The following is a 72,089-nucleotide window of genomic DNA, read 5'->3' as shown; positions in this document are numbered from 1 at the left end:
AAATGGGTGGTTGTTGGTGGGCACAGACTCAGTGGGCTGAAGGGCCTGTTTCAGTGCTCTATGACTCTAGTCAAAATGGTTTTCAGCCCCTCAAAATAGTCTTGATGCTCCCCTGACCACACTCCCTTGGTTTTCTTTTTCTGTAGTAAATCTGTCAGTGGAGCAACTATGGTATTAGATTAGATTAGATTAGAGATACAGCACTGAAACAGGCCCTTCGGCCCACCGAGTCTGTGCCGACCATCAACCACCCATTTATACTAATCCTACACTAATCCCATATTCCTACCAAACATCCCCACCTGTCCCTATATTTCCCTACCACCTACCTATACTAGTGACAATTTATAATGGCCAATTTACCTATCAACCTGCAAGTCTTTTGGCTTGTGGGAGGAAACCGGAGCACCCGGAGAAAACCCACGCAGACACAGGGAGAACTTGCAAACTCCACACAGGCAGTACCCAGAATCGAACCCGGGTCCCTGGAGCTGTGAGGCTGCAGTGCTAACCACTGCGCCACTGTGCCGCCCTCAATAAATAAATAAATATTGAAATTCAGTCCAAACTTTCAGAAGAAACCTCATGATTTCTCATTAAGTCTTTGGGGCAGGGGTTGTTTGTATATTGATTGCCATGGTATCCAAGGAAGGAGAGACAGAATTGCTGATGTGTTACCTTGTCTGCTGTTGTCAGATTATTCAACTTTTTCCAGCAATGATCTACAATTTAGAGTGAGGTGGCAAACAGTGCCCCTGCCATTTCTCTCCAAATGGGCACCCAGTACCTTTTATCTGTAGGTGAGCCTTATTAAGATTTTGTGTTTTTCTTTTCTGCCTCCATCCACTGCCCTTCTCCCTTCTGTGGCTGCCTCTGCCTATTTCTCCATTTGAAGATATGATCTAAAATTTTCACAAAATCTCATGAATTGTATATTACAACTACCTATCTGCTCAGTCCTTCAACCTCTTCAATCCTTACCTGCTGCTACTGCAAATCTTCAGCCATTCCAAGCCTTTTAAAGGCTACAATAGACAATTTCCAACATCCCCCAGTGCAGTATTCTCATTTTGCAGGGGAGCTGTGCCAAGCCAACACCAATGCATATTGCAAACCAGCTAACTTTGCATTGCAGGACAGGGTCAGCACCAGAGAGGACCAATGGATGGTGTCAGACATTATAAGGGGTCATTTTGACTTTGTGCGATCGTATAAAACAGATGTCTAGCTACTGTCTACAGTTTGGTCAAATTGCTCGTCCTTAACTGGAAAAGACTGATGTTGGAGGCACTCTCCTGAGCGAGCAGGTGGATGCCATGAAGACCCCATCCTGCCAAGAATTAGGCAAATTAATTTCGTCATATGAACATTAATTTTAAACTGTTGCTGGAGTGAAGAAATGACTTGTTTAAAAAGTGATCAGCAGACACTTGGCTGGAGGACATTTGCTTACTAAGAGACAGAGAGATAAAAGAATTGCTCACTGATTCAGTTAACAGAGATTGGGCTGGGCAATGGTGATCCACATCTTGTTGGGGTAAGAATCAGCACGACCACTGACCGCTCCCCCCCCCACTGAGAGCTTTGGAATCCACAAAAGACGCAGGAGGGTTTGTTGAAAAAAAGGTAGTCATATGACAAAACTGCTGGCCAACTTGGAGGTTTGAATTGTGCTCACAGGACAGTTTGAATTAAGACTGGAGATTGTAAATGAACTTGGAACAAGTCCGCCTCTCTCCTGGCTGGCTCTGTCTCGCTTTCTCACAAGCCTACGGACCCACTGAAGACACGTAAACCTTAGGAGAGAAAAGACTCCTACATTGAAACAAGTTAAAGCATGCACTGGGCCCCAAAGAAATGCAAGACATACCGGCAACCAAAGACTCAACGTCAAATTCAAAGTACTGTAACTACAAACCAGATATTGCCTCAAACTATTCCCCTTTATTCTTTCTACGTTTTCTGTCTCTATCTGTGTGTGTATTTATCGCGTATGCATGCTCGCAGGGTCGCGTCACATATTCGTAGTTGTTAAATTGAACTAACATTTATATGCCTCATTCTTGGCAGTTGAGGGCCCAGCATGACACTGGGCATTCTGTGCCGAGCGAATCACCTCCTGACTACCCAAAGCCTGTCCACCATCGACAAGGAATAAGTTAAGATTATGATGGATTGCTCCTCACTTGCCCAGATCAGTGTAGCTCCAACAACACTCAAGAGGCTCAACACCATCTAGGACAAAGCAGCCATCCCATCTACCACCTTCTCAAGGGCAATTAAGGTGGTCGTGACAGCCCATGAATGAATGGAAATTTAGAAAAACCAGCCCAGGCAGTTTTGAGATAAGGAGATGGAACAATGAAGACAGGATATAAACAACTTGGCATCTGTTGTTTTGTAAGAAATAGTTCATCACAATTACACCAGTCATGATGTAATCAAACAGCAATGGGGGCAATATTTCATGCGAAGCAGTACTTCACTACCTGGGGAAAGAAAGCACGGTAGTATTGTTTATTTCTCTCTATGTCTACTGTTTGAAGATTTTGCGTAGACATGGACTATATTGGGGTCTTCAATTACCCAAATATCAATTGGGATAATGTTAGAGTAAAAGGTAAGGTAGGGGGAGGAATTTCTGAAATACATTCACGAAAAATGAAGAAGAGCAAGGAACAGTCTAAAGGAGAACTTCTAAATTGGAAAAGGGCTAACTTCAATGGGATGAGAGGGGATCTAGCCAGGGTAAAATGGAACCAAGGATTGACATGAAAAACTGTAACTGAACAATGTGCAATCATTAAGGAGGACATATTTCAGGTACACGTTAGGTACATTCCAACAAGGGCAGTAAGGACTGCTTGGATGACGAGGGAGATCGAGAATATGATGAAAGAAACAAAAGAGAGTGTATGATTCATGTCAGGTGAATTCTTCAAATGAGAGCCAAGCCAAATACAATAATTTGAGAGGAGAAGTGAAGAGGAAAATAAGACTGGCAAGGAAAGAATATGAGAATAGAATGGCAGTTAAAATAAAAGGGAACCTAAAAATCTTCCACCATCACGTAAATAGTAAGTACGTATTAAGAGGCGGGTGAGTCCTATTAGGGACAGAGAGGGTGATATATGCTTAGAGGCACAGGGCAAGGTTTGAATACTTAATGAGTACTTTGTATCGGTGCTTACTAAGGAATAGAATGCTGACAAAATATTGACAGAAGCGGAGATGACAGAGGTAATGGATGGGGTGAATATTGACAGGCATGATCTACTGGAAAGTTTGGCTATACTTAGAGTGGATAAGGTCCTGGTCCAAATGGCTTGCATCCCAAGTTGCTTAAGGAAGTGGTAGTGGAGATAGCGGAAGGGTACACCATAATCTTCCAATCTTCTCTCGATAGAGCAGAGGTGCCAGAGGATTGGACAGTACAAATGTGACACTCTTATTCAAGAACGTGTGTAAGGACATCCCTATTAACTACAGGCTAGTCAATCAGTGGTGGGTAAGGTTTTGAAAACAATAATCAGGGGGAAAAATCAACAGGCACTTGGAGAGGTTTGAGTTAATTAAGGAGAAGTCAGCATGGATTTGTAAAAGGCAGATCACGTTTGATGAATTTAGTTGAATTTTTGGATGAAGTAACAGCGATGGTTGATGAAGGAAAGACAATGGATGTTGTCTACAGGGATTTTAAGAAAGCGTGTGACAATGAACCACATTAAAGCTAGTTAATAAAGTTTAGGCTTTTTTTTATTATTTCATGGGATGTGGGTGTTGCTGGCAGGCCAGCATTTGTTGCCCATCCCTCATTGCCCTTGAACTGAGTGGCTTGCTAGGCCGTTTCAGAGGACAGCTAAGAGTTAACCACATTGCTGTGGGTCTGGAGTCATGTGTAGGCCAGACCAGACCAGGTAAGGACAGCAGATTTCCTTCCCTGCAGGGCATTAGTGAACCAGATGGGTTTTTCCGACAATCGATAATAGTTTCGTGACACCATTACTGAGACTCGCTTTCAATTCCAGATTTTTGTGATTCAATGGAATTTGAATTCCACCAGCCGCCATGGTGGAATTTAAACCCATGACCCAGTGCATTAGCCTGGGCCTCTGGATTATGAATTCAGTGACATAATCATTATGCCACCTTAAAAAAATGGTTGAAGGACAGAAAAAAGCAAGACAGGGTAAATGGTTGTTTTTCAGACTGGAGGATGGTAGATGGTGTTCCCCAAGGGTCAGTGCTAGGACCACTGCTTTTTTTTCTGATTACTTGGATATTGAAATATAGAGTAACATTTCAAAATTTGCAGATGATACCAAACTTGGAGGTGTGGCAGACAGTGAGGATGATACCAATCATCTGCAATAGGACATAGATAGGCTAGCAGAATGAGCATACAATTGGCGGATGGAATTTAATACAGAGAACTGTGAGGTGATACATTTTGGCAGAAAGGACAGGGAGAGTCAGTAAAGACTAAATGGCACAGTTCTGAAGAGTGTGCAGGGACCTTGGGGTTCATGTGCATAGATCTTTGAAGGTGGCAGGATTTATTGAAAGAGTGGTTAGCAAAGCATATGCGATCTTCTGCTTCATAAGTAGAGGCAGAGAAGTTATGCTTTATGAAGCTCAGGTTCAGCCACAACTATAGTATTGCATCCAGTTCTGTTCACCACATTTTAGGGAGGATATGAGGATCTTTGAGTGGATGCAGAGGAGATTTACCCGAATGGTTCCAGGGATGAGGGATTTTAGTTACAAGGTCAGGTTGGAGAAGCTGGGGTTGATCTCCTTGGAGCAAAGGATATTAAGGGGAGATTTGTTCGAGGTGTACAAGATTATGAAAGGTTTAGATAAGGGACACAAAGAAAAGCTGTTCCCATTAGCTGGTGGTACAATGGCTAGGAGACACAGATTTGAGGCTTTGCACAAGAGATGCAAGGGGGAAGTGAGCAAGACTATTTTTATGCACCGAGTGCTAATCACTTGGAACTCACTGCCCATGAGGGTGGTGAAGCGGAGACGATGAATGATTTCAAAAGGAAATTGGATGAGCACTTGAGGGAAATAGACTTGCAGGGCTACAGAGATAGGGTGTGGGAATGAGACTGATTGGATTGCTCTTCAGAGAGCCAACATGGACTCGATGGGCCAAATACCCTCCTACTATGCTGTAATGACTTGGTGACTCAATGACTTGATCAAATACAATAAAAGGGTTTTTGTTGCCACCAAATTGCAGCCAGGAATTGAACATGTTACATTGGTCTCTTTAGTCTTCGTTACAGCCCACCTAAGAGAATGCACTTTGAAGATAAAAACCATGAAGAAGGCAGTGGGAAACCACCTCAGTATTCTTTCTAGTATCGTACTGAAGAATATTATGTGTGAAACTTGGGTTAGGACCTACCCTAGGAGTAGGACCTGCTGGCCATACATGCTAATTATTTTTATGAAATTAATATAAAGATTAGACAACAGGTAGCAATTGAAGAATGACAGGTTGCTTTGAAGCCAGTTGATTACAAACCAAAACATTAAGTGCAGAGTCACCATTTGTTATTTTAGGCAATAATAATTGTGCCAAATTTTGTGACAGAATTAACGGTGAGGCTAACAGCACTGTGGAGATCGCCAGGAACTTCCAGCGACTAGACAATGTCATGGCTCAGTTGGTAGCCTCTGCCTCTGAGCCAGAAGATTGGGGGATCAAGTTCCCCTCCAGAGACTTGAGCACAAAACAAATCAAGGCTGACACTCCAATGCAGCACTGAGAGGGTGCTATCTTTCAGAAGAGACATTAAACTGAGGTCCTGTCTCCCTTCTTCAGTGGGTGTGAAAGATCTCATGTCAGAGTTTTGAAGAAGAGCAGAGGTGTTGGTCCTTGCGGCCTGACCAATATTTATTACTCAATCAACATCACTGAAAAACACATTATCTGGCCATTGTCATATTGTTGTTTGTGGGAGTTTGCTGTGTGCCAATTGGCTTACATGTTTCCTACATTAGAACAGTGATTACACTTCAGAAGTACTTCATTGACTGTAAAGTGCTTTGACACATCCTGAAGTTGTCATTATAGTATAATATAGTATTCTCATTTTGCAGGGGAGCTGTGCCAAGCCAACATCAATGCCTATTGCAAACCAGCTGACTTTGCATTGCACGGCAGGGTCAGCACCAGAGAGGATCAATGGATGGTGTCAGACATTATAGGGAGTCATTTTGACTTTGCGCGATAGTATGAAACAGGTGATAGCAAAATGGCAGCCCATTGACACCTCTCTCAATTTTTATTTCCAAGTGGCTGAGCCATAGCTGCTTCCAAGTGAAACATGTTAATTGAAGCATGCATCTGTTGTATTGTGAATTAATTTTTTTAAGACACTTGATGTTTTAGCTAAAAATTATAATTGTGTTCCCACTGCTGACAATATGAGGAGTGGCTGACAAATCTGGGTTTGTTATTGAAACAATGTAATCATGTCAATGTAACACTGAATGCCTTGGGTAATATAGATACAATCAGTCATTTTCTTAAGCTTGATTCTCGCACGCACACATAAAATTAACTCAATATAAGCTGTTTCTTTTGGTGCCGATGTCGGGTTCCGAACGCCCACAGGAAAATTTAGCCCAATGCTCTAGTTCGATGACCTATCATTGGAACTGGAAAATTTGGCTGGAAAGCTGATAAAAAAAAAAAGGGGCAGCGGTTATGTCCCTCCCTCTGTACTTGGTTAAAACCTGTTTTTTTATTTGGTCATTCAGGGGTAGGCGTCGCTAGCTAGGACAGCATTTATTGCCCATCCCTAATTGCCCTTGAGAAGGTCGTGGTGACCTGCCTTCCTGAACCGCTGCAGTCCGTGTGGGGTAGGTACACCCACAATGTTGTTCGAGAGGGAGTTCCAGGATTTTGATCCAGCAGCAATGAAGGAACGGTGGTATAGTTCAAAGTCAGGATGATGTGTGGCTTGGAGGGGAACTTGTAGATGGTGGTGTGCCCACAGATAGTGAGATTTCTGGCATTTTTGCTTGCACAAGTAGTCTATGTCTGCCTGCACAATTCTTGTAGCGATGCGGAGCATTCCAGATAGATATCCATCTGTCAGGTATGATCTTGATCTCTCTCTCTGTCCGCCTCCCCTCTCTCTATCTGTGACCCTCCTTCGCTTTCTACCCCGTCCCTCTCTCTCTGTCCCGCCTCTCTCTCTCTGTTCCCTCTCTCTGTTTTCCCACATTCTCTCTCTCTCTCTCTCTGTTCTCCCCTGTCTGTTTTCCTCCCTCTCACTCTCTGTTCCCCCTCTCTGTTTTCCCCCTCTCTCTCTCTCTCTCTATACCCCCTCTCTCTCTTTGTGTTCCCCACTCTCTGTCTCTCTGTTTTCCCCTCTCTGTCTCTGTCCTCCCTCTCTCACTTTGTTTTCCCTGCCTCTCTGTCTGTTTGTTTCCCCACCGCCCCCCCCCCCTCTCTCTCTCTCTCTCTGACAGCTCCAGGGAGCGGGATGCTCAGCACAGCAGCTTTGTGGTTGGTCAGTTTTGTTTAAAAATATCATGCTGTCAGTTTCACAGCTGACAGGTCTGACATTGGGAACAGTGCTTTCCCAACTTCAGGCGGATTCAGGGTTCACCGGTGGGCTTATAAAAAAGTCAGAAAACCCCGAACCTGTTCGAAGTTGGGAAGCATGATCCTGCTTCAGCAGCTGTCAGCTGTGAAACTGACAGCGTGATGTTTTTAAAAAGGCCACTCTGCAAGAAGAAAACAAAGGGAAATTTCCCATCTCCAGTTACGGAGCTCTCCCAGGGTTGAGGAACAGTCCCGGGTACAGTTTACAACCATGGGCCAGATGGAACCTTTGGCGGGCCGGATCCAGGCCCGTTGGCCATATGTTGGACAACCTGTTGTCGATGGTATGCACTGTTGCCCCTATGCACCAGTGGTGGGGGAAGTATATGTTTAAGGTGGTGAGGGTGACTATCAGGCAGATGCATCACATTGCATCAAGGATTGAACTGAGTGGCAGAGTTGGATGGATAAGTGAAGAGGTGAGGAAATGCTTTTCAAAAGCTGTTTTTCAAACTTAAATGGGTTTCAGGATTGAAGTGATGGAGTACAGGATGTAGGTAAATTTGCAACTGTCGTAACCTTTGCTGACCAAGTCAGGTCATTGAAGCACTTCCTGCATTGGATTTAGGTATGGATTACAGCACTCCTGCTGCTGATCTCCGCAGCCACCTCTAACCATGGCATTTTCATGACATCAGCAGGTTTCTTCCTCCCGCTGCTGGGGAAGATTGTCTTATTCCTACTCCTCGCTGCCCCCAGTAGTACATCAAGCAAAACCTCGCTAAAGTGGGGCACAGCCTTTGAGTGTCCTGTCCATCTTGTATAATTGCTCCCTCCATGCAAAACCTCCCAACTCCTCCAAATTCTATCTTTGAATTGGGCCCTTTAAATAGCGGCGCAGTGGTTAGCACCCACAGCCTCACAGCTCCAGCGACCCGGGTTTGGTTCTGGGTACTGCCTGTGCGGAGTTTGCAAGTTCTCCCTGTGAACATGTGGGTTTCCTCTGGGTGCTCTGGTTTCCTCCCACATGCCAAAGACTTGAGGGTTGATAGGTAAATTGGCCATTGTAACAAAAATTGCCCCTAGTGTAGGTAGGTGGTAGGAGAATTGAGGGAAGGTGGGGATGTGAGAAGGAAAATTAGATTAATGTAGGATTAGTATAAATGGGTGGTTGATGGTCGGCGCAGACTCGGTGAGCCAAAGGGCCTGTTTCAGTGCTGTATCTCTAAACTAAACGAAACTGTGCAGGCAGACATTGACTACTTGTGCAAGCAAAAAATGCCAGAAATCTCACTAAATCAGTGTCCAACATTGTGATGAGAAAGTAAGTCAATAAATTAATCTTCTCATTTAAGATTTCTTAACAAAAATGCTCATTTGTTGTTGTTTTGATTAATAGATAAATTTTTAATGCCTTTACCTTTCTGAAATTGGCTCACTCGTCCCCCCATGTAAGACAAAAATTGTAATGTGGCCCCCCCAGGCGAAATGTTTGGACAACCCTGATCTACAAGATGCACTGCAGCAACTCACCATGCCTCCTTCGATAGCACCTTACAAACCCGCAACCTCTACCACCTAGAAGGATGAGAGCAGCAGATGAGTGGGAACTCCACCATCTGTAAGTTCCCCTCCAAGCCACACAACATCCTGACTTTGAACTATACCACCGTTCCTTCATTGCTGCTGGATCAAAATCCTGGAACTCCCTCTCGAACAACATTGTGGGTGTACCTCAACCCACACGGACTGCAGCAGTTCAAGAAGGCAGGTCACCACGACCTTCTCAAGGCAATTAGGGATGGGCAATAAACGCTGTCCTAGCCAGTGACGCCTACCCCCGAATGAACAAAAAAAATACAGGTTTTAACCAAGTACAGAGGGAGGGACATAACCGCTGCCCCCTTTTTTTGACCAGCTTTCCAGCCAAATTTTCCAGTTCCAATGATAGGTCATCGACCTGAAGCATTGGGCTGAATTTTCCTGTGGGTGTTCCGAACCCAACATCGGCACCAAAAGAAACAGCTTATATTGAGTTAATTTTATGTGTGCGTGCGAGGAGCTTAAGTAAATGACTGATAGTATATTACCCAAGGCATTCAGTGTTACATTAACATGATTACATTGTTTCAATAACAAGCCCAGGTTTGTCAGCCACTCCTCATATTGTCAGCAGTGGGAACACAAATATGATTTTTAGCTGAAACATCAAGTGTCTTTAAAAAACATTAATTCACAATACAACATATGCATGCTTCAATTAACATGTTTCACTTGGAAGCAGCTATGGTTCAGTCACTTGGAAACAAAAATTGAGAGAGATGTAAATGGGCTGCCATTTTGCTATCACCTGTTTCATACTATCACGCAAAGTCAAAATGACTCCCTATAATGTCTGACACCATCCATTGATCCTCTCTGGTGCTGACCCTGTTGTGCAATGCAAAGTCAGCTGGTTTGCAATATGCATTGGTGTTGGCTTGGCACAGCTCCCCTGCAAAATGAGAATACTGCAGTGGGGGATGTTGGAAATTGTCTATTGTAGCCTTTAAAAGGCCTGAAATGGCTGAAGATTTGCAGTGGCAGCAGGTAAGGATTGAAGAGGTTGAAGGACTGAGCAGATAGGTAGTTGGAATATACAATTCATGAGATTTTGTGGCATTTTTAGATCATATCTTCAAATGGAGAAATAGGCGGAGGCAGCCACAGAAGGGAGAAGGGCGGTGGATGGAGGCAGAAAAGAAAAACACAAAATCTTAATAAGGCTCACCTACAGATAAAAGGTACTGGGTGCCCATTTGGAGAGAAATGGCAGGGGCACTGTTTGCCACCTCACTCTAAATTGTAGATCATTGCTGGAAAAAGTTGAATAATCTGACAACAGCAGACAAGGTAACACATCAGCAATTCTGTCTTTCCTTCCTTGGGTACCATGGCAATCAATACACAAACAACCCCTGCTCCAAAGACTTAATGAGAAATCATGAGGTTTCTTCTGAAGGTTTGGACTGAATATCAATACCATAGCTGCTCCACTGACAGATTTACTACAGAAAAAGAAAACCAAGCGAGTGTGGTCAGGGGAGCATCAAGACTATTTTGAGGGGCTGAAAACCATTTTGACTAGAGTCATAGAGCACTGAAACATGCCCTTCGGCCCACCGAGTCCGTGCCGACCAAGAACCACCCATTTATACTAATCCTACATTAATCTCATATTCCCTACCACATCTCCACCATTCTCCTACCACCTACCTACACTAGGGGCAATTTACAATGGCCAATTTACCTATCAACCTGCAAGTCTTTGGCTGTGGGAGGAAACCAGAGCACCCAGCGGAAACCCACAAGGTCACAGGGAGAACTTGCAAACTCCGCACAGGCAGTACCCAGAACCGAACCCAAGTTGCTGGAGCTGTGAGGCTGCAGTGCTAACCACTGTGCCACCCTAAAACTGACCTCCGACACCATCTTCCTTTGTGTCAGGTATGAGTCCAACCTTCTGCAGTGGTGGGATTCGAACCCATATCCCCAGAGAAATACCCTGGGTCTCTGGGTTACTAGTCCAGTGACAATGCCACTATGCCACCGCCTCTCCTAATGAACCATCGTTGTCTGCTCCAAATTTCACTAAACCCTTCAAGCTAGTGATTGACGCTAGTGACCTGGGGGTCAGTGCAGCCTTGTTACAAGATGAAGAATCAGATATAAAAAGGCCAGTGAGATACACTTCCAAAAAACTAAATCAACACTAAAAAAGATATTCAACTGTGGAAAAGGAAACCCTCGGCTTATTACTAGCTCCTAAGCATTTTGAAGTCGATGTCCACCATGAGTACAGAGAGACACTGGTATATACTGATCATAACCCCCTAGCCTTTGTGGAAAAATTCAAAAACCAGAATGCCAGCCTATTCCGATGGAGTCTTCTATTACAGCCCTATCACTTAAAGATTATCCACATTGTGGGACAAAATAATGTGATTGCAGATGCTTTATCTAGAAGCTAACTTTGCTTCGAGTTATCAAAGTGCAAAGATGGCATAAAACAGAACTGTATTAGCTACAAGAAAAGAATGAATATGAGTGTGAAAGTGTGTTTTAAAAATTTTCATCTATTTTTCCATACTTTGCAATGAAATGCATTAAAAAAAGGATGTTTCATTCCTCCAAGGGTGGAGGTCTTTTAAAAATGCCTCTTGTGTTTTGTTAAATATCTCTGGGCTGGCATCCCTAATACAAACAACTGCCAATGTTCCCACTAAGCTACTGCGCGCAAACACGGCCATAAAATACATTAAAGGTACCGTGCATTGACATAAACAGGCTTGTACAACAAAGCAAATTTAGAGGGAACATTGTATCGGATCAGCACAGAGTGCATTAATTGTCTGTCTCTGTATCAATGAACACACAAATATAGGGGAGCTGGGAGCTTGTTGCCCGAGATCTTATTCATTGAATTCAATTTGGGAATATAAGAAATCAAAAGCTGTCATTTACAGTTGAACAAAGCATATCAAATTTAGGTGATGAATTCCTGAATCTTTACCAGGTGTTTGGCATAAATTTATTTGCACATGATACCAATACCTTAAGGCAAAAACAATTTGCTTTGTTCTGAGAACAATCAATTTAAGTAAGGTGGTGTAGTTATTTTGGTACTGGACTCAATTCTGAGGTTGGAGCTAAAATTCTGCAATTGAATTTTAATAAATCTGGTAGTTATGAAAGCATGTGAAAGAGTTTTTGGATAGTTTTCTGATATGTTAGTTATTTGCAATTTTGACTGAACTACCAAGGGCGCAAAGCCTAGATGCAAACTCCACACGTGGGAAAATCTACATAATTTCAAATGTTTCCACTTATGGTCAAACTGTGGAGAAATGTCGACTATCTATTACTTGAAAATTCTGTAAAGAAATGCCATTTAAAGGAACTTAACCAGCAGCCTTGCCTTAACTTTTTTGAATTGATTCAAAATTACATTATTTGAGCTTTGAGAGCTAGCTGTACCATCTGCTATTGTAAAAGACTTTTCAACTTGGTACCCAGGCACACAAACTGGCATTATAGATCATCTGCTTGATATAGAAATTATCTGATTTTCCTTTCCATGGATTTCAATGGTGGCAAGTTGAAAATCTGCAACATTTTCTGCCATAACTGATATTAATCATCCTCAGAAATGATTGTAGGTGTATAATGGCAATCCTATGCATGATTAACATGTTTATTGTTTTCCCAGAGCAGGATGTCCCATATAACTTTGCACATTAGGTTAACTTTGGATCAAAAGAAAGTTTTTTTTTCTTAATTTGTTCTTGGGATGTGGGCATTGCTGCAAAGTTTCATTTATTGCTCATCCTTAAATACCTGGAGAGGATGGTGGTGGACCTTCATTTGTGATTGTTTTCAACTGAGTGGCTTGCTAGGCCACTATAAAAGGCATTTAGAATAGGACTAGAATCATGTTGGCCAGACTGGGACATTAGGGAGCCAGATACATTTTATAATAATTCAGCAGCTTTCATGGTTTTGTTTTGATGCAAGACTGCAAATTGCCAGGCTTATTGAATTTATTTTCACAGCTTGTCAGGGTGGGATATGAACTCCTGACTTCTGGATCACTAATCTGATATCATGACTACACTATCTGTTTTATGGAGTAAAAGTGAGATTTCTTGACTCTGGGTGCTGCCTATTTCTGTTATCTGCGAAAAACATCTGGTGGGAGCTCGAAATGTAATAGTCATTTTCCAGAAATTGATTATGGTGTGTTACTGTTATCATGCTACTGGATTTCAATGGGTTGTGGGGGGGTGGGGTCTGGAAGTAGTGGCATCTGATGTTCTAAATCAAGGGCAAGATTTTTGTGGCCAAATACAGACAGGATTTGAGGCGGGCCGTCGTGCCAGTTTTCCGACGTCGTTCTGACAATAAGTGGAGTTGGGGGGTTTGTGGCAGGACCAGGCAACCTGCCTGATTTGGAGCAATGGCCAATTAAGGCGGCACAGTGGTTAGCACCGCAGCCTCACAGCTCCAGCGACCCGGATTCAATTCTGGGTACTGTCTGTGTGGAGTTTGCAAGTTCTCCCTGTGTCTGCGTGGGTTTCCTCCGGGTGCTCCGGTTTCCTCCCACATACCAATGACTTGCAGGTTGATAGGTAAATTGGCCATTATAAATTGCCCCTGGTATAGGTAGGTGGTAGGGGAATATAGGGACAGGTGCGGATGTGGTAGGAATATGGGATTAGTGTAGGATTAGTATAAATGGGTGGTTGATGGTCGGCACAGACTCGGTGGGCTGAAGGGCCTGTTTCAGTGCTGTATCTCTAAACTAAACTTTTTGAGGATTCGTTTTTGAAAGATTGAAGAAATGTTAAACTTTGGAGTTCAAAGGGGTCATGTAAAAGCCACTTGACTTTGAAAAACAGTCCCTGGAAATGTTTTTTTAAAAAGGGGGACTGAGAGGTCTTCTGAGGAAAACAAGCCTTTCCGAGAAAGCACCTGACTTCCAGCTCAACAAACAACAGAGAACTTTGGACACCTGGAGAAGTTTCTTACAAAAGTATGTCAGGTTAAGATTGATGGTGGTCAAAAGGTTGACCTCTTGTCAGTTTCGCTTTTGTATTATTTTGAGTTGGGGTTCAAATGTATAAAAAGGAAGAGAACTTCCAAAGAGACAAGAGAATTCCCAAGGAAGGAAAGAAGACCAGAACCCAGCTCAGCTTTCCAGCACCTCTCTAACAGATGCTGAGAAGTCCACTGTGTCAACTCATTTTGTCTCCTGTCTTTGAAGAAAAGCCTGCTAAATTAATTCTTAATGCCGCCTGAAAAGAACTGTTCTAAACGATACTAGCGACCTGTCTACATGTACTCAGAGGCCAAACTTTATGCCATTTTTGGAACACAACATATCTCATCTGCTGTTTCTTCAAGAATGAGCAAGCATTCAACCCAAGTTTTTTTGTCTGTAATAGAGCTCTAAAACAAAAATCCCTTTATTTTTTCTGGTTAACCAGTGTATGTGTGTGTGTGAGTATGAGGGGCTGAGATAAAAAGGAAACTTTAATATTTCAATCTGTGTGTTTATGCTTTACTTCATTACTGATTAAGACTTGTTTTATAATAAACTGAGAATTTTGTTGTTTATTAAAGAAACCTGGTTGGTGTGTTTTATTCTGGGATAAAAATAGAGTCTATGATTGACCTTTTCGGTAAGTAGGAAAAAAATCTAAATATATGCTGTGACCCGTGGGGAAGTGGAACTAAAATAAACAGTGCACTCCTCCTACCTTAAAAAGATTATCCTTTTCATCGATGGCCCCCAGAGTACAGCATTTGTGTTCAGCTGAGCAGAGCTTGGAGATGACTACACTCTCCGACGTGAACGTGAACACCTGTTCGCTTAGGTGTGCGGCCTCTAAAACCAGTCTTATCCAGTTAAGAACAAGCAGTTTGGCCACAAGCAGGTTGACCAAGGATTGAAGAGGTTGAAGGACTGAACAGATAGGTTGTTGTAATCTACAAATCATGAGATTTTGTGGCACTTTTAGATCATATCTTCCAATGGAGAAATAGGCAGAGGCAGCCAAAGAAGGGAGAAGGGTAGTGGATGGAGGCAGAAAAGAAGAACACAAAATTTTAATAAGGTTCGCCTACAGATAAAAAGTACTGGGTGCCCATTTGGAGAAAGGTGGCAGTGGCACTGTTTGCCGCCTCACTCTAAATTGTAGATCATTGTTGGAAAAAGTTGAGTAATCTGACCACAGCAGGCAAGGTAACACATCAACAGTTCTGCCTTTCCTTCCTTGGGTACCATGTCAATCAATACGCAAAGATCCTCTAAAATGCGTTCACAAACAACCGCACTGCACTATGGCTTCTTAGCTCACTAACTCTGTCTTCTTCCAATACATGGTGGGCCAAAACCAAGGTTGAGTGAATTAGGTGAAAGCTAGAATTTGCAGTATGTCTCACTGAGATCTTCATAAAATTTGTCTGACATGTAAAACTTTCTTGGGGAGTAAAATTTGTCACGCACATCTTGCTCGTATCCAGCCTCAGTCGCTTTTCCTCCATCTGCACTTCTTCTCCTCCTCCATTAACATTGCAAACAAGTGAATTCCCATTGGGAAGGACTCAAAGTAGACACAACGTTAAATATGTCCAACCAATGCAGAGCAGCAATCAACAAAGACAACAAGATGTTGAACTACATAACCAAAACAGTAGAATATAAATCTGAGTAAGTAATGATCAGATATTATAGTGTTGTAGTCAGCTGCACCTTGAGAACTGTAAGAAATGGGACATTTTGATAAATGATACTTCTCAGAGGAATATAGAATTCTTATAGAAACAGTAGACATAGTTTGAAACAGACGCACAGAAAGCTGTTTTTCTCTCTCCAAAAAGGGACAGAAAGCAGTTCTTAGCAGTCAGGGCCATCACTGGTGCAAACAAGATGGGGGAGAGGAGTATAACATTCCCGAGGGGGTCATAAAGACTGCCAACACCATTCTGCCTTGTTGTATAATCTGTGATCGGTAATCCGTTCAATCTGTTACGGGTCATATGTCTCTTGTGTCTATTTAGCTTATGCAAAATCATATTTAAACTATTACTTCTTAGTATAAATTATATTTAAACTGTTGCTTCTTAAAAAACTATTTTAAAATCACATTATGAGCTTGACCCTCTTCTTTGGGTATCTCGTACTCCCGAACCTAAATCTTACAAATCGGTTCCGAAGAAGGGTCACTGACCCGAAACGTTAACTCTGCTGCTCTTTCCACTGATGCTGCCAGATCTGCTGTGTGGTTCCAGCATTTCTTGTTTTTATCTTACAAATTGGTGTCGGAAGTGGGATTGACAGTGGTCGATTTATTTTTGGCTTGAGGTTTGAAAAGGCACAATCTGAAGTAATTCATTGTAGTTAAATGTGTGTGGAATCTTAAGTAAAGACAGAAGTACAATGGTGTCAGCACACCACAGGGAATGGCGGGTACACTGCTTGACGGAGAAGATGGGGCACCGGGACCGAGAAATATACTGGGTATTGTAGAACAATGCGATGGGGATTACGAGTGCATTCTCGGTAGGCTCTCTGTGGATGTTCAGAAGTGCAAAGTTAAGTTAAAAGGGCCCGCAGAAAAAGTTAAATCTGCTGTGAGAGAAAAGAACAGCTTCACTGTTCTCTGCACGGAACTAAAAGTGGTTTAACCCTTTTGTGAGAAACTTGAGATGTGTTTCAGTTTTGAAACAGTATTTCTTAGTTGCGTGGAAGTGTGCAAGTGCTAATGTGAGTCAGTTTATTTCCATTTAAGATTGGGCATCCGGAATTGGAAAAATATAAAATCTGAATTACATTTTCAATTAAAGGTGCAGTATTTAATTTTTATTTTTAAATGTAGTTTTGCAGCTGTGAGAAAGCACTCAAGTTGTTTTGTACGAGACAAGCTTCAGCCTTGAAGGTTTGAAGATGTCTGGCAGAAATCCAATTTGAAGTTTCTCAAACACTTTACTTTAGTTGGACTGGTGTTTAAAGAAACTTGCTTATTTTTTGCAGTTTAAATTAAGGACATGTCTTATTGACTGTTTTTCCAAATGAGATTAAGTAGCAAATATCAGGAACTGAAAATTTATATATTGGACATGATTCAATTTTAAGTTTCTAAAATGATAGGTGTGTTTGGACAAATTAACCCATTGGACTCTGGGAGAGAGCAACAATGGATTCTTGGTGTTTTTTCAAACAGGTAACCATGGTTTCCAGGACCATGTGAGTGCTGATGCCACAACAAGAGATCTAGCAGTTCTTTTTTAAAGAATGTAAGAATGTATCTGCAGACATCAAATTTGGACTGAAGGTTTTACCTTTCAAAGACTTGGCCTTAACCCATTCAGGCTATTTGTTATCCTCCAAAACAGAGTGCTTGAAAAGGGGAGATATTGAAGTCACCTCGCAATGCAGTACACCAAGCCTGGGCATAATTATTTCTGAGATTTGAATAAGATAAAATAAATTGATACGAGTGGTTATTTCAAGCACTCAAAGGGAAAATTTATCTGAAATTTAAGGGGTTAATCAATTTTTCACTGATGCAAAAGCAGTCTGGATGGTTCCTGAATATCAAACAAAACCAGAAGGTTTCTTTTGGGAAAAACAAATTGAACATTGACAATACCTGTCTGTCCAACAACATTGCAACTTGAATTTGGGAGGATTTCAAACTTTTTAAAGCAAAGAAGTTCATCTAAAATAAAGAAAAAGGAAACAAATGTGTTAATAACTGGCACCACTGGGGAATGCAAAATTTTTGTTCTAATGATATTATGAGAATATTGCATTGGACTGTAAAGTTCCTCCAGGGATCATGAATGAGATAGAATGGTAATTAATGGGATGTGTAAAACTGGATGAGAGTAAGTGATTGAAGGTAAGTAATAGAGGCAGAAAAATCTGACTCCCAAATAGGAATTGGAAGAGTTTGGGAAGTGTGGTTAAGAATGTGCTTGATAGCTTTCTCTTGGAGATGTCAGTGTCCTTGCCTGTGAACAAGAGGATTGACGAGGGCAGGGCGGTGGATGTTGTCTACATGGACTTTAACAAGGCCTTTGACAAGGTCCCACATGGTAGGCTGGTCCAGAAAGTTCAAACACATGGGGATCCAGGGTCAGCTAGCAAATTGGATACAAAATTGGCTTGGTGATAGGAGGCCGGTGATAGTGGAGGGTTGTTTTTCAAATTGGAGGCCGGTGACCAGTGGTGTGCCGCAGGGATTGGTGCTGGGCCCTCTGTTGTTTGTCATATATATTAATGACTTGGATGAGAATGTAGGGGGCATGATTAGTAAGTCTGCAGATGATACCAAAATTGGTGGTATAGTGGACAGTGAAGAAGGTTGTCTAAGGTTACAGCAGGATATAGATCAACTGGGAAAGTCGGCAAGGGATTGGCAAGTGGAATTTAACACAGACAAGTGTGAAGTGATGCATTTTGGGAAGTTAAACCAGGGCAGGGCATATACAGTGAATGGCAGGCCCCTGGGGAGTGTTGTTGAGCAGAGAGACCTTGGGGTGCATGTACGTAGTTCTCTGAAAGTGGAAACACAGGTAGACAGGATGGTGAAGAAGGTGTATGACATGCTTGCCTTCATCGGCCGAGGCATTGAGTACACAAGTTGGGATGTCATGTTACAGTTGTACATAACGTTGGTTAGGCCTCTCTTGGAGTACTGTGTGCAGTTCTGGTCGCCGCAGTACAGGAAAGATGTGATTAAGCTAGAGAGGGTGCAGAAAAGATTCACAAGGATGTTGCCTGGTTTGGAGGGCTTAGGTTATAAAGAGAGATTGGATAGGCTGGGTCTGTTTTCCCTGGAGCAAAGGAGGCTGAGAGGGGACATGATGGAGGTATATAAAATTATGAGTGGCATCGATAGGGTAGATAGCCAGAGTCTGTTTCCCATGCTAGGAGTGACTAAAACTAGAGGGCATAGATTTAAGGTGAGAGGGAGGAGGTTTAAAGGGGATCAAAGGGGTAAATTTTCACACAAAGAATAGTGGGTATCTGGAATAAACTGCCAGAGGAGGTGGTGAAGGCAGGCACAGTAGCAACATTTAAGAGGCATCTGGAGAGGTACTTGAATGAGCAAGGCATAGAGGGATATGGAATTAATGCAGGCAGGTGGGATTAGTATAGATAGGCATTATGGTCGGCATGGACGCGGTGGGCGGAAGGGCCTGTTTCTATGCTGTACGAGTCTATGACTCTATAACTTTTTAAGAGAACTCCATTTGATACTCTGGCCACTACCCAAGACATTGGGACTAGAAGCCTGCTCCCCGAAACGAACCCGACATGTCGGTTCGGGTCAGGCCCATCTTCAGGGTCCGGCTTTCAGGCTCGGGTCGGGTCGGGCCGAGTCCAAGTCGAGTCAGGTCAGGTCGAGCTGGACACACACGGTAAGTGCTCTGCTGATAAGTATTGAAATTAAAAAACTTACCTGAGTTGGGAGTCCGGGACGAAACTGAATCTGGGCAGTGAGCGAGTGGCGTCACTATGATGCCATCATGCATGCATTGCAGCTTCTTGCAGGTTCGGTATCCGGAAGGTAAGTCAAGGGATGGTTGGGTCGGGCTCGGGTCGGGCTGAGACAGGGCAGGTTTGGTTTGGGGAGGGCCCGGGGCTAAATCGGAGGGACTCGTGCCGGGTCGGGCTCGGGTTGGCTGTGGTTCGGTCGGGTTCAGGTCGGGTTCCTTTTTACTGACCTGAGCAGGCCTCTAATTGGGACCATGCAGGGGGAGATTGATCTTTTGATAAGCTAACCGGAGAGTCAAGAATATGTGACATGATACTGGTGTAAGTGTGCAAATGTGATGGGTTATGTGTGAAATAACTAACATGCACAAATGCATGGTGAACCTGCACTGATTAATGGGTTCCAGACATGCTCAGCTACTTGACAACAGGACATCATGAAATGGTCAATGTGGCCAGAGTGAGACAACATTTTAAACATCAAGTCATTGACACACACACCATTGAGAAACTGACTTCAAAATAATCAGGATAGAATGGTACCTGTCAGAGGGAGTAAAATTGTTGGGTCTTTAACAAAGAAGAATATGGAGTCTGGATTAAAATAATTGAAGGCTAGGTCTAGTATTTAGTAAGAATTATCTACAAGATGGATATCGGTAAAAGGAGAGTTGGAGAATCTTTAAATAAAAGCACAAACTTTGAGTCATATGTATTTATGACATGCCAATAATTTAGAATTGAGTGAGATGATCTGCAGGTGGGGAGCACCAATCAAAGTTGAAAGTCATCACATTTTACTGGAAAGGTTTTTACATTTATTCTTGGTGGCAGGTTAGAAATATTTAGGATAGCTAAAAATCAGTTGTGAGAAGTCAATAACGATATTCCTAATCGGGAGTGGGGGGGAGGGGAGTACTGTAAGAAATAGGACCTTTAAATAAGTGATACTTTTCAGAGTCATATAGAATTCTTATAGAAACAAGATGCATTATGTGAAACAGACCCACAGAAAGCCCTAAAAAGGGATAGAAAACAGTTCTTAGCAGTCAGGGCCATCACTGTTGCAAACAAGATAGGGGAGAGGAGTATGACATTCCTGAGGGGGTCATATAGAAGCCATGAGACACCATAGACATTCCTAAGCTGATACAAGGGAGTCTTTTAGCGCCTTGTGTACCCTCTTATTTTTACAAGTGTCTGATGAAAGCTAACATTTGGCCTCCAGTATGAAGTAAACTGAAAGATGACCTCGAGCGGAAGTGATGGAGAAGGGGCAGATGACCACCCCGATACCTCAGGTACCTGTCCTGCATTCATTGGTTAAAAGGGTTCAAACAAGTGATTGACATAGGGTGAACTACCAACCCCTAGAAATAAAGTATATAAACAGGTGCTCGGGAGAGAAACGGTCAGTCTTTGAAGGAAAAAAGGGGAGATTTCCGAAGCTTGGATTCGGCCGAGTGTTAGACTTCAGCCTAACACTTTGGTTAGCTCGAGAAGACTGAGGCCTGTAGGATAAGTAGTATACAGATCATAGCATACTTACATTTGTATTAAATGTCTACTCCAAAATGCTTGAAAGTGTGCAAAGTAAAACAAAACTTTCTGCCATGACGGAGAAGATCCCATATCTTGCAGAAAATAAATCTTCTGTTTGACGTACAATATACCCACTTCTAAAATTGCCTTGACACCAACAACTTATATTTACATTGCACCTTTAACACAGATGCCCCAAAACACTTTACAAAAGAGAAAAGGTAGCTTATACTACCGGATAGAATTTCTGCTTTGGGCATAATCAGCAATCTGGATACAAATTCCCCTCAAATTTGCACTAGTTTTCTGAAGTGACGTTATGGATTAAGTTTCTGCTCAAACTCATAAGCGCAATCACAAACCAGAATGTCCGTTTACTTCTGAGCAAAGCCCTTGCCATCCATGAACTTATCAACATCATGGGCTTGAGGAAAACCTGGCTGAGGGGTGATGATACCTTCCATCTGAATGAAGCTTCATCCGGACTATACTTTCCAAACATAAAGGGTTGAATTTTACCAAACCCCCGACATCGGGTGGAGTGGCGGGGGTGCTGTAAAATGGCTCCGGGAGAGGCCTGCCACAGGCCTTGATGCTGGAAAGGCCCAGCCCCATATAGCTGGTGGCGGGAGTCACATTTAAGTATGGTAATTAATGTAAATTGAGGAATTAATTAATTAACTGATCACGCCGGCTATCCCACTCCGATATAGTGGTCTGTGACCGGCACTCCTGTGCCGTCAGTTGTATGACCAGTGTTGTAAGGTGGAACACTGGTGGAGAGGGGGGCGGAGGTAAGTATATCAGTGTGGAGGCGGGGGCGGGGGGTGGGGGAGCAGGGTCAAACTTACCTGATTGATCTAAGGGGTGATGGGAAGGGGTAAAGTTAAAAGTTTCTGAACTGTGGTGGGGTGGGGAAGGTCAGGTAGACAAAGTAAATACATTGCGGTGGGGGGGGGGGGGGTTGGAGGGGTGGGATGGTGGGAGAGGGCAAGGAATGAAATGTAAGGTTATTGGGGGCGGGGGGTGGGAGAGGGGCTGCGAACATTTATTTAATTATTTTTAATACATCTTAAGGCAATGTCTCTTTAACAATTTAAATTAAATGAAAGGGGTGGAAGTCTTTTAAAAATGGCACCGGCGCCTGTGCAGTGGCGCCGGATACCTTTGCCGGAAACCGCCCCTCCACATCATCGATATGGGGGGGGGGGAGGGGGGCGCAGTGCAGCCCAGCCATGTAAATGATCCACTGCATATAATATCACACCCGTGCGTGCAGGCCGCCATCTTTTATGTCCGCCACCGTAATAAAATCCAGGCCAAAATCTTCCATGAACTAGCACAATTGGGAAGCATTTTAGAACATAATTGCTTATTTTTTTTGTGCTTGCGTTAAAAAATATTTCTTGATATATTGACGAGTGTGACTTGGTGCATTTTTTTATTACCGCTGAAAATAGGTTTATCAGAAAAAATAAATATTTTTAATAAGAGTGTTCAGTCCACCACCTGTGAGTCAGCAGATTTTAAATAACTGGAAATGACTTTAAAAAAACTGTACAAAACCATTTACCATTTCATTGATGTACATTAGTCAGTTTCTTAGTAAATTATTTTTTTTTTTTATTGAGAAACTTTTAGAAAGGTGCCAACCAGTGCTCTTGTGCCAAATAAAACTTAATGTTAAGAGTCACCTCAAGGGGCCTGCAAATGGGCGCAATTAATGCAAACTGGCCGTACTTATTATTTCGATCTGGAGTCATGGCCAGTTTCATGGACAGGGCCAGCTTCCAGTTCAATGTTTTTCAAACCAGAGCAAATGATCCCTGACACTCAGTTTATGCTGGTCATGTCTTGTGCTTGCAATACCTCAACCTTAGCTCTGTTTTGGTCGCTTTTAGGCAAATTGAACTGGAAACAGAGAACGATTGCAGAACTCCGAGGTGCAGAGGGATCTAAGTGTTCTAGTGCATGAGTCACAAAAAGTTAGTATACAGGTACAGCAAGTAATAAAGAAGGCTAATGGAATGCTATCCTTTATTACAGGAGGAATTGAAAATAAAAGTAAGGATGTTATGCTTCAGTTACACAGGGCATTGGTGAGACCACACCTCAAATACTGTGTGCAGTTTTGATCTCCTTATTTAAGAAAGGATGTAAATGCGTTGGAGGCGGTTCAGAGGAGGTTTACTAGATTAATACCTGGAATAAGAGGGTTGTCTTATGAGGAAAGGTTGGATAGACTGGGCTTGTTTTCACTGGAGTTTAGAAGAGTGAGGGGAGACTTGACTGAAGTATATAAGATCCTGAACAGTCTTGACAAGGTAGATGTGGAAAGGATGTTTCCTCTTGTGGGTGAGTCCAGAACTAGGGGGCACTGTTTTAAAATCAAGGGTCGCCCTTCTCGGACAGAGGTGAGAAATTTTTTCTCTCGTAGGGTTGTGCGACTTTGGAACTCCGTCTTAGAAGGTGGTGGAAATGGGGTAATTGAATAATTTTAAGGTGGGGATAGATAGATTCTTGTTAGGCAAGGGAATCAAAGGTTATTGGGGGTAGATGAGAGTGTGGAATTCGAGACAAAAACAGATCAACCATGATCTTATTGAATGGCGGAGCAGGCTAGAGAGGCCGAATGGCCTACTTCTGTTCCTAATTCCTATGTTCATAAATCCTCGTAGAAACTTGTGATCTGCTAGCACAATGGAAGTTTCACTCGGCATCAATCAAGCCCAGTTCCGATGAAAGGTCATCAACCTGAAACGTTGGGCTGGATTTTAAGGAGACCGCGACGTCGAGATCTGAGGCAGGGGGGCCTGAAGATGGCCCCGGATGAGGCCCGCCATGGACCTTGATGCTGGCAGGGCCTGGCCCGATCCTCCCAGTGGCGGCAGGGCACTGTGGCGCCGCCCACCTCCCCCCCCCCACCCCCTGACCCCACGCCTTTTGGCAATAGGAGCGCAATCACCATCTGCAAATAAAGTAACAATGGATTTTCACGTACCTACCATTCATCTTGATGTCCCGCTGTGACCTTAGGCCGGGCGGTCGGCACTCCTGCGCCTGAGGATCTCCGTCCGAGGAAACTGGTGCAACACTGGTGGGGATGGGGGAGGAGGTAAGTTTCTCAGTGAGGGGGGGGAGGGGATAGGGTTAGATTAACTTCATGGGTGTAGGGGATGGTCGGAAGGATTGAAGTTTAAAGTTTGTGCACTTTGTGGGGGGGGGGGGGAAGGTCAGATGGTAAAGGTGAGTATTTTGGGGGAAGGGCAAATAATTAACTTAATTGCTATTGAGATGCGGGAGAGGGGCAAAAGCGATGTATTTATTTAATGACATTAAATTTTTCTTTAACTATTTAAATATGCCGGTAGAGCTAACAGCCCTTTAAAAATTGCGTCAGTGCCTGCTCCCAGGCAGCTGATGCCATTGCTGGGGAAGAACAGCCCGCCCCCTCCACGTGATGGGGGTGGGGGCAGCTGGCCCCAGCTATTTAAATGAGCTGCCGTGCTTGGAATTGCGGCGGCTCTTTGGCAGTTTTTTTTCACTTTCGCCCGCCGCCAAAATCGGCGGCGTGCTTATAAAATTCAGCCCATTAACTCTGTTTCTCTCTTCATAGAAGCTGTCTGACCTGATGAGTATTTACAGTATTATCCCTTTTTAAATCAAACCAGTTCTGAAAGGGGAAAAATACGTGAGTCAAAGCAAGATAACTATTTTCATATCAATGATTCATCCTGTAACCTGTATCGGGGGGGCGCGATGGGGGCCGGAGGGGGTCATTACTAATAAAATCATCAGAACCTCTGCTTGGACAGTAAAGCTAAAGAACTGAAAATGATAAAAGGTCAGAAATTTCTGCCACTTTAACTCCAGTGCTGACTGAGAGATGGTAGCAAGATCCACGATTTCATGAATTCTGGATCGAGTGCCAATCTGTTGTAGCACCCGACACATGCGCATTAAGGACAGTAGCAGGCGGGTGGACGGAGTGAAGGAGGTGAGTTAAGGGGCAGCAATGGACGGGTCAGTTACAGTTACGAGCTGATCAGTCACAGCCTTTGGCTCAGCTAACTGAGGGAGAGAAGAATTTGGCAATAGTCACCGACTAACTGTGTGAGAGTCACAAGTTTCTCTTCTGTTCTGCAGCTTTGAGCAGGTAATCCTTGTATAGACAAGGATTTGCTTCTCTTCCTGATCTATCCTTGGACCCTCTCCTATTTCTCATCTACATCCTTCCCTTTGCGAACATCATCCGAAAGCACAGTGTTAGTTTTCAGATGTATGCCAGTGACACTCAGCTCAACCTCACCACCAGCTCTCTGTCGATTCCTCCACTGTTGCTAGACTGCTTCTCCAACATCCAGTATTGGATGAGCAGAATTTTTCTCTAGTTAAACATTGGGAAGACTGCAGTTATTGTTCTCTGCCCAGCTCCAAACTCTGTTCCTTAGATAAAAGCAAAATACTGCAGGTGCTGGAACAGCATCTCATTTACCGATTAGGCATGCTATAGCCCGCCGGACCGAACATTGAGTTCAATAATTTCAGAGCATCATGGGGCCCCCTTTTTAGTTTGTTATTTTTTATTTTTTCTTTGTTAATTTTATTTTAGTTTGTTTCATTTCTTTCACCACTTTTTTCATGTTTGTGCTTTGCGCCAGGGCTGTTCATTTTTCTGTCAATCAACACCCTCTCTGTACGAATGCTTTATCTTTCAGCACACCATTAACATACTGTTTGCCTTTGCTCCATGACCTTCTGGTCAGTTATTCTCTGCGACCCTGTCCTACCAACACCTTCCCTTTTGTTATCTTTTGCCAAACCCCACTTTATTTTCTTAAAATCTATTGCATTTCTAACCTTTGCCAGTTCTGATGAAAGGTCACTAACCTGAAATGTTAATTCTGCTTCTCTCTTCACAGATGCTGCCAGACCTGCTGAGTTTTAGAGTTTCAAAATGATGAAACAAACTAAAATAAAATAAACAAATAAAAAATAACTGAAACTAAAAAGGGGGGCCCCATGATGCTCTGAAGTTATTGAACTCAATGTTCAGTCCAGCAGGCTATAGCGTGCCTAATCGGTAAATGAGATGTTGTTCCTCGAGCTTGCGTTGATGTTCACTGGAACACTGCAGCAACCCCAGGACAGAGATGTGAGCATGAGAGCAGGGGTGTGTGTTGAAATGGCAAGCAACCAGAAGCTTGGGGTCATGCTGTCGGACTGAGCAGAGGTGTTCTGTAAAGCGGTCACCCAATCTGCGTTTGGTCTCCCCAATATAGAGGAGACCACATTGTGATCAGCGAATACAGTATACTAGTATACAGTATACTAAATTGAAAGTACAAGTAAATCGCTGCTTCACCCTCACCCTCAAATCTGGACAAATGTGAGGTAATGCATCTTGGAAGATCTAATACAGGTGGGAAGTATACAGTAAATGGCAGAACCCTTAGGAGTATTGACAGGCAGAGAGATCTGGGTGTACAGGTCCACAGGTCACTGAAAGTGGCAACGCAGATGGATAAGGTAGTCAAGAAGGCACATGGCATGCTTGCCGTCATTGGTCAGGGCATAGAGTATAAAAATTAGCAAGTCATGCTGCGGCTGGACAGAACTTTAGTTAGGCCACACTTAGAATATTGCGTGCGAGTCTCATCGCCACACTACCAGAAGGACATGGAGGCTTTGGAGAGGGTACAGAAGAGGTTTACCAGGATGTTGCCTGGTCTGGAGGGCATTAGCTATGAGGAGAGGTTGGATAAACTCGGACTGTTTTCACTGGAACGACAGAGGTGGAGGGACGACATGATAGAGGTTTACAAAGTTATGAGTGGCATGGACAGAGTGGATAGTCAGAAGCTTTTTCCCAGGGTGGAAGAGTCAGTTACTAGGGGACATAGGTTTAAGGTGCGAGGGGTAAAGTTTAGAGGGGATGTGCGAGGCAAGTTCTTTAGACAGAGGGTGGTGAGTGCCTGGAACTTGCTGCCGGGGGAGGTGGTGGAAGCAGGTACGATAGCGACGTTTAAGAGGCATCTTGACAAATACACGAATAGGATGGGAATAGAGAGATACGGTCCCCGGAAGTGCAGAAGGTTTTAGTTTAGACAGGCATCAAGATCGGCGCAGGCTTGGAGGGCCGAATGGCCTATTCCTATGCTGTACTGTTCTTTGTTCTTTGAGGGATATACTTGCATTGGAAACAGTTCAGAGAACGTTCACTTGGCTGATTCCTGGGATGAAGGAACTGGCTTATGAAGAAAAGTCGAGCAGGTTGCGCCTATAAACATTGGAGTTTAGAATAATGAAAGGTGATCTTATTGAAACATAAAAGATTCTGAGGGGGCTTGACAGGGTAGATGTTGAGAGAATGTTCTCCCTCGAAGGGGAGTCTAGAACTATGGGGCTCAGTTTCAGAATAAGAGGTCTCTGATTTAACATGGAGATGAGGAGGAATTTCTTCTCCCAGAGAGTCATTAATCTTTGGAATGCTCTACCACAGAGAGCAGTGGAGGCTGGGTCATTGAATATATTCGAAGCTGAGTTAGACAGATTTTTGATCTACAAGGGAGTCAAGGGTTATCGGGGGCCAGCAGCAAAGTGGAGTTGTGGCCATGATCAGATCAGCCATGATTTTAGTTATGGTGGAGCAGGCTCAAAGGGCTGAATGCTCTTATTTCTTATGTTCTTATCATGGACAGTGAGGATGGAAGACCTGCCAGTACTTCGCAGATTCGCTGCTGCCCCTCAATGATTATCCTTTTCATCGATGGCCCCCAGAGTACAGCATCTGTATTCATATGAGCAGAACTTGGAGATGACTGCACTCTCCGACGTGAACACTCCACTGCTGTCCCTGCCACCACTGTCTGCTCTTGCTCACCAGGTGAAAACACAACTATCTGTCGAAGGGGTCCCACAAAAGTGCGAGTATCTGCACTGGTGTATAGTAATCAGAAGTCCTGCAACAGTCGATCCTCAGAAGGAATCATCTCCTCTGCGGATTCAATGGCCAGGAGCTCTACCAACTTTACACCTGATGACTCTCGGAGAGAGAAAAGGTATGAAATAATACTGGTAAGAAATAATAATACTAGACAAGAATGTTGCAACTTAACATTTTGAAAATGAAGATATTTCACTCATTGCTGAAATCAAGTCAACATGACTGACTGTTATATAACATGCAGTTTGCTGATATTTAATTCTGTTACCAGGGATGTAGATATGCCACTGATCCTCAAGGCCTCTTCCTCTGATGATGTCAGCTGCACTATCTGTGGGTGCCCAGCTCTGATGTTCTCCCTTTCCCCCGTGTTTTGTGCTCGTTTCTCCTGCAACAGGGGAGTGACAGGTTTATGAGTCTCTGTTGGGCACATGTTCACCCAATGGATGCAGTGCAGATGCATCACATTGCATAAAGGATTGGACTGAGTGGCAGAGTTGGATGGATAAGTGAAGAGGTGAGGAAATGCTTTTCAAAAGCTGTTTTTCAAACTTAAATGGGTTTCAGGATTGAAGTGATGGAGTACCCCTAACACAACTGACAAGGGTTATGGTGGTATAGTGATAATGTCACTGAATTAGCAATTCAATGTTAATAACCTGGGGACATAGGGTCAAATCCTGCTATAGCAGCTGGTAGAATTCAAATTCTATTAATTAATAAAAATCTGGAATTAAAAGTAATGGTGCCATGAAGCTATTGGCAATTGTTGGAAAAACCCATTTGGTTCACTAATGTCCCTTCGGGAAGGAAATCGGTTGTCTGGCCTGTGTGTGACTCCAGACCCAAAGCAATGTGGCTGACTCTTAACTTCTCTCTGAAATGGACTTGGAAACCACTCAGATGTAATGGGCAACAAAGGCTGGCCTTGTCAGCGATGCCCACATCCCATAAAAGAATTTTTAAAAAGCTTGTTAAAGTGTTTGCAGCCCTGAATCTATCTTGTACAATTGCTGTTTCTGTACAAAACCTCCCAACTCCTCCAAATTCCATCTTTGAATTGGTCCTTTAAATAGTTGAGTTCCAATCATGTCTTGCAGATGCATATCACATCATTGGAGATATGTAAACTGAAAGTAAAATGATAATTAGGTATTCATGTTAAAATTGCATATTCTGTTGCACAAAAACTCCTTTTACGTTTCATGCGGCTTTCACCGCTCTCCTCCCAACCCCAGCTCAAAACCCGCTTCTGGGTTATTATCGAAGCTGATGGATCTGCTGCATGATAGTTAAAATCTATCCTTTTGTGTCATCCTTTGTTCATTCATTTGGTGCTAAAAATATACTTGCTATGTTTTAATTTGTCATGGATGGAAATCTATTAGCATATTTAAGTATTTCCAACCAAGCTACTAAGCAATCCACACATGTAGAGTTCCAGGTTGCCTGATATGAGGCTAAAGATTTCCGGGCCTCGGGACCACATTCGGGTCCTGATCCCATTTGTGGCAGCAGTGGGACTTCATGCGCAATCACATGGGAGCTGGCCAAGGTCAGTTCGGGTAGCAGGTCTTTACCTCGGGTTATGATTGACCAGGAGCTTAACTGAACCAGCCATATAAATACTGTGGCGACGTGAGCAGGTCAGAGGCTGGGAATTCTGTGGCGAGTAACTCAACTCTTGTCTCCCCAAATCATGTCCACCACAAGGCACAAGTCAGGAGTGTGATGGACTACGCTCCTCTTGCCTGGATGACTTTACCTCCAACAACATTCAAGAAGCTCAACACCATCCAGGACAAAGTAGCCCACTTAATCAGCACCCCATCCATCACCTTAAACATTCACTTCCTTCACCACTGATGCACAGTGGCAGCAGTGTGCACCCCCATCTACGAGATCCATTGCAGCAACTTGCTAAGCCTCCTTCGACAGCAGCTTCCAAACCCAGGACCTCTACCACCAAGAAGAACAAAGGCAGCAGACGCACAGGAACATCAATCCCTCCAAGTTCTCCTCCAAGCTACGCATTTTCCTAACTTGGAACTATATCACCATCCCTTCACTGTCACTGGGTCAAAAATCTGGAACTCCCTTCCTAACAGCACCAGTCACTTTGGAATGTTGAAAGGGGAGAAGAGGGGAAGATGAGTTTAGTGGTGGCATCACACTGGAGGTGGCGGAATATAATCCATTGAATTTGGAGGCTGGTGGTGTAGAATGTGTACAAGGGGATCTTTATCATAGTTCTGGGAGGGAGGGGAAGGGATGAGAACAGAAGTGCATGAAATAGACCGGACACGGTTGAGGGCACTCTCAACCAATCTTTGCTTCCCCTCCCCTTACAAAATTCCAAAGAGAATGTTCCCTGTGCAATACCCTGGTCCACTCCTCAGTCACCTCCAACAACTCCCCTTTCCCACGGCACCTTTACATGCAAGCGCAGGAGATGCATCACCGCCCTTTTACCTCCTCCCTTCCCACCATCTGGGGCCACAAACATCCCTTCCAAGTGAAACAGCGATTTACTTGTACTTCTTTCAATTGAGTATACTGTATTTGCTGTGTTCGCAATGTGGTCTCCTCTACATTGGGGAGACTAAACTCAGACTTTGCAGAACATCTCCTTTTAATCTGTAAGCATGACCTAGAACTCCCTGTCACTTGTCATTTTAATTCTCCACCTGGCTCCCATTCTGACCTTTCTATCCTTGGCCTGCTATAGTGTTCTCGTAAAGCTCAATGCAAGCTCGAGGAACAGCACCTCATCTTTTGACTGTGCACTTTACGGCCTTCCGGACTCAACATTGATTTTGTCATGGTCCTGTAATTTTATTCAGAATAGGCAGTTTGCCTTTAAAGCCGGCAGGTCTCTGGAGTTATAGGAAGGTGCATTTTCGTTGCCTTAGAAACAGCCATTTGGAGATTGCGATTCAAAGGGCGCATTCTCGTTACCATAGATACAACCACTGGGAGTGAGTCTCATGCGATACATTTGTTACAATTCAATTTTAAACTGGCTATTAGTGGAAGACAGTTTGTCCGAACACAGAGACACGGGACACAGCTGTGATGACAGCAGCTGGAAAAAGAGCTCTCAACCATTTCAACTGAAGGAAGATGTTTATTATTATCTCTCAAAATTCTAAAAAAGGTCAAGCCAAAACAGAGATCTCTGGTCATTTAAATTGAAGAAAGGGAAGTTAGATTGAGACAATCTTTTATCCCTCAAAAACTCTAAAGTCAGATTGATTCAGTTGAAAGTGTTTGCAAGTCGTTAACTGTTGAAATTTGCTGGAGAAGGAAAGCAACATCCTGTGAGGACTTCGAGCGACATCCTATGAGGACTTCAAGCAACATTGGACTGTAAATTTGCAAGGACTCTAATTTTTTCTATTTTAAATGTCGTTTATATCTTCATAGTGTTTAAGAATTTAGTTCTTCTAGTTAAAGAGTTAATTTATTGATTTAAAGACACCTGCTTTGGTTAGCCTCATTCAGGGGATTATTAGCTGGTACAATGTGCTGGGTCTTTCTTTAATTTTGAAAGTTTTAAATGATATGTTAGCTGATCTGTGGAATGATGGGATTGAATTAACAGTGCATTGGTCCCACCACAATCAGAATCGTATATTTTGATTGGGGGGCTTTGACAGGAGCAGTCAGTCGTAACAATTTCAATAATTTTAGATCATAACCTCTGCCCCCTTTTTTTCCCTTTTCTCATTTTTTTTGATGGTTTGTTTCCCCTCCCACCCCTCTTGTTTCTTTCTTAATCCCTTTACTTTGTATCTGGATCGCTGCGCTACTGCCATCTATACCTAATCCACACACATCTTTTTTTTTTTAACGTGGCTTTGTACTATTAAACCTTTTGTCATTTAATATCTCCTGGCCTCCGCCCTATCACAGACCTTCCCTTTTGTTCTTCTTCCGACCTTCCCCCTTTCACTTGGTCAAAATATATTACATTTCTAACCTTTGCCAGTTCTGATGAAAGGTCATTGACCTGAAACATTAACTCTGCTTTTCTCTCCACCGATGCTGCTTGACTTGCTGAATATTTCCAGCATTTTGTTTTTGATACAGTTAGTGCCATTCCTTGTTTTTTTTCCACACATCACTGCAATTACTTTTCCTTCAAGTTTTTATCCAATTCCCTTTGAAAAGCTGCTATTAAATCAATTTCCACCATCCTATCAGACATTATGAAATACCTGTCACCTATGACCAGTTGGAACACCATAAGCTGCAGATCCCCACACCTGTGCTTACAGCAGCACATATTCAAATAATTTCACAGCTCCAGGACACAATTAGCATTCCAAATTAAACTGCAGGAGAAGAACTGGAAACACAGGTTCAAACCTGAGATGGGTACTTTCAGATCACATATTAGAAAATTCACCTTCAAAAAAGGGTGGTTAACATTTGGATAAAACTTCCAGATAGTGTAATATGGGAAAAAGTCTTGAATTCATATCAGAAACAATTGGCTACATTAATGGAGTGAGCATTAGGATCTCTCTGGATGGGTGAAATAAGGTGTGTTGAATAGTGTTAGATAATTAGCTTGCCGTGAAGGGCATTTGTTTTGTGTTTGAATTGGATTTTTTCTCCATAGTATAAGTAGTATACAGATTAGAACCCTGCTACCCAACCCAAACCCGACGGGACCCGACAACGTGTGTCGTGTTCGGGTCAGGTCAGGTTGGGTTGCACCTCTAGTCCGGCATTCGGGCTCGGGTCGGGTGGGGTCGGACGTGCTCTATCACGGGTGAGTGGCTCCACTATTAATTTCATTTTTGGACTAGAAAGGTGGTTTTGTTACAGTTTTTTTAAGCTTGTGCAGATTAGCAACAAAGTGCAAATGGGTCGGATCGGGCACAGGAAAAAATGGAAGGATTCTGGCTGGGTTGGGATCAGGTCGCATGTGGTTCTGTCGGGCTCGGGTTGGGGTTTTTTTGCAAACCCGAGCAAGCCTTTAATACAGGTCATAACATATTTACACAGGTATTAAAAGGCTATTCCAAAATGCTTGAAAACATATCGAGTAAATCAAAAATTTCTGCCATGTTGGAGAAGATCCCATATCCTGCAGAAAATCTTCTGCATGATATACAATATACCCACTTCTAAAATTGCCTCTACACCAACAACTTATATTTACATTGCACCTTTAACACAGATGTCCCGAAACACTTTACAAAAGGGAAAAGGTAGCTTATACCATCGGGTCGAGATTCTGCTTTGGTTGTAATCAGCAATCTGGGTGCAAATTCCCTTCAAATATGCGCTAGTTTTCTGAAGTGAAGTTATGGTTTAAGTTTCTGCTCAAATTCGTTTGCACAATCACAAACCAAAATGTCTATTTACTTGTGAACAAAGCCCTTGCCATCCATCAACTTATTGTGGACGATTGCAGGACATCATGGGCTTGAGGAAAACCTGGCTGAGGGGGGGGTAGGGGGATGATACCTTCCCCCTAAACAAAGCTTCTCCACTTGGCTATACCTTCCAAATGTAAAATTTTCCATAAACCAGCACAAATGGGCAGCATTTTAGAACATAATTGCTTGCTTTTTTCTCTTACGTTAAACAATATTCCTTGATATATTTAAGAGTGTGACTTGTTGCAGTTTTATTAATACAACTGAAAATGGGTTTATCACGAAAAAAGTATTTTTAATGAACGTGTCCAGCCACACTTGTGAGTAAGCTGATTTTAAATAACTGAAAATGACTTTTTAAAAAACTGTACAAAACCTTTTACCATTTCATTCATGTATTAAGTTCGTCTCTTAGTAAATTACTTTGTTGTAATTTTAAAACTTTTTAAAAAGGTTAAAAGCATAATTTTCGGACTCACCTCAAGGGGCCTGCAAACGGGCACAAATTAGCACAAACTGGCCATAACTCTATTGATCAGGGGTCGTGGCAGTTCTGTGGACAGGGCTAGATTCCAGTGCAATGTTTTTCTAATCAGAGCAAAAGATCACTGACACTCGGTTTCTGCTGGATATATCTTGTGCTTGCAATGCCTCGACCTTTTGCTCTGGAAAACTAGTGGAAACTTGTTTTGACACAGCTTGCTGTGGCACATTGGAAGTTTCAGTCAGCCAGTTCCGATGAAAGGTCATCGACCTGAAACATTAACTGTTTCTCTCTTCACAGCTGCTGTTTGACCTGCTGAATATTTACAGTCTTGTCCCTTTTTAAATCAATACCGGTTGTGTCAGGGGAAAAATACTGGAGGAAAAGCAAGAAAAGTATTTTTATATCAATGATTCATCCAGTAACCTGTAGTGAAGGGGGGGGGGGGGGGGGGTAATAAAATCACCAGAACTTCTGCTTGGAAAGTAACACTAAAGAACTGAAAATGATAAAAGGTGAGAAATTTCTGCCACTTCAACTCCAGCGCTGGCTGAGAGGTGGTAGCGAGATTCGCGATTTCGTGCATTCTGAGTTGAGTGCTGATCCGTTGCAGCACCCGACACATGCGCATTAAGGAGATTGGCGAGCGAGTGGACAGAGGGTGAGTTGAGGGGCAGCAGTGGACGGGTCAGTTACTGTTTATCAACCCATCAGTCACAGCCTTTGGCTCAGTTAACTGAGAGGAGGGGAGAGTTTGGCAACAGTCGCCTACTGACTGTGTTAGAGTCACAAGTTGTTCTCCTGTTGTGCAACTTTGAGCAGGTGATCCTTGTACAAACCTGGAGTTACTGTGAGCCAAATACATCAAATGGCATTTATCCGTGTTGAAAGATAACTTTCACGCTTGGTCCATTCCCCCAGTGTAATTAAATCAGACTGAAGTCTTGCATATTCTTTGAGTCCTAGCTCCCACAAATACCCGACTGACACTGAACCCCTCCCTTCTCCTAGCCCACCTGTAAAGCTCCCTATTACCTTATCCCTGAACTCGCATCTTTCTCTCGTGTCTCTCCCATCTGCTCTCATGCCCTCTCTGAGCTCATCTTGTCCATGGGACCCACCTCCTATTCCATCAAACCTATTCCCATTAAACTACTAACCATCCAACTTCACCTTCTGGTTCCCTTGTTAGCCGATATTGTTTCTGGTTCCCTCTCTTCAAGTTTTGCCCCTCCTTTAAATCTGCTGTCATCACCCCTCTTCTCAAAAAAAAGCCCTTGACCCCACTGAACTTGCAAACTATTGCCCAACTCTCCAAACTCCCTTTCCTCTCCAAAGTCTTTGAACATGTTGTAGCCTTCCATATTTGCGCCTATTTTTCATGGAACTCCATTTTTGTTTTCTGCCCCTGCCTGCACTCCGAAACAGCTCTTATCAAAGCCATAAATGGCATCTCACATAACTGTTGCAAAGGTAAATGTTCCCTCCTTTTCCTTCTTCACCTGTCTTCAGCCTTTGAAACAGTTGACCCTGCACCATCCTCCAATGCCTATCTCCACTGTTGTCCAGCTGAGTGGGACTGCTGTAACCTGGTTCCATTCTTATCTACCTAATCGTACCCAAAGTATCACTTGCAATGGCTTCTCTTGTTGTTCCCCCAAAGCTCTAGATGAAAGCACAGCGTTAGTTTTAGCAAGCACATTGACGACACCCAGCTCTACCTCACCACCACTTATTTCGGTTCTTCCACTGTAGCAAAATTATCAGGTTGCCTATCTGACATCCTGTATGGATGAGCAGAAATTTTCTCCAATTAACTATTTGGAAGACTGGAGCCATTGTTTCCGGTCCTCACTCCAAACTCTGTTCCCCAGCTACCGACTCCATCCTTTTCTCTCGCAACAGTCTGAGACAATCTGTTCACTTCCTTGGTGTCACATTTGACCCCGAAATGAGCTTCCGACCACATAGCCGTGCCATCATTAACACCGCCTATTTCCAGCTCCATAACATCACCCAACTTCACCCCTATCTCAGCTCATCTGTTGCTGAAACAATCATTCATGCCTTTGTTATCTCTAGACTTAACTATTCCAACACACTGCTGGCTGGTCTCCTACATTCTACTCTCCACAAACTTCACGTCGTCCCAAATTACTGTAGCTACAAGAGCAAGTCGGAGGATGGGAATTCTGTGGCGAGTAACCCATCTCCTGGCTCCCCAAAGCCTGTCCACTAACTACGAGGCACAAGTCAGGAGTGTGATGGAAGACTCTCCACATCCCTGTGTGCAACTTCAACAACACTTGGGAAGCTTGATACTATGCAGGACAAAGCAGCCAACTTGATTGGCACCCCATCCACCACCTTCAACATTCACTCCCTCCACCATTGACGCACAGTGGCAGCAGTGTGTACCATGTACGAGATGCAGTGCAGCAACTCACCACGTCTCATTCAACAGCACCTTCCAAACCTGCGATCTCTTCCTCCTAGAAGGACAAGGACCGCAGACAGAAGGGGACGCCACCCCCAGCAAGTTCCCCTCCAAGTCACAGATCATCCTGACTTGGAACTATATTGCCGTTCCTTCACTGTTGCTGGGTCAGAATCCTGGAGCTCCCTTTCTAACAGATGCATGTACCTGCACCAAATGGACTGCAGTGGTTCAAGAAGCCAGCTCACCACCACCTTTTCAAGGACAATTAGGGATGGGCAACAAATGTTGGCCTTGCCAGCAATGCCCACATCCCATGAAAGAATTTTTAAAAATTCTGCTCCTCGTGCCCTAACCTGCACCAAGTCCCGTCCACCTATCATCACTCTGCTCGCTGACCTGCACTGGCTCCCAGTGAAGCAAGGTCTTGATTTTAAAATTCTCATCCTCATTTCCAATCCCTCCATGGCCTCGCCCCATCCCTATCTCTGTAATCACCTCCAGCCCCACAACCCTCCAAGATATTTGCACTCATCTAATTCTGGCCTCTTGAACTTCCCCGATTTTAATCTCTCCACCATTGGCGGCCATGCCTTCAGCTGCCTAAGCTTTGGAATTCCCTCCCTACACCTCTCCGCCTCTGTTTTCACCTTTACGATACTTCTTAAAATCTACCTTTTTGGCCAAGCTTTTGGTCATCTTACCTAAATATCTCCTTATGTGGCTCAGTGTTAAATTTTGTTTTATAATGCTCCTGTGAAGCACCTTGGGATGTTTTATTGCGTTAAAGGCGCTATATAAATACAAGTAGTTATTGTTGACACCTTCGTGGAAATCATTGGTAAAGATGGTGCTAAGCATTGGTCCTAATACAGATTTCTGCAGGATTCAACTAGTGACCAGATCCCATGCAGAACTGCTACCATTAATGATTATCCTCTGCCTATACAATAACAACCCAACACACAATGCAGCTTAAAATTGATCATCAATCCCAGTAGATGTAACCGTACTTAACTGAGTAATACCATGCTTTAGATCAGGGTTTTCCAACATACGGCCCGCGGGCCAGGTTTCCATCTAGCCCACGGGTGTAAACTGTTCCCAGGGCCGTTCCTCATTCTCGCCGTGACTAGAGATGGGAAATTTCCCTTTGTCTTCTTGCAGAGAGGCCTTTTTAAAATCATTGCGCTGAGTTTCACTGAAGCAGGATTGCGCTTCCCAACGTTGACAGATTCAGAGTTTTCCAACATTTTTTTAAATGCCCGCCAGAAAACCCTAAATCTGTCAGATGTTGGGAAGTGTGTTCCTGCATGAGTAGCTGAACCTTGAAACTCAGCACGATGTTTTTCAACAAACTGACCAAGCACAAAGCTGCTGTACTGAGCGCTCCCGCCCAGTGCAACTGTCAGAGAGAGAGGGACAGAGGTGGGGGGAGCACAGAGAGGGGGTAACAACACAGAGGGGGGAGCACAGAGAGACAGTGACAGAGAGATCAAGATCACTCCTGATAGATGGATATCTATTGTCATGAAGACCCCATCTGCCACGAATGAGGCATATTAATTTTGTCACCTACTCATTGATTTTAAACTGTTGCTGAAGTGAAGTGATGACTTGTTTAAAGAGATCAGCAGTGACTGGAAAATATTTGCATATTAAGAGACATTGCCTAGAGAGACAATAGAACTGCTACCTGATCCAATTAACCCAAATGGATTTTGATCACCAGACATTGAATGTGTAAGAAAACCAGCATTCCAGGGAGTCTGCTAAGATGGAGAATCCACAAACGCAGGAGTTTGTTAAAAAATAACTAGTCACATGACTAACCTGCTGGCTCAGGTTTTTGGTTTTGAATTGCTCACAGCACAGTTTGGGTCAGATTGCAACTGAACTTGGAAGAAGAGAGCCTCCCTTCTGGCTAGCTAGCTCTCTCTCTCATGAATCTCCGGATCCACTGATGTCACTTAAATCTCAAGAGAGAAAAGAGTCCTACATCGAAACAAGTTTTAAAGCATGCACTGGGCCAACAAAATGGCAAGACTTACTGGCAATCAAAGACTCTACATCGAACTCAAAGGACTGTAAATAAATCCCAGCTATTGCCTCAAACATTTCCCCTTTATTCTTCCTACTTTTCTGTCTCTATCTGCGTGTGTGATTATCCCGTATTCATAGTCATTAACCAAATTAGAGTTTAAGGTTAATAAACTTTCACCTTTCTTGTTTAAATCTAAGAAAACCTGTCTAGCTGATTTCTTTACCTTACAATTGGAGAGCAGCGAACAAGATTCACTGAGGGGGAGCTAAAAACACGGTGTTTTAAAAAAAAATTAAACCCTGTTACGGTTAAACCAGGCAAAGGCTGAGAGGGAACCCCTAGACCCCTTTCTCACCTGGTCATAACACTCTCCAGAATACTCTACATCGCTACATCAAGTGTGTGGGCAGAGATTGATTACGTATGCAAGCAAAAACAATGCCAGGAATGTCACCAAATCAGTTTTCAATATAGTTACGAGAAAGTAAGTCAATAAATTAGTCTTCACATTTAAAGCTTCTTCACAGAAATGCACATTTGTTGTTGTTTTAATTAGTAAGATAAATTTTTAATGCCTTTCTCTTTCAAAATTTGCTCATTGGCCCCCTGGGCCGAGCAAAAATTGTAATGCAGCCTTCTGTCCAAAAAGGTTGGACAACCCTGCTTTAGATTATAGTCACCTACAATTAGTTAGGACAGGAGTTTTTCATGTGATCAGTTCCTTCTCTTGTTTGCAGTCTGAGGAATGCTTAACAGTGACCCTGGATAACACAAGTGGACAAGTTTTGCATTCCCCAGTATTGACATCCCTCATCTTAATAAGCATGAATGTGAAATAATACGATCTATGACGCATGTACCTTACTAACTATTGAGGGCACTGTGCATTCCTTCCCTTAGTAAGTGTTGTGTGGATTTTGAAAGTGTGCTTTATTTCAGAATGGCTATCAAATTGAACTGTTTGTTTTTCCTTTCTAGAATTATCCATTTATTGGACTCATAATGGAGGTGGCGACCCATTCATATCCAAGACGATTGTTCAACCGCCTGTTCTGTGGCTTCTTGAATTTCCACAGGTCCCATTATCACCATGGTAGGTCCAAGCGTCTATTGCTCTCTCGTCTCTTTCAGCCTATGAATCTCCGCGAGGACAGAATGGTTGGGGCAGGCCGGTCCAGTGAGCTCACCTGCAAAAGCCAGAGACTGATGCTTCAGGCGGGCCTCATTCAACCAGCCAATACAGGCTGTTTTCACTATCTGCCATATACAGTCCGAGCCATGGAGAAACTTGTCCGTGTGATTGATGAGGAAATGCAATCCATTGGGGGCCAGAAGGTGAATATGCCCAGCCTCACCTCGGCGAGTCTGTGGAAGATCAGTGAACGTTGGGACCTCCTGGGAAAGGAACTTTTCAGACTGAAGGACAGGCATAACATAGAGTACTGTTTAAGTCCTACACATGAGGAAGCAGTGACGGAGCTCGTAGCCATGCAGGGTAATCTCTCATACAAACAGCTACCATTGATGCTGTACCAAGTGACAAGGAAGTTCCGAGATGAGCCAAAACCACGATTTGGTTTGCTTCGTGGACGGGAGTTTTACATGAAGGACATGTACACATTTGATGTCTCAGAAAGAGCTGCCATGGAGACCTATAATCTTGTTTCTGATGCTTATAGTCATATATTTGACCGGTTGGGATTGCAGTTTGTAAAGGTGCAGGCGGACACGGGCAGCATTGGCGGAAAGATGTCCCATGAGTTCCAGCTACCAGCAGAGATTGGGGAGGATCGCCTTTTAATATGTTCTGACTGCCATTTTGCAGCCAATGTCGAAACAATAATGGACGCTGAAACGAACTGCCCACAGTGTCGTGGAAAGCTGAGAGAAAGCAGAGGCATTGAGGTGGGGCACACCTTTTATCTTGGTACCAAGTATTCATGTATTTTAGGTGCCTCATATTCCAACACTGAGAACAAGCCCATTGTAGCAGAGATGGGTTGTTTTGGCCTTGGAGTCACACGAATCCTAGCTGCATCTATAGAGGTTTTGTCGACTGAAGATGACATTCGCTGGCCAATCCTCCTGGCCCCCTATCAGGTTTGCATCATTTCACCTAAGAAAGGCAGTAAGGAGGATCTGATCACTGGTCTTTCAGAGACACTATATGATACTTTGATGGATGCTGTCCCTCAGCTTCGTGGAGAGGTGCTGTTGGATGACCGAAGTCACATGACCATAGGCAAGAGGTTGAGAGATGCCAGCCATCTGGGTTACCCATACGTTGTCATCGCAGGGAAGAGAGTTTTGGAAAATCCGCCCGTTTTTGAAGTCAGCTGCCAAAATAATGGAAAGACAGTATTTCTCACACAAGAAGGTGTCTTAGATTTTCTGAGAAATGTGCAGATTGCTTAGTATGTGACATTGTTCCAAGGTCATTCATGCAGGTGAACGTGCCTTAATGTGGTTTCTTGAAACCAAGGTCTTTTGGAAGTAAACATAAAAAATCATGTATACAATAATATACCAATGTCGTTACACTGTTTCCCTTATTGATGATGGATCTATAAACATTGTTAAGCTATGGTATATTGAAGAGAGTAACAGTCAAGATATTTTTATATGATTCACAATTAGTGAGAGAGACCTAATCAATGTGCTGTCTTGGAGATTACAGTTTAGCAGTTGAAATTGAAGCTACAGATCACAGACTCTCTGATCAGTAACAAAACAAAGTCATTCCGATATCAACACAACAGAAACAACATACTATGCTGACTGTACTTTGTACTGTGCAGACTACTGCATGTTAATTTGTAAAAAGCCTGTATGAGAAGCATTGTGTATGGAACACTGTTGTTGGATTGTTTTTGCTGTGTTTTTAGAACAATCACACTTCCACAATCACAACTTGATTCTAAGTGTATCGATGGTGTTCTGGTGGCTGACTGTTCATTTTAAACATGTGCTAATATGTTATAATGAAGGGGCTACTGTATCTGCAAGTTTCCCATTTTACATCTACAAAAAATCTAAACATTTTCACTGTGTTCCATGGCGTGGGAGAGCTACACAGATTATGTAATAAAAGGAAAATGCTGCGGATACTGGAAATCTGAAATAAAAACAGGAAGTGCTGGAAATACACCAGGTCTGGCAGCAGCATCTGTGGAGAGAGAAACAAAGTTACTTTTCAGGTCTGTGACCTTTCATCAGATTATGTAATGTCTGAATTCAGAGAATGTGGTCTCTTAATAAAACTGGGAGAATTTTATTAAGAAAGGTAACTCGCAAAATCAGGACTGCTTAGATTGTGTAGTCGCCTGCTGCTTCTCCACCATTTAGATCATCGGATGCTGTCAGGTATTGACTGCAATGGAACTGAATAGCAGGTGCTGTGTTTAACAGATGGCCGATCAGATACCACCTGTTTTGCACCACTGACTGAGACAAATTTCTAGCCCCTTGACTTTCCTGAGAATGGTGACTCACTGCAGGAAAGCCTATTCCATCATTCTGTAGGACATTCTCTTGGAGCTTCCATCGTGATAAGAATATAAAAAGTCAAGGATGAGAAAAGGTCACTCGAGGTCTCCGATAACTCTCCCATGTGAGCATGCTGTCCAAACAGCAGACTGAATCTGGTCCATTTAATGATTTCAAATGGCCCACCACACAGCCCCTGCTTGAAGAAAAACTCACTGGTAGAAGCAACTGATCTGCTAGATGAGACTAAAGATAACAAGGGGAGGAAGAGCTGCAGGTTTCCAGTGTATCTTCAGCTTCCAGCAGGTGCTACTGTCCCCCTCCATATCACAACTTGGTTTAGGTATCCATCACATGCAGGGCCTGGCTGGAAGGGGGACAAGCGGGAATGGAAATTAGGTCGGTGCTCAAGGAGAGGGATGCACAAAAGAGTAACAAATGAGACAAAAACATGAAATAAGTTTTTAAAAATGGAGAAACACATAAAATAGGGAGGAGACAGGTAGAAACAACAGAAATGAGGAAGGTGATGATGCATGATCCAACAACGCCAAAAGAGTACAGACTTGATTGAAAGAGTATCAGTACAAAGAAGAAATTTGTCAATGCTGGAAATCGGGATCCAACCCGACCACTGGGCTGAATGGGATAGATTCAGAACAGATCTAGTAGCTCAAAACTGGGCATCCATGAGCTGCTGTGGGCCATTAGCAGCAGCAGAATTGTATTCAACTACAATCTGTAACCTCATGGTCTGGCATATCCCTCACTCTACCATTACCATCAAGCCAGAGGGACCAAACCTGGTTCAATGATGAGCGGAGGAGAGCATGCCAGGAGCAGCACCAGGCATACCTAAAAATGAGGTGCCAACCTGGTGAAGCTACAACACTGGAGTACATGCATTATTTTTATTCTTTCATGGGATGTGGGTGTCGCTGACAAGGCCACTATTTGTTGTCCATCCCTAATTGCCCTTAAGAAGGTGGTGGTGAGCTGCCTTCTTGAACTGCTGCAGTCTATTTCTGGTGCGGGTACACCCACAGTGCTGTTAGGAAGGCAGTTCCAGGATTTTGATCCAGCAACAGTGAAGGAACAGTGATATATTTCTAAGTCAGGATGATGTGTGACTTGGGGAACTCGCAAGTGGTGATGTTCCCATGCGTCTGCTGTTCTTGTCCTTCTAGGTGAAAGAGGTCATGGGTTTGGATGGTGCTGTCGAAGGAGGCATGGTGAGTTGCTGCAGTGCATCTTGTAGATGGCACACACTGCTGCCACCCTGCGTCAGTGGTAGAGGGAGTGAATGTTTAAGGCGGTGGATGGGGTGCTGATCAAGTGGGCTGCTTTGTCCTGGATGGTGTCGAGTTTCCTGAATGTTGGAGGAGCACTCATTCAGGTGGGTGTAGAGTATTCCATCACACTCCTGACTTGTGCCTTGTGGATGTTAGACAGGCATTGGGGAGACAGGAGGTGAGTTATACACCACAGAGTTCCCAGCCTCTGACCTGCTCTTGTTGTCACAGCATTCATGCGGCATTCAGGATATTGATAGTGGGAGATTCAGCAATGGTAATGCTATTGAATGTCAGGGGGAGATCATCATTGCCTGGCACTTGTGTAGCGCGAATGTTACTTGTCACTTATCAGCCCAAGCCTAAATGTTGTCCAGGTCTTGCTGCATATGGACATGGACTGCTTCAGTATCTGAGGAGCTGTGAATGGTACTGAACACCGTGCAATCATTAGCAAACATCCCAGCCTCTGGCCATAATGTTGGAGGGAAGGTCATTGATGAAGCAGCTGATGATGGTTGGGCCTAGGACACTACCCTGAGGAACTCCTTCAGTGATGTCCTAGGATTGAGATGATAGACCTCCAACAACCACAACCATCTTCCTTTGTGCTAGGTATGACTCCAACCAGTGGAGAGTTTTCCCCCAATTCCCATTGACTTCAATTTGGCTCGGGCCCCTTGATGCCACACGTGGTCAAATGCTGCTTTGATATCCAGGGCAATCTAATTCACCTCGTCTCTTGAGTGCAGCTCTTCTTTTGTTCCTGCTTGGACCAAGGCTGTAATAAGGTAAGGAGTCAAGTGGCCCTGGCAGAACCCAAACTGAGCATCGTTGAGCAGGTTATTGCTGTTTAAGTGGCGCTTGATAGCACGGTCAACGACCCCTTCCATCACTTTGCTGATGACTGATGGGAGATTGGCCGGATTGGATTTATCCTCTTTCCTGTGGATAGGACATACCTAGGCAATTTTCCACATTGTCAGGCAATGCAAGTGTTGTAGCTGTACTGGAACAGCTTAGCACAAGTCTCCAGTACTACAGCCGGGATGTTGTCAGGACCCATAGCCTTTGCAATATAGTGCCTTCAGCCGTTTCTTAATATCGTGTGGAGCGAATCGGATTGGCTGAAAACTGGTGTCTGTGATGCTGGGACCCTCAGGAGGAGGCCAAGTTGGATCATCCGCTCAGCACTTCTGGCTGAAGATGGTTACAAATGCTTCAGCCTTTTGCACTGATGTGATGGGCTCCCCGATCATTGAGGATGGGGATATTTGTGGGGCCTCCTCCTGTTAATTGTTTAATTGTTCACCAGTATTCACAACTGGATGTGGAGGGGCTGCAGTGCTTAGATCTGATTTGATCTCGGTTTTGGGATCACTGCAGCACCAAAAATGGTCAAGAAGCTTGACATCATCCAAAACAAAGCAGCCCACTTGATCAGCACCCCATCCACAACCTTAAACATTCATTCCTTCCACCACTGGTGCACAGCGGTAGCTGTGTGTACAATCTACAAGATGCACTGCAGCAACTCACCAAGCCTCCTTCGAAAGCACTTTCCAAACCTACGACCTCTACCACCTAGAAGGACAAGGGCAGCAGACGCCCGGGAGTACCACCATCTGCAAGTTCCCCTCCAAGCCACACACCATCCTGACTTGGAACTAGATCGCCATTCCTTCACTGTTACTGGGTCAAAATCCTAGAACTCACCCCAACAGCACTGTGGGAGTACCTACAACACATGGACTGCAGCGGTTCAAGAGGCAGCTCACCACCACTTTCTCGAGGGCAATTAGGGATGGCCAATAAATGCTGGCTTTGCCAGCGACACTCGCATCCCAAGAATCAATTAAAAAAACAGAAAATGCTTGAAACAGCAGTTCGGTCAGTGTTGGTATGGGGAATAGACAGGTTAATGTTTTGTGTGAAATCCTTTGCCAGAATTGGCAATTTGCTTGGGGTTGGAAACATGAAAGATGCACCAATCATACCAAAAGGCAATGAGATAAATGCCTTGCAAACATTTACATATAATAGTGTGTGACTAACAACAGCTTGTATGTACTGCCTTTAATGTAAAAAGAAAGTCTCAAGATGCTTCACAGAGAGGTAATCAGACAAATGGAGTAATGAGCCAAAGAAGGAGCTATTAGAAGGGGTCTTGATCACAGAGGTGAATTTTAAAGAAGGTCTTAGAGGTGGAGGAGTTTAGGGAAGGAAATCCAGAGCATAAGATCTAGACAACTGGAGTAAAGGGGTTGTGGGTGGGGAGTTGCACAAGGGGCTATAGTCAGAGGGACAGATAGTTTTGGTGGGGCAAAGTTTGGAGGAGATTATACAGATGGGGCAAGGGCAATACAGGATTTAAATGTGAGGATAACAATTTTAAATTGGAGGTCTTATGATAGTGGGAGCTGAATAGGTTAGCAATGACAAGACTAATGGGTGGTTGGGACTTTTGTTTTTTTTTGTTCATTTGGAAGGCAAGATTGGAAACAGTCTGGCTCATCTGAGACAGTGGCTGGGAGGGAATGAAATCAGTAGCAAGAGTACACTCCATGGAGGGAGATGAAGATGGTGACTGATGTCTTCTCAATATTCCTAATGCAAATAGAGACGTGGCGAAGAGGCAGAGCTTGCTGTCACTATACATGTGGAATACTGCAAGTCATGAGCAGGGAAAATGCACCATGATCACAGTCACAGAGAATGACATTTGTGACTTTGGTTAGGGTCATTTCAGGGCTGTGGTAGGGTCAGAAACCTGATTCAATTTCACCAACGGTTGTGTTGCAGGAAAGATGGGCGCAGATTTGGGAAGTGATAATGCATTGGGAGGAAGTAGGGGTATATAGCTGGTGACATACATGAAAGTGATTGGGACCATAGGAGTAGAGGCCGCAGAAGATAATAAGGTTGAAGGTGTGCCCATAAATATGGGTAGACTGTGTTTAAGCAGCCTGTAAATCATTCAACCTATTAAACATTTCTCTGTAGTTGATTCCCTTTTATTACCCAGCTCCACTAAACTGTTTTAAATCTTTCGCTTTCCACTTCTGATGAAGGAATTCAACTGTTAATGTTAAGTTGACTGACCTGATCAGCCTTTCCAGCACTTCCAGCTTTTGTTTAAAATAAATTGGGAGTCAGATATAATGCTTACTCATGGTAAAAGGCACTGGTTTGGAATTTTCATAAAAGACAGAATCTACAAGTTATAAAAAGAAAGAGAATAGATAAAAGTAAACGGTCCTTTAGAGGATGAGAGTGGGGAATTAATAATGGGAAGCATAGAAATGGCAGAAAATTTGAACAAGTATTTTGTATCTGTCTTCACGGAAGAAGACACAAAATGTATCCCAAGAATAGTTGAAAATCAAGAGCCAAAAGGGAGGGAGGAACTTGAAACAACCACTATCATTGGAGAAAATGTTCTAGGAAAACTAATGGACCAAAGGCTGACAGGTCCCCTGGATCTGGTGGTCTGCATCCTAGGGCCTTAGAAGAAGTGGCTGCAGAGATAGTCGATGCATTGGTTGTAATATTCCAAAATTCCCTAGATTCTGGAAAGGTCCCACAGAATTAGAAAACTGCAAATGTAACACCCCGATTCAACAAAGGAGGGAGACAGAGAGCAGGAAACTATAGGCCAGTTAGCCTAACATCATTGGGAAAATGCTGGTATCCATTATTAAGGAAGTAGTAGCAGGACATTTAGAAAATGATAATACAACCAAGCAGAAACAACATGGTTTACGAAAGGGAAATCGTGTTTGACAAATTTATTAGAGTTCTTTGAGAATGTAACAAGCAGGGTGGATAAAGGGGAACCAGTAGATGCAGTGTATTTGGATTTCTAAAAAGCATTTGATAAGATGCCTGTCATGCTGGCCTGCCAAAAATGAGGCACATTAATTTTGTCATGACCATTGATTTTAAACTGTTACTGGAGTGAAGAAAGGACTTTTTAGACAAATCAGCCGTGGCTGGAAAAATCATTTGCATATTAACAGACAGTGTTTGGAAGGACAAAGCAGCCATTCCCTGACATTCAACCCACAATGGACTTGCATTCCAGGTTGACTGCTAAGATGGCCGAATACACAAATGGAAATAGTCAAACCAGCTAGTCACATGACTAACTTGCTGGGCAACCTGAGCTTTTTGAATTTGTACCAACAGTTTGGGCAGAAAGCTGTTTGCTCCTGGACTGAGAAAACCTCTCTTCTGTCTGCTCCCATCTCTTTCCCACAAGCCTCTGAATCTACTGAAGACACAGGAACCCCAAGAGAGAAAAGTCTCCGAGAGTGAACAAGGTTTAAGAAGAATACTGGGTCCCAACGAAAAGCAAGATCTAGCTGCAATCAAGGACTCTACTGTGAGCTCGAAGAACTGTAACAACAACTCTTCAAATATTGCCTCAAACCTTTCCACTTTATTTTTCTTCTCTTTACTATCTCTATTTGCATGTGTGTATCGCGTATGCATACTAGCGTGGGTGCATTGTGTACCCGTAGGCATTAACCAAATTAAAGTTTAAGTTTAATAAATTTCAACTTTTCTTCTTTAAACCTAATAAAACCTGTTTGTGCTGGTTTCTTTGCCTTATAATTGAAAAGCGGTGGACAAGGATTCACCAAGGGGGAGCTAAAAACACGGTGTGTTTAAAATTAAACCCTGTTACAGTAAGACCAGGTGAAGGGTGAAAGGCAACCCTAGACCTCTTTCTCACCTGGTCGTATCAGTGCCACATATAAGGGTACTGCACAAGATAAGAGCTCATGGTGTTGGGTGTAATATATTATGATGGATGGAGGATATAACTAAGAGGACACAGAGTCAGGATAACTGGGTCATTTTCAGGTTAGCAAACTGTAACTAGGGGGATGCCACAGGGATCAGTGCTGGGGTCTCAACGATTTACAATCTATATTAATGGCTTGGATGAAGGGACCAAGTGTATTGTAGCCAGATTTGCTGATGATACAAAGATAGGTAGGAAAGCAAGTTGTGAGGAGGACATAAGAAGACTGTAAATGGATATAGATAAGTTATGTGAGAGGGCAAAAAATTGGCACTTTGAGTATAATGTGAGAAAATGTGAGGTTGTCCACTTTGGTGGGAAGAATAGAAAAGCAGAATATTACTTAACTGGAGAGAGACTGCAGAATGCTGTGGTACAGAGGATGGGTGTCCTTGCACGAATCACAAAATGTGTGCGGATACAGCAAGTAAATAGGAAGACAAATGGAATGTTGGTCCTTATTGCAAGGGAAATGGGTAGGAAAGTAGGGAAGTCTTGCTACAACTGTACAGGGTATTAGTGAGACCACACCTAGAGTAGCATAGACAGTTTTGGTCTCCTTATGTGAGGAGGGATATACTTGCAGTGGAGGCTATAATAGTGCCATCTTGTGGCCATTTTGTGTATTAATGTGTATTAAACCATTAAGTCAGAACTATGTGTCCTGGCCTGTCGGAAGACCTTACACAAATCAACGATTCTCGGAAGACCGCCATCATTAACAATGAGCTCAGTAGACTCAATGTAGACATTGCAGCACTTCAGGAGACTCGCCTCCCCGCGAGTGGATCTCTAGCAGATCAAGACTACACCTTCTTCTGGCAGGGCAGGGATCCTGAAGAACCAAGACAGCATGGAGTGGGCTTCGCCATCAGAAACTCCTTGCTCAGCATGATAGAGCCTCCCTCAAATAGCTCGGAACGCATACTGTCCATCCGACTGCTCACCACCTCTGCTCCAACACTCTGCTCTCCACCTGAAGCTAAAGATCAGTTCTACGAGGAACTCCATAACATCATTAGCAGCATCCCCAACACCGAACACCTATTCCTGCTGGGGGACTTTAATGCCAGGGTTGGGGCCGACCATGACTCATGGCCCTCCTGCCTTGGGCGCTATGGCGTTGGAAGGATGAATGAGAACGGGCAGAGACTGCTTGAGTTGTGTACCTATCATAACCTCTGCATCACCAACTCGTTCTTTCACACTAAACCCTGTCACCAGGTTTCATGGAGGCACCCAAGATCACGTCGTTGGCACCAGCTAGACCTCATCGTCACAAGGCGAGCCGCCTTAAACAGTGTTCAAATCACACGCAGCTTCCACAGTGCGGACTGCGACACCGACCACTCCCTGGTGTGCAGCAAGGTTAGACTCAGACCAAAGAAGTTGCATCATTCCAAGCAGAAGGGCCACCCGCGCATCAACACGAGCAGAATTTCTCACCCACAGCTGTGACAAAAATTTCTAAATTCACTTGTAACAGCCCTTCAAAACACTCCCACAGGGGATGCTGAGACCAAGTGGGCCCACATCAGAGATGCCATCTATGAGTCAGCTTTGACCACCTACGGCAAAAGTGCGAAGAGAAATGCAGACTGGTTTCAATCTCATAATGAAGAGCTGGAACCTGTCATAGCCGCTAAGCGCATTGCACTGTTGAACTACAAGAAAGCCCCCAGCGATTTAACATCCGCAGCACTTGAAGCAGCCAGAAGCACTGCACAAAGAACAGCCAGGTTCTGCGCAAACGACTACTGGCAACACCTATGCAGTCATATTCAGCTGGCTTCAGACACTGGAAACATCAGAGGAATGTATGATGGCATTAAGAGAGCTCTTGGGCCAACCATCAAGAAGATCGCCCCCCTCAAATCTAAATCAGGGTACATAATCACTGACCAACGCAAACAAATGGACCGCTGGGTTGAGCACTAGCTAGAACTGTACTCCAGGGAGAATGTTGTCCCTCTACGTTGCTTTCATTGATGTCACCAAAGCCTTTGACCTCGTCAGCAGACGTGGTCTCTTCAGACTACTAGAAAAGATTGGATGCCCACCAAAGCTACTAAGTATCATCACCTCATTCCATGACAATATGAAAGGCACAATTCAACATGGTGGCTCCTCATCAGAGCACTTTCCTATCCTGAGTGGCGTGAAACAGGGCTGTGTTCTCGCACCCACACTTTTTGGGATTTTCTTCTCCCTGCTGCTTTCACATGCGTTCAAGTCCTCTGAAGAAGGAATTTTCCTCCACACAAGAAATGGGGGCAGGTTGTTCAACCTTGCCCGTCTAAGAGCGAAGTCCAAAGTACGGAAAGTCCTCATCAGTGAACTCCTCTTTGCTGACGATGCTGCATTAATATCTCACACTGAAGAGTGCCTGCAGAGTCTCATCGACAGGTTTGCGGCTGCCTGCAATGAATTTGGCATAACCATCAGCCTCAAGAAAACGAACATCATGGGGCAGGACGTCAGAAATGCTCCATCCATCAATATTGGCGACCACGCTCTGGAAGTGGTTCAAGAGTTCACCTACCTAGGCTCAACTATCACCAGTAACCTGTCTCTAGATGCAGAAATCAACAAGCGCATGGGAAAGGCTTCCACTGCTATGTCCAGACTGGCCAAGAGAGTGTGGGAAAATGGCGCACTAACACGGAACACAAAAGTCCGAGTGTATCAGGCCTCAGTACCTTGCTCTATGGCAGCGAGGCCTGGACAACGTATGTCAGCCAAGAGCGACGTCTCAATTCATTCCATCTTCGCTGCCTCCAGAGAATACTTGGCATCAGGTGGCAGGACCGTATCTCCAACACAGAAGTCCTCGAGGGGGCCAACATCCCCAGCTTATACACACTACTGAGTCAGCGGCGCTTGAGATGGCTTGGCCATGTGAGCCGCATGGAAGATGGCAGGATCCCCAAAGACACATTGTACAGCGAGCTCGCCACTGGTATCAGACCCACCGGCCGTCCATGTCTCCGCTTTAAAGACATCTGCAAACGCGACATGAAATCCTGTGACATTGATCACAAGTCGTGGGAGTCAGTTGCCAGCGTTCGCCAGAGCTGGCGGGCAGCCATAAAGACGGGGCTAAAGTGTGGCGAGTTGAAGAGACTTAGCAGTTGGCAGGAAAAAAGACAGAGGCGCAAGGGGAGAGCCAACTGTGTAACAGCCCCGACAAACAAATTTCTCTGCAGCACCTGTGGAAGAGCCTGTCACTCTAGAATTGGCCTTTATAGCCACTCCAGGCGCTGCTTCACAAACCACTGACCACCTCCAGGCGCTTATCCATTGTCTCTCAAGATAAGGAGGCCAAAGAAGAAAAACCAAATTAAACCAGTCGCTTCCACATCCATGTTATACAGCCGGGTGTTGCTTTGTCAGCAAAGATATAACAGAGGCAGTGGATTTCTGGGATGAAGGAATTGACTCATGAGGAAAGATTAAGCAGGTTGGGCCTTTACTCATTGGAGTTTTGAAGAATGAGAGGTGATCTTCATGAACCATACAAGATTTTGAGGGGGCTTGACAGGGTAGATGCTGAGAGGATGTTTCCCCTTGTAGAGGAGTCTCGAACTAGAGGGCACAGTTTCAGAATAAGGGGTCTCCTATTTAAGACAGAGATGAGGAGGAATTTCTTTTCTCAAGAGTGTTGTTAATCTTTGTAATTCTCTACCACAGAGAACAGTGGAGGCTGGGTCATTGAATGTATTCAAGGCTGAGTTGGACAGATTTTTGATCTACAAGGGAGTAAAGGGTTATGGTGGGCAGACAGGAAAGTGAAGTTAAGGCCACAATCAGATCAGCTATGCTCTTATGGAATGACGGAGCAGGCTCGAGGGGCCAAATGGCCTACTCCTGCTCCTATTTCTTATGTTCTTAGGTACCCCAAAGCACTGGTGAAGATCACATGCCATGCAGTAGCAGAATTTGACATATTCAGTCAACTAATGATCATGATTTGTCCTCACTCAAAACTGAGTTAATCCTATTTGTGAATGGATCAGGCACACTGCTCCCAAAGATCTGACATTCCTGCATAAGATTATCCAGCTTTATTGAGTAAAATATTTCAGCTTCTACTGCACTAACTGGAAGATTGTTCCAACATTATAAGAGAGGTGTTTCCCACTAACATGCAGCATTAGATATTCCTAGGTCAGGTGTAACGTGGAGTAAATGCAGTGTGTCTCGAGAATGTGCTCAACACTAACTTTATTATAATAGCACCCGCTGCTGCATCAGTGTGATATTTCCATTTCCCACAGCTGTCAATGTGGTACTGTTTCTAAGTGGGTTCACCAATTATGGCCAGTTTCATGCTGTGATGTTTACTCAATAGCCAGTCAGTTGAGACTGCCCCAATCTCTGCTGCCAGAAAGAAAAGACTTTCATCCCATCAGCTGGATTTAAACCCAGCTGTCAGAAGTGAAAGTCCAACCAGTCCCTTAGAATTATATATTTTAAAGTGATGTTAGGTTAGTGCAACATTTTCAAAATATTGACCAGGTAATAATGGCTTCTCTCCACACCCTTTTTTGCTCCCCTTCAATTCTTGCCTCCATTCCCACCCTGTTTCCAGTGTCCCTTCTCTCGCTTTCCTCTTTGCACAATTCCCCCTACTTCCACACCTTGGTTCAGTTATCTCCCTGCCTTCTAACCCTGCTTGAGCTGAAAAATCTCTTTGGTCTTGACTCCCTGTATGCAACTCTACAGATTTAATAGTATATATAAAAATATATACTTTTTATATCACATATGTATTAATTTGCATACCTATTAAACCATGCATGTCTTCAATTAATTTTATAATCATTTTAACATTTTAGTTACATTACTTGACTAATAATTTCTAAATTGTATCGTATAACAGTTCATGAACTATTATTTACCTTTTTAATACAATTTTAAGACTCTATTAATACAATGTTTCTTTGGCGATTTCAGTAGTGCTCTGCACATTGTCGTCACTCTGTATAAACACTGAGCACAGCACCAGAGTCAGAATTCTCACACAACAGATGCTGCCAGACCTGCTGAGTGATTCCAGCATTTCTTGTTTTTGTTTCAGAATTCTCACCCCTTTTAATGTTTTGAGTCTTTATTTTCAAAGACATGAATGCTGCAGAGAGTAATGTTCCAGTTATCCGGATCGTTAGTGTTATGGTTGAGCGGAACTATTTTTGCAGCCATGGGGACGATCTGTAGTGATGCAGCCGGAAGCACGTGCTGCTGAATGTAGCAAATTGCCGAGTGTATCAGTTGTGGACGGCGGGTGTTGGGCATTTGTCAACTTGAGTGGTGATTCCTCCGGAGTCAGCACCATGGCTTCTGGTCCACCTTCGGGGGAGGACGTTGACATGGATGCATTCATCGACCAGTTCAAGGAGAAGAAATACAAAGAGGGCTTCAACGAGGATAACTGGGAGGAGGTGGGATTTGGAGGGCTGCTCAGAAATGGGTGGGGGTGGGAAACTAGGCAAGTTTTTAAAATGTTAATTTCCTCGGTTCGCAACTTTGGGAAAAGGAAGTGATACAGACAAGGCATGGAGGGTTAAATACACTGCCTTGGAATATTGGCACACGAGGATTAACAAACTCTTATTGTAAAGCTAAGTGAATGATGGCTAGTAACATTAGGAACTTGCTAATGATAACCGAGCTTAGTTACATCAAAGTCAGACAGAAGTTACCCTTTTAACATTTTTTTGACATTCTATTCTCTGGAATTTGAAGTAGCCTGTGATTTCAGTGTCACTGGTTTCAGCTAGCCCCAGTGACAGAATCCTCAACATTGCCATCTACTGCAGACTCACAGTGATGGTGTTGCATCGAGTAGGTTCTGTCCCTCTATCAGCGTTAATGTGAATTAGCACTAGTCCTGCACTCAGTAAAATAATAAATGATTACACTTCAAAAGTAATTCATTAGTTCTAAAGTACTTTGGAGTATTCTGAGGAAATGATATGGGAATATATACATGGAAATTATCTTTCTATCATAATATCAAGTCTCCTTTAGTTAAGGTAATGCAGAGCCCGTCCCAAAGTACTTTAAAGCCAATGAAGTACTTCTGAAGTGTAGTCATGTTTGTAACAGAGTCATAGAGTTATACAGCATAGAAACAGGCCCTTCGGCCCATCATGTCTGTGCCGGCCATCAAGCACCTAACTGTTCTAATCCCATTATCCATCTCTTGGCCCATAGCCTTGTATGCTATGGCGATATATTATATATACATATATCATGGCAGCATGATGGTGTGCGGCCCACATGTGCGGGCTGCCATTTTTTTCACCTGCCACCAGGAAAGAAAATTCAGCCTGCCTTGTGTAAACTTTGCCCTGGTCTTGCATCATTTGCTGAAGACCCATGACCTTTCAGATTTCATAAGTAATTTGTCGTGGTCACACAATAAGATCAAAGAAGAATTTATATTATTTTCATACAATATATAGAGGAGTTATAAACACTTGACAAATATTTGCCCACATTTACAATTCCTCCTGTTAATATTTACACAGATCTGTTCCACCTGCTTGTTCCTTATATCCTCATCCTCAACCTGACTGCAGCCTTTGGCCACGGTTGATCACACTGCCCTCTTCCAATGCTTTCCTCCACTGTGTCTGGTTCCATTCCTATCTATCTAGTCACAACCACAGAATCTCCTGCAATGGTTTCTCTTCCTGCTCCTGCAGTTACCTAGGAAACATGACCAGCAATTCAAGCACAGCAAGCTGCCACAAAAAGCAACGTAAAAATGACCAGATAATCAGTATTTGTGATATTGATTGAAGGATAAATATGGATAAATATTGACCAGGGCACCAGGAATAACTACCTGCTCTTCGTCAAAATAGCACCATGGGATCTTTTACATTCACGTTTGGAGAGCAGACAGAGCCTCGGTTTAACGTTTCATCCAAAAGACGGCAACCGAATGACCAGATTATTGTCCTTCAATAGTGGGGTTGGTTAGGGTGAGGAATGTTGACCAAGACACTGTTGTTTGAATAATGCTGTGGGATCTTTTGTGTTCATCTGAATAGGCATAACATCTCTTGCAAAATATAGCACTCCTTACAATACAGTGCTTTCTTGGTACTTTGCTGTAGTGTCCATTAAGATTTTGCACTTGCAAGTCTTTAATGAGGCTTGAAGCCACCATTTATGATTTTAGAGGTGGGGTGCTATCAACTAAGCTAAGGTGACATTTAAAGTATTGGTTTACAGTTGACATGTTTATGGAGCTGGAAATTTGCAGTGACTGAGCAATTCTGTATGGTATTCCACTCCAAGTAGATTTCAGACCAACAGGTGTCAGCTTTTTCCGTCAGTTTGTGTATTTTGTGTGTATATAATGAGGATTTCAGGTCAAGGCTCAAAATTCTGGTCAGTTGGCTAAATTTACTGTCTCTGGTGCATTAGATTAATGCAGTCATTCGAACAAAAATCTTCATAATTTAGCATGTATTTGAATTACATAATGAACTACTTTGGGAGTACAGTGACTGTTATCGTGTAGGCAAATGTGGCAGGTATTTGAGGGCAGCAACAATCGACAAACAATAGATTTTTTTTAGTAAATGGTTGAGGAGAAACATCAGAACACTGCTTTACTTTGATAATGCATTGGATTTTAAACATTTGCTTGACCAGTAGATAGGATCTTGACTTAATCTTTTATTTAAATGACAGCACCTCCAACAACGTAGCCCACCCTCAATCCTGCACTGGAGTTTCAACCTGGTTTATGCAATCAGTCTTAATCCAAATTTTCTATTCTGGGAATAGGAATTCTACGAACTAAGCAGAGGAGTTAGGATTTGTAATTGAGTTTAGGTGATTGTTTTGCCAAGATTTGAAAGCTGAAATGCGGCATTAGTTACATCATGAGTTTTTGACCTGGTACTGCCTTGGGGGAGTGGAAGATGCTTGAGTTGTTTTGTTCAGATGCTGGGAGCTCCATGTATCCATCCTTGGATAGGAGCTGTGATTTTTTTCTTTCCACTCTTATTCACTTACAACTGCACTGCTAGCCTTTGGCCCTCCATTCGTCACAATACTTTTGTAGCCTTTGACCCATTTAACCATTCCTTCACCTCCAACTTTGATGCCCTTGTCTCCAGTAAACCTTTATCCTTTCCCATCTCCGTCATCTCAAGTCTAAGGGGTGTAGTCTTGATAGTATTTGGAGTACAATGTGTTTAGCTTTGTATCACCAGATCTGGTTGGATTATATCGAGCTTTATAAGGTCTTACCGTTCTCTGACAAAATGGACCACGCTCCAAGATCATCCTGGAGAGCAAAGATAACTTACCCTGCCCCCGTCCCCACCCCCACCGATTTCTTTTCTTTAATACTAACCGTCTCCTTAAATTGATCTCCCTCAGATCCAACGACAAGTGTGAGGAACTTATGCACTTTTTTGTCACTATGACTGGGATCATTTAACATCCGTTGTTGCTTCCTCCCCTTTGTCCTAGCTCTGAACCTGGGTCACTCTTTAGTTTCTCTTCCATCTCCCTTCATGCTTTCTTGGAGCTCACCTTTTCTATGAGACCCACACGCTGTACCCATGACCTCATTCCCAACTGCTGACCACTCAACCTCCTTTCCTGGCTCCCATGCTAGCTGATATTGTAAATAGTTTTCTCAGCTCAGGTATTTCCCCCACCACCTCCCTTTCAAAACCAGTTATCAACTCCACCCCTCTAACTATCCCCAATCTACCCTTGACCTCTCTGACCTGCAACTCCAGGTTTGAATTTCCCCAGTCAGGTTTCTGCCTGTCAGAGCACTAAAGTGGCCCTAATCCAAGTATGTTTCTCTCCATGACTGCCTGTATACATTTTACATAGTGGATCACATTGTCCTCTTCCAATACCTGTTCTCCATTATCCAGTAGCTTTGTGGGACTGCTGTCACTTGGTTAAAATGCTGCTTATAGAATTGTCCAACATCTCCAGCAATAGTTGCCGCTTGGTAACATCACAAGTATGCTGATGGCACTGAGTTCTACCTCTTAATCACCTCTCTTGTCTTCTCCATTGTCTCTCTCTTACTTGTCTGACATCCAGTCTTGGATGAAGTGCAGCTCTATCCAGTTAAAGTTGGGAAAACCAAAACCAATACCTTTGCCCCCTCCCACTGTGTATGTCAGAGAATTGGTTCCCATATTAAATTTTGGTAAGGAAAGACAGCTTTCGTTTTACTTCAGCTTATTTCCAAATATGATTAGACATTTTCCATTGTCGATGCAGGATATAAGTCTTATATGAGTATTTATCATATGAGTATTTATTTTTCCTATCTAGGAGTTTGACAAGATTCCAATGTTTATGAAAAAGGCACCAGAAGAATTTGATCCTTTGGAGCATCCAGAACTTGCTTGCATCCAGACAATATTGTATGATGAGGATCAATCTCCAGAAGGTACTGGAATTGACTTCAAGCAAAAAATTAAAAGTAAAACCCACTCTAAATTGCAAATTTTCATTTTGCAAACAACTGACTGTCTTCATGCAGATTCCTTCATCAGAAAAGTCCTATGAAATGAAATTTTCTGTCATTAACAGGGTATTTATGTATTCAATGTTATTATGTATAAACTGATAGGTGGTAATGTGATGAATTTTCTAAACTGATCTGATATTTATTTTCACAAAATTACAAAGAAAAAGAGTACTCCTGTGAAATGATTTCTAATTAAACTGCTGAATGTCTATTCATTGATGTAATCTATATTGGAAGTACTGAAACTGTTCATGAGAAAATCACTGGGGAGAATTTTATTGCCACCTCTCCTAGTGTAATGCTGCAAGCTTCTAATTTACAGATTAACTCCTTTCGAAACATTATGGGTCTCCATGCAAGATTAAATGATAAATCAGGCTGGGTGGCAATTGCTAAATATTTATAGATTGTGTTAGACCTTTTCTTATAAATGATATTTTACAGATCTTGCAAAAACATACAAGAATGAAGGGAATCATTACTTCAAGGAAAAGAATTATAAGAAAGCTGTTATCTCCTACACGGAGGGGCTGAAGAGGAAATGCAATGACAGTGAGCTGAATGTCATACTTCATACGAACAGAGCTGCAGCACAATTTTACTTGGGTATGGTTAGTTGGTAATTGCCTGCTCTTAAGACTGGAAAGGAGGTGGGCTGGGTGTTGTGATGGCTCAGAAAATCTGCATTGGGGATTTAGAAAGGGATAAAAGTCTTGAGTCTCTTAGGTATAAGCATCTTGTGAATTGAGTTTGCGGCTGTCTGAATCCTAAGTAATCTTTCTTGGGGACCGAAAGAATCGCTGTTGTGTTTAATAGAAATGTCACACTGTATAGTTGGATGTGTTCTGAGGTGAGGCACAACATTTAAAAGTATTATTGTAGTATAAGGTCAACTCTTGAAAATTAGTTAAATGCCATAAATTTTGATGATCAACAAAGGGAAAAAGGATATCTGTAGTAAAGTGGTGTCTTCCACATACGAGTGCACCCCAGTATTGCCAGCTGTTTGGTGTGGAACTGAAAGTGTTGAACGAGAAAGTAAATTTGGTTCTCTTGCTCTCTGTTTGATATGCTGTATTCAGGTAATAATCGATCTGCACTAAATGATGTGATTGCAGCTCGGAAACTGAAACCAAACCATCTGAAAGCAATAATTAGAGGTAAGAATGCAGAATCAATTATATTTTATTTTGCTTTTTCTCCCTTCCAAGGGGAGAAAAGGTCTATTCCCTGGTTGCTCCCTGAGTTGTTTTGTGACTCAGGTAGGAGCAATGACCGCTTCTTTGTTCTTTGCCCTCCTTTTCCCCCTAGCTTTTAGGAAGTTTACAAGGAGGGTTTGGAGGCACATTTTCAATTTCCTGTTTCATTCCAGCAGCAGCACAGGTGACATCAGGAACTCCATAAGCAGGGAGGAGTGTACTCGAGCTCCAGGCAATTATTAATTTAGCAATGTTGTGTTCCACTATTTGATTTTTTTTTTGCTCCTAACTGAAGGTAATAGTCAAAAAGGTTGATTGATCATGAACCTGCCATTCCTATCCTCACATGTTTTTGCTGCTGCTTATTGTAAGAAAAACAATTGATTGAGCATTTCTAATAATCAGTACTTTGCCCAGACTTCTTGTTCTGGTGATCATCTAACAGACTCCACAATTGATAATTAAAATTAGTACAATATTACGAAACAGAAATGATGTGTTACCAAGCTGATGTCTCACTATGACTTCTTGATTTGCGAATAAAGTTTTGGGAAATGGGTTCTCCACTGGCATTAAGTGGCTGAAGTCTTAACTTTTGATTGTGGTTTTTGGCAGGTGTCCTTTGCCACATTGAACTGAAAAATTACAGCAAGGCAATAACATGGTGTGATGATGGCCTCCTGGTTGAACCCAATGAAAAGCAACTCATTGAATTGAGAGCTAAAGCTGATAAACAGAAGGTATGATTAGTGACTGCAGATTAATTACTGACTGTGGGAAGTGGGGTCAATGATGACTACAATGTGTGTGTGCTGAATGAAGGAGGTTTAGTCACCTGTGACTATGAAATATGTATGTTGCCAAAATGGTCAGCGTGGTTTGCCAACCCTGAGAAAAGCTTTGTTGATGTGGAGAGTGACAGCTGGTAAATTACTATGATGCTTGGGATTGCATTGTAATCTCAGAGATTGATTTGTGCTGCCATCCTGTGTTCTCTAAGAACTGGGTTGAGCCTATCCAAACTCTTTGTACTTAAAGCCTTCACAGCAAGCAGAAAATGGTGGCTTTAAGGCCATCATTTTGAAACTGTGTTAAACCCAGGTCATAGGTGAAAGGTCAATGTTCTGATTGATTGTACAACCTAGTCTTGTACGGAATTTTTTTTTTACAGCGGGTTGAAGAGCGCAATCTAAGGAAGGCAAAGCTAAAGGAGAAGAAGGAACGGGTACAAGCAGAGGCTTTACTGAAGATGATCAAGGTAAAGAAATGTGAAATAATGGAGAAAATGACAATGTCACTCAAATTATATACATATTTCTCATGACCTGACTGGAGATAAATACATTTTTAGATACCTGGTATCTTGGGTTAGCACAGGTATACGGTGACTGACCTACAGAAACTTGGGGAGTAAGAAATTATGGAGCCATATTAAAATCATTTTTCATAATCACTATTTTTTTTAAAAATTACTCTGCACTGCCAATGGACCTCTTCCCAGGTGATTGTCACATGGCGCCTAGTCCCAGAGAATAGATGAATATCTTTTTCGAGGGTAAGGCTGTCCTTGCTGCTAGGTTTTGCAAGCTGGCATTTTCCACACTTCCTGTGCTTTGCTTTAGTTTCATTTGTTGTTTCTTGTAGGAGAGGAAGATCAAGTTATTCCAGCCTCCGGAGTTGTCCAGTCGAAACTCTGATGATGATGGTGATGATAAGGATGACGACAGAACATTAAGAACACTGTTTGATGGTATAAACTCTGAGAACGGTATTGTAGTACACTTGGATGAAAATGGCAACTTAAACTGGCCTGTGCTGTTTCTGTACCCTGAGTATGAACAAATGGATTTCATCTCCGCCTTTCACGAAGACACCCGGTAAATATTTTTTAAAAAGGTATCCTTCAGTTTTAGGCAATTAATATCATTGTCCTTTCGAAGGTAAGATATCCTGTGCCTCAAAATAGCCTCACGAGTGATCTCAGCAGCGCTATGACAATTTGTTTCAGCTTATAGTCAAATATTCTTGCTGTGGGCTGATATTTTGATTATGTTGATTCGGAGCAACACACTGACGAGAAACTCTCAATGAATGAGCAACAAATACATCCAAATTAGTTTCCACCTTAATTAATGACTACTTTGTGTACACACTAATGTCTCCATCCCTGTTTTCTGGAGGTATCTGCATATACTGACAATTTGCAAACTTGCTTTATTCATGGCTTTATGTGGTGAAATTAGTCTGAGACAGCTTGATAGCAGACACTTTCCAAAGGATTTGAACCCAGGCCATGAGGTGAAAAGACAATGTTCTGACTGATGATCTTAAACTGAATTGCGAATGTAGTTTTTTTTTAGTGTATCAAGGAAGGTGAAGAATTTTGCCTCCAAGAGAATTAGCTTTGGTTGTGTTTCCTTTTCAGGTTTATTGATCATTTATCTGTGATGTTCGGCGAGAACTTGCCCTCCTGGGATACAGAAAAAAAATATGTGCCAAATAATTTGGAGGTATGACTTGAATTGTGCTTAAGAACGTTGTCCTGATTGGATAGTGAGAAGGTGGTGGAAAGTGTCTCCAATTTGGGTGTAACTATTTTTGAATAAAATGCCATAAATGTTAGCAATCTCCCTTGCTAAATTAGTTTTCTTTCATTCTAATGTTCTTTACAAAATAACCCAAATTAGAAAATGAATCAACATCTCACTTCCTTTAATTGCTCAGTTAGAACAGAAAGATTTTTATGTCCTGTTTCAACTGTAGTCTGCTTCACTAGCAACTTAAAGATCACACGTTCCAGTCTGACAGAGCTCCCAGTATTTGCCCATAGTTACCCTGTTGAAGCAGATGATTGTTTAAAAAGAACAGAAAAGGTAGATTCAGATTGAAAGTGACAAAGTCATCCACACATTTGTGAATACAGCACTTGCATGAAGCAACCACAATGCTCTAACAGTGAGCCTGTGAAATTGAGTCCTGTAGTCATTACTAACTCCATTGATATTCTTTGGTGCCAAGGAAACATTGTTGTATCAAATACATTTGTACACATAGAAATGTTTGCTGCCCAGAACCATTATGCTAGTCTGATTAATATTTGCAACAGTTTGTTGAGGAGACCAGATTGATGCACATGTAATTTAGCAAAATATGAAGGAGACGGGACAATCTGTTGCGACTGTATCTTGGAGCAAAATGTACTTGATGTATCTGAAATAGCGTTGTAAAAGCAACATCAAGAAATAGCAGACTAATTTTGGGATTCAAACGAACTAGGAGCAGAAGTACGCCATTTGGCCCTTCAAGCCTGCGCTGCCATTCAATAAGATCATGCCTGATTTGTTTGTGTCTCAAATTCCACACTCCCATCTACTCCCGATAACCTTTGATTCCCTTGTCTAACAAGAATCTATCTATTCTACCTTAAAAATATTCAATGACCCTGCCTCCACTGCCTTATGAAGCAGAGAGTTTCAAATTTGCACAGCCCTCTCAGAAAAAAATTTCTCCTCATCTCTGCCCTAATAGGGCGACCCCTAATTTTAAAACAGTGCCCTCTAGTTCTGGACTAACCCATAAGAGGAATCATCCTTTCCATATCCACCTTGTCAAGACTGTTCAGGATCTTATAAACTTCAATAAAGTCTCCCCTCACTCTTTTAAACTCCAGTGAAAACAAGCCCAGTCTGTCCAACCTTTCCTCATAAGAAAACCCGCTCATTCCAGGTATCAATCCAGTAAACCTCCTCTGAACTGCCTCCAATGCATTTACATCCTTCCTTAAATAAAGAGACCAAAACTGCACACAGAATTCGAGATGTGGTCTCACCAATGCCCTGTATAACTGAAGCATTACATCCTTACTTTTATTTTCAATTCCTCTCATAATAAAGGATAGCATTCCATTAGCCTTCTTTATTACTTGCTGTACTTGCTTAACATAGAAACATAGAAAATAGGAGCAGGAGTAGGCCATTTGGCCCTTCGAGCCTGCTCTGCCATTCATTATGATCGTGGCTGATCATCCAACTCAGTAGCCTGTTCCGGCTTTCGCCCCATACCCGTTGATCTCTTTAGACCCAAGAGCTATATCTAACTTCTTTTTGAAAACATTCAATGTTTTGGCCTCAACTGCTTTCTGTGGTAATGAATTCCACAGGCTCACCGCTCTCTGGGTGAAGAAATTTCTCCTCATCTCAGTCCTGAAAGGTTTACCCCGTATCCTTAGACTATGACCCCTGGTTCTGGACTCCTCCACCATCGGGAACATCCTTCCTGCATCTACCCTGTCAAGTCCTGTTAGAATTTTTTAGGTTTCTATGAGATCCTCCCTCACTCTTCTGAACTCCAGCAAATATAATCCTAACTGACTCAATGTCTCCTCATATGTCAGTCCCGTCATCCCAGGAATCAGTCTGGTAAACCTTCGCTGCACTCCCTCTATAGCAAGAACATCCTTCCTCAGATAGGGAGACCAAAACTGTACACAATATTCCAGGTGTGACCTCACCAAGGCACTGTATAATTGCAGCAAGACATCCCTGCTCCTGTACTCGAATCCTCTTTCTATGAAGGCCAACATACCATTTGCCTTTTTACCGCCCGTTGCACCTGCATGCTTACCTTCAGCGACTGGTGTACGAGAACAGCCAGGTCTCGCTGCATATTCCCCTGTCTCAGTTTATAGCCGTTCAGATAATAATTTGCCTTCCTGTTCATGCTACCTAAGTGGATAACCTCACATTTATCCACATTATACTGCATCTGCCATGCATTAGCCCACTCACTCAACTTGTCCAAATCACCCTGAAGCCTCTCTGCATCCTCCTCACAACTCACCCTCCCACCCAGTTTTGTGTCATCTGCAAATTTGGAGATATTACATTTAGTTCCCTCATCTAAATCATTAATATATATTGTGAATAGCTGGGGTCCTAGCACCGATCCCTGCGGTACCCCACTAGTCACCATTCGGAAAAAGACCCGTTTATCCCTACTCTTTGTTTCCTGTCTGCCAACCAATTTTCTATCCATCGCAATACACTACCCCCAATCCCATACGCTTTAATTTTACACGCTAATCTCTGATGTGGGACTTTGCCCAAAGCCTTCTGAAAGTCCAAATAAACCACATCCTCAAAGAATTCTAGTAGATTTGTCAAGGATGATTTCCCTTTCATAAACCTATGCTGACTCTGTCCGATTCTACCACTGTTCTCCAAGTGCTCTGCTATAAAATCTTTGATAATGGACTCTAGAATTTTCCCCACTACCGATGTCAGGCTGACTGGTCTATAATTCCCTGCTTTCTCTCTACCTCCCTTTTTAAATAGTGGGGTTACATTAGCTACCCTCCAAACTGTAGGAACTGTTCCAGAGTCTATTTGTGACTTTTTGTGACTCCTGCACCAGAACACCTAGATCCCTCTGCACCTCGGAATTCTGCAGTTGTTCTTCGTTTAAGTAATACTCTGCTTTTTATTCTTCCTACCAAAGTGAACAACTTCACATTTTCCCATATTGTACTCCATCTGCCAGATTTTTGCCCACTCAGTCAACCTATATATATCGGTCTGCAAGCTCCTCTTCACGACATACTTTCCTACCTATCTTTCTGTCATCTGTAAATTTAGCTATCATGCCATCGCTCCCCTCATCTAAGTCATTGATGTAAATTGTAAAAAGTTGACACAGACCCCTGCGGGACTCCACTCGTCACATCCTGCCAATCAGAAAAGGACCCATTTCTGCATACTCTGTTTTCTGCCAGCCAGCCAATCTTCTATCCATGCTAATATGTTACCCCCTACACCATGAGCTCCTACTTTGCGCAGTAACCTTTTATGTGGCAACTTGTCAAATGCCTTCTGGAAATCCAAGTACAGTACGTCAACAGGCTCCCCTTTATCCACAATGCATGTTACTCCTTCAAAGAACTTCAGATTATAGTGTAGCAATTACTTGGTTTGCACTATTATTTCACCCCACAGTTTGTTGTGCGCTAAGATTTATTCATTTGGGAAGCTGACCACAACTTGCTGAATTATTGACATTAACACACAATCTCTCTTTCAGGGTATTGGAATAGTCTCTGTTGAACAGTAATGAAGTGAGAATCCATTTTGACAGTGATATTGATAATTGCATTTTTTATTATTATGCAAAAGTCAGTTTAATTTGTGTTGCAAGTTTGTGAAGGGAGAGACTACTGTGGATGTGTGGGTGGTCTGTTTAACCATTATAAGATGGAGAAAGCAATACTTGTTTTTCTGTTGTGGAATCTGTAAGCTTGGAATACTTTACTGTGCTCTGTTGTCGTAACCAAGGGAAGGCAGACTAACTGAAATATTTCCGGGGAATATTCAAATATAATTGAAAAGCTGCCATCTGTTAATCAATTTATTCTCTTTGCTTAGAATATATATTTTCTGTGTCCGCAGCTATATTTTGAAGATGAGCAAAGAGAGGATTTGTTCCAGGTGGATCCTGTGTGCACCCTGCGACAGGTACTGAGTCATGACAGGTGAGCTTTTAATCAATTCCTGCTCTCTCTCCCTTTGTCTTGTGTGTACGAGTACCATATTTTTGTATAAAATGGCTTATATCATCTTTAAAGTCATTTATTTGAATATCCTTTAAAAAAAATTATTTGGTAATTTTATAAAATATTCAATATTAAAAAATCATTGGAGGGGTTGGGTAGTGTAGCCAGTTAGAGCATTGTTTTTTTAATCTCTTAGACTTGTTGATTTTAAAAATATCCTTTTGGTCAAAGGGTACCAAGTGAAGTGAATCTGGACAGTATTAGCTCTGTAACTAATAAGTCTAAGTACACAATTTCAAAACTATTTGTGTTATGCTAGGCCCCCACCTGCCAAGAATGAGGCACATTAATTTTGTCATGAACATTGATTTTAAACTGTTACTGGATTGAAGAAAGGACTTGTTAAACAGATCAGCTGTGGCTGGAAAAGACATTTGCATATTAACAGACGGTGATTGGAAGGACAAAGGACCATTCACTGACACATTCAACCCACAATGGACCTTGATCACCAGGTATTGTGTGTAAGAGGAGCATTCCAGAGACTGCTAAGGTGATACAATCCAAGACGTGGTCAGACCAGTTAGTCACATGACTGACCTGTTTAGCAACCTGAGTTTTTCTGAATTGGACAAACCGTTTGAACTCAGAGAGTGTCTGTTTGCTCCTGGACTGAGAAGATCTCTCCTGTCTGCTCCCATCTCTTTCTCACAAGCCTCTGAATCCACTGAAGACACATGAACCCCAAGAGAGAAAAGTTTCCTACAGCGAACAAGGTTAAAGAAGAATACTGGGCCCCAACGAAAAGCAAGATCTACCTACAATCAAGGACTCTACAGTGAACTCGAAGTAAAGGCCTGCTACCCGACCCGAACCTGACGGGACCCGACGACATGTGTCGGGTCGGGTCGGGCCCATCTTCTGGGGCTGGCTTTCGGGCTCAGATCGGGTAGGGTTGAGTCGGGTCGGGTCGGACCAGACACATGGGGTAAGTGGTCTGCTAGAAAGTATTAAAAATAAAAAACTTAACTGGGCTGGGAGTCCGGGACAAAATTGAGTCTGCGCAGTGAGCGTATGACATCACTATGATGTCATCGCGCATGCGCTGCAGCTTCTTGCAGGTTTGGTGTCAGGAAGTTAAGTAAAGGGATGGTCGGGTCGAGTAGTGGCGGGTTCGGGTCGGGTCGGGCTCGGGGCAAAATCGGAGGGACTTGGGCCAGGTTGGGCTCGGCTCTGCTGTGGTTCGGTTGGGTTCAGGTCGGGTTCTTTTTCCCAACCTAAAGCAGGCCTCTAACTCAGAGAACTGTAATAAAAACTCTTCAGATATTGCCTCAAACTTTTCCACTTTATTTTTCTTCTCTTTTCTGTCTCTATTTGCATGTGTGTATCACGTATGCATGCTAGCTGGGTGCCGTGTACCTGTAGGCGTTAACCGAATTAGAGTTTAAACCGAAGAAAACCTGTTTGTGCTGGTTTCTTTGCCTTATAATTGGAAAGCAGTGAACAAGGATTCACTAAGGGGGAGCTAAAAACACGGTGTGTTTAAAATTAAACCCTGTTGCGGTAAGACCAGGTGAAGGCTGAGAGGGACCCCGAGACACATTTCTCATCTGGTCGTAACAATTTGTAATAAACTGAAGCTCACACTCAGGCTATATGGATGCAGACGTACAAAGGGGAATGTCACACTCATTTAGAGGAATACACCTGAAGTCGGGGTTGCGACAAATTGTGTCCGTGAAGAGGGAGTTTCACTAGGCATCTAAGCTCTTGTAAACAAGGGATACTCAATGTTGACTAAGGGAAAGTAGAACAGTGGAGAATTGTTCCCTGAGCTCAGTATTCACCAAAACATAAAACCAAGGTGTGGGCATTCAAAGTCCTATGCTGTATGTACATGTGTATGTGTGTAGTATTGTCTTGTGTTAGCTGTGCTGTTTTGAGAATACAGTACTTAATTATGATTTAGTGACTGATGGTTGAATTTCACCTCAGCCATACCATATGGAGTCAGTAGAGTGTAGTCACTTTCAATGTGGTCGATGGAGTATTCCTGAGATGCACCTAGCAGTCATTACAACATAGCAGAGACCTTGCAGCAGGCTGCATGCTCACCTTTCTAGTTACTGGATAACAAGGTACTAAAAGGAATACAGAGAAATAAAAGAAAAGGGGCTGTAAGTCATTCATTATCCTCAATGTATGTTGACTTTTTGTTAAGAGTTTTTCTGTTCTGATTTTCCTGTATCATTGTCACCTACAGTCAAGGAATTGAGGATCCATTCCTAATCTACTGAAGTGGCTATAAAATGGCTAGTAGAAGTTGTGCAGGATTAGCCTGGGAGCAGCTTCTTTGAATTCCTTCTGTCCCCAGCCCCAGTGAGGAACTGTCTGACTTTCACATCAACTCAGTTGAGATTGAAAACTCAGCAGAGCGAGGGTTAGACTTACATGCCAACACAGAGAGAGAGCAAATAGTTTAACAAAACCTGCTGCATCATGGGCTGGCTATCTGTTGTATTTTATGTTTCTAAATCAGTTGAGACTTTCTTAAAATGTATTGTTGTTCCTTCTATTCCATAGAAGTGTTTTTTGTGTTTGATATCAATCGATGCTTCATTGAATCTTTTTGTGTCTAGATATGTTGTGAAGGCTGGCAATCCGAGAATCATAATTCTGGTTAGAGGTTCATCGTTCTCTAGAGATTTTCTATCAGGAAAGAAACTTCAAGCAAATTGAATTGTCTAAATTCAGTAACGGTAACTGGATTCTTTGGAATACCAAGCAAAAACGCAAAGGATTCTCCATGTTTATCATTGATATTTGAAAGCTGTACATAGAAATGGGAAAAAAGGGACCTGATCACATCTCAGAAATGTCCTGAAGCATTTTCCATCTGAATTTTATTTGAAATGTAGCAACCATTTTGTGCATAGTGAAATTCTACAAATAATGAATGATAATCTGATTTTAATAATGTTGGTTGAGTAAGTAATGTTGGCCAAGATACCCAGCAAACTGCCTTCTCCTTTTTGAATAGTACCTTTGGATCTTTAATGTCCACTCCAACCTCCACAGCAAGCAACTTGGATCTTTATTTAATGTTGTTTTGCAATGGTGGCTCTCCTGACAGTAATTCCTCAGTGCTGCACAGGACTGCCATCGTAGGTTTTATTCTTACTGAAAATCCCAAAACAGTTTTCACTCCAGTTTATTAAGCTAATTGTTTTCGCTTTATATTTATACTGAGATCAGTTACACAGTAGGAGCTTGGTACAACAATGGTTACAGCGTTGGACTACTTCAAATCTTACTCTGGAAAATTGTGAAATTGAAGTCGAGAAATCTGCTGGCCTATTTTGTGGACTGACACCAGAAAAACAGTGAAAGCTGCTGGATTGTCACTCAACCAACTAGTTCACTAGTGATGGGCAATAGATACAATTTTGCCAATGTTATCCAGAGTAAGTTAATTGGCTGGTTACAGTAATTGACCAAATTACAGACATTTAAAGCAATAACTAACAATTCAAGTTGCAAAAATTGTAGATCTGATTTTTGTTGTTTACCTTCTTTCTCTGTTGGCTTTACATGCACCATCCCTTGCAGAGAGAGATGTTTACCTCCCAGGTTGCTGCTAGGGTCAGTGTATAACTTTTTCTTCGAGGAAGTGTACAAGAGGAACAGTGGGATGGTTGAATTTCTTCCCTCCAGCACCTATCCCCTTCATTTCACCCTCTACCTAAGTGAAGGAATTGCTTAACTTGTGTTCTGAGTCTCCCCCTACCCATGACATTAGAATTTGAGTAATTTGCATACAGCCACAGTCTGCTGGAACACCCCTGGTACTGCTGTGTAACAGCAGATTCTTTAATATATAACGTCCAGCTACTGAATGAATACATGTTGTGGGAAAGATAGGTAATTGAGCAGTATGTGTGTGGTAGTGAAGTACCGAGCAGTAGCTTGATTAAAAATAAAATACTGCGGATGCTTGAAATCTGAAATAAAAATAAATGCTGAAACACTCATCAGGTCAGGCAACTTATGCGGAGAGAGAACCAGAGTTAACATTTCAGGATGATGAGCTTTCATTAATTGTTTAATTAAGCAGGCCTTGTTACATAAACCACAAATTTCTGACCAATCTTCAAGATTATGTATAAAATAGATGAGACTGGTTAATTCAAAATCTGTAGTGACTGCAGCTAAATTGTGACATAAATGAAATGGTAATAAAGCTGTTTGCTGTAGGGACCTCTGACTTTAGACTCTCTTGCAGTGAGCTGAACCTCAGCATTCCTGATATCTCACTTAAAATGTTATTTCCTGGACACTACAACAATTACTTGCATTTATATAGCATCTTTAATGCAGTAAAACATCCTAAAGGTGCTTCACAGGACTGTTACTAGACAAAATTTGATATCAAAATATGAGCTATTAGGAAAGGTGACCAAAACCTTGATCAATGAGGTAGGTTTTAAGGTGCAGCTTAAAAGGAGGAAAGTAGCGAAGAGGTTTAGGGAGGAAATTGTAGAGCTTATGGTCTAGACAGCTGAAAGCATTTCTGCCACTGGTGGGATGAAGGAAATCGGTGATGCACAAAAGGAATTGGAGGAACGTAGTATTCGAACAAAGAACAGTACAGCATAGGACCAGGCCATTCGGCCCTCCAAGCCTGCGCCGATCTTGATGCTTGTCGAAATTAAAACCTTCTGCACTTCTGGGGACCATATCCCTCTATTCCTATCCTATTCATGTATTTGTCAAGATGCCTCTTAAACATCGCTATCGTACCTGCTTCCACCACCTCCCCCGGCAGCAAGTTCCAGGCACTCACCACCCTCTGTAAAGAACTTGCCTCGCACATTCTCTCTAAACTTTGCCCCTCGCACCTTAAACCTATGTCCCCTAGTGTAACTGACTCTTCCACTCTGGGAAAAAGCTTCTAACTATCCTCTTTGTCCATGCCACTCATAACTTTGTAAACCTCTATCATGTCACCCCTCCACCTCCGTCGTTCCAGTGAAAACAATCTGAGTTTATCCAACCTCTCCTCATAGCTAATGCCCGCCAGACTAGGCAACATCCTGGTAAACCTCTGTGAAAAGAGAAGCAGAGTTAACGTTTCGGGTCAGTGACCCTTCTTCGGTCACCACACTACCAGAAGGACATGGAGGCTTTGGAGAGGGTACAGAAGAGGTTTACCAGGATAAAAGCAAAATACTGCAGATGCTGGAAATCTGAAATAAAAACAAGAAATGCTGGAACCACTCAGCAGGTCTGGCAGCATCTGTGAAAAGAGAAGCAGAGTTAACGTTTCGGGTCAGTGACCCTTCTTCGGAAGAAGGGTCACTGACCCGAAACGTTAACTCTGCTTCTCTTTTCACAGATGCTGCCAGACCTGCTGAGTGGTTCCAGCATTTCTTGTTTTTATTTCAGATTTCCAGCATCTGCAGTATTTTGCTTTTATCCTGGTAAACCTCTTCTGTACCCTCTCCAAAGCCTCCATGTCCTTCTGGTAGTGTGGTGACCAGAATTGCACGCAATATTCTAAGTGTGGCCTAACTAAGGTTCTGTACAGCTGCAGCATGACTTGCCAATTTTTATACTCTATTCAGAAAAACACCCTTTCACTGCTACCCTCTGTCTTCTATGACAGAGCCAGTTCTGTATCCATCTTACCAATGAAGGCAAGCATGCCGTATGCCTTCTTGACTACCTTATCCACCTGCGTTGCCACTTTCAGTGACCTGTGGACCTGTACGCCCAGATCTCTCCGCCTGTCAATACTGCCAAGGGTTCTGCCATTTACTGTATACTTCCCACCTGTATTAGATCTTCCAAAGTGCATTACCTCACATTTGTTTGGATTAAACTCCATCTGCCATTTCTCTGCTCAAGTCTCCAACCGACCTATATCCTGTGACAATCCTCATCACTATCCGCAATTCCACCAACCTTTGTGTTGTCCGCAAACTTACTAATCAGACCAGCTACATTTTCCTCCAAATCATTTATATATACTACAAACAGCAAAGGTCCCAGCACTGATCCCTGCGGAATACCACTCGTCACAGCCCTCCATTCAGAAAAGCACCCTTTCACTGCTACCCTCTGTCTTCTATGACTGAGCCAGTTCTGTATCCATCTTGCCAGCTCACCTCTGATCCCATGTGATTTCACCTTTTGTACCAGTCTGCCATGAGGGACCTTGTCAAAGGCTTTACTGAAGTCCATATAGACAACATCCACTGCCCTTCCTTCATCAATCATCTTCGTCACTTCCTCAAAAAACTCGATCAAGTTAGTGAGACACGACCTCCCCTTCACAAAACCATGCTGCCTCTCGCTAATAGGTTCATTTGTTTCCAAATGGGAGTAAATCCTGTCCCGAAGAATCCGCTCTAATAATTTCCCTACCACTGATGTAAGGCTCACCGGCCTATAATTTCCTGGATTATACTTGCTACCCTTCTTAAACAAAGGAACATTGGCTATTCTCCAGTCGTCCGGGACCTCATATGTAGCCAATGAGGATACAAAGATTTCTGTCAAGGCCCCAGCAATTTCTTCCCTTGCCTCTCTCAGTATTCTGGGGTAGGTCCCATCAGGCCCTGGGGACTTATCTACCTTAATGCTTTGCAAGACGCCCAACACCTCCTCCTTTTTGATAACGATATGATCCAGACTATCTACACTCCCTTCCCTAGACTCATCATCCACCAAGTCCTTCTCCAGTTCCGATGAAGGGTCGCTGACCC

At 42.9% G+C, this 72,089-nt stretch overlaps 2 protein-coding genes across 4 annotated transcripts; both read left to right on the top strand.

The window, feature by feature from the left end:
* Positions 1-34,605: 34,605 nt before the first annotated feature.
* On the top strand, positions 34,606-41,730 carry pars2 (prolyl-tRNA synthetase 2, mitochondrial). Of its 3 annotated transcripts, none has more exons than XM_068036375.1 (2): positions 34,606-34,642; positions 39,441-41,729. In XM_068036375.1, the coding sequence occupies exon 2, from the start codon at positions 39,465-39,467 to the stop codon at positions 40,875-40,877; it is 1,413 nt and encodes a 470-aa protein (XP_067892476.1). In that variant the 5' UTR covers positions 34,606-34,642; positions 39,441-39,464; the 3' UTR covers positions 40,878-41,729. The 3 variants fall into 3 exon arrangements, with proteins under 3 accessions (XP_067892476.1, XP_067892478.1, XP_067892477.1); XM_068036377.1 differs by having other exon boundaries at positions 34,621-34,668; positions 39,441-41,730; XM_068036376.1 differs by lacking the exon at positions 34,606-34,642 and adding an exon at positions 38,867-38,946 and having other exon boundaries at positions 39,441-41,730.
* An 11,572-nt stretch (positions 41,731-53,302) lies between these two features.
* Positions 53,303-69,616, top strand: ttc4 (tetratricopeptide repeat domain 4). Its single transcript, XM_068036957.1, has 10 exons — positions 53,303-53,491; positions 57,381-57,498; positions 58,024-58,185; positions 58,662-58,739; positions 59,394-59,518; positions 59,950-60,036; positions 60,423-60,655; positions 61,204-61,288; positions 65,219-65,301; positions 67,962-69,616. The coding sequence occupies exons 1-10, from the start codon at positions 53,384-53,386 to the stop codon at positions 68,059-68,061; spliced, it is 1,179 nt and encodes a 392-aa protein (XP_067893058.1). The 5' UTR covers positions 53,303-53,383; the 3' UTR covers positions 68,062-69,616.
* Positions 69,617-72,089: the final 2,473 nt, after the last annotated feature.

Source organism: Heterodontus francisci, chromosome 8, assembly GCF_036365525.1.
Source record: "Heterodontus francisci isolate sHetFra1 chromosome 8, sHetFra1.hap1, whole genome shotgun sequence".
Taxonomy (NCBI): domain Eukaryota; kingdom Metazoa; phylum Chordata; class Chondrichthyes; order Heterodontiformes; family Heterodontidae; genus Heterodontus; species Heterodontus francisci.
Note: the sequence above shows the minus strand (reverse complement) of the source record. Positions and strands in the feature narration are given on the sequence as shown.

Coding starts and splice junctions, on each gene's coding strand:
- pars2 (XM_068036377.1), top strand. CDS start 39,465: ATGGAGGTGGCGACCCATTCATATCCAAGACGATTGTTCAACCGCCTG.
- ttc4 (XM_068036957.1), top strand. CDS start 53,384: ATGGCTTCTGGTCCACCTTCGGGGGAGGACGTTGACATGGATGCATTC. Junction 53,492..57,380: donor ACGAGGATAACTGGGAGGAG/GTGGGATTTGGA, acceptor TTTCCTATCTAG/GAGTTTGACAAGATTCCAAT. Junction 58,740..59,393: donor TCTGAAAGCAATAATTAGAG/GTAAGAATGCAG, acceptor GGTTTTTGGCAG/GTGTCCTTTGCCACATTGAA.